General features: G+C 41.4%; 3 pseudogenes; 2 read left to right on the top strand and 1 right to left on the bottom strand.

Moving 5' to 3' along the window:
• The first annotated feature begins 9,240 nt into the window (after window positions 1-9,240).
• LOC100599670 lies at window positions 9,241-14,187 on the top strand (annotated as a pseudogene).
• Window positions 14,188-20,909: 6,722 nt separating this feature from the next.
• On the bottom strand, window positions 20,910-21,619 carry LOC100606196 (annotated as a pseudogene).
• A 35,842-nt stretch (window positions 21,620-57,461) lies between these two features.
• On the top strand, window positions 57,462-58,455 carry LOC100605851 (annotated as a pseudogene).
• The last annotated feature ends 13,634 nt before the right edge of the window (window positions 58,456-72,089 follow it).

The raw sequence follows: 72,089 nt of genomic DNA on the forward strand, positions 1-72,089 counted from the left end.
TATAATTATTTACAGTTATTTAGTGAGATTTTGGTGGCAGAGGAAATAAATATGGTAATCATTTTGTACACCCCTCCTGAATAATAATTTGGCTGGGAATAGAATTTTTTTTTTTTTTTTTTTTTTTTTTTTTTTCAGAGAGACATGGTCTCACTCTGTTGCCTGGGCTGGAGTGCAGTGGCACAATCCTCTCACCTCAGCCGCCTGAGTAGCTGGGATGACAGGCTCACACCACCACGCCTAATTCTTTTTTTTTTTTGTAGAGATGAGGTCTCACTATGTTGCCCAGCCTGGCTTGAGCTCCTGGACTCAAGCAATCCTCTCACTTCAGGCTCCAAAAGTGCTAGGATTACAGGTGTGAGCCACCATGCCCAGCCAGAATTCTTGAGTCAGTTATTCTATCTCAGTATTGTGAACTTATTACTCCTATGTGCTCTGACCTCTATTGTGTCTGGTGAGAAATCTGTTTATCATTCATAGTTAATTCCTTTATTTATACACCACTTTTTTTTTTTCCTGTGATAGCTTTCCAGATTTTCCTTTAAAGTTCTGCAGTTTTACTATGATGGGGCTAGTTAGGAATTTACTACAATAATTATTATTTATTTAACATTAGGTAAAATTTTTTAATGAAAAAACTCATGTCTTTCAATTCAGGAAAATCTCAGCTTTCATCTCTTTAATTATTATTATTATTATTATTATTATTTATTTTATTTTTTTTTTTTTTTGAGACGGAGTCTTGCTCTGTCACCCAGGCTAGAGTGTAGTGGCACAATCTCAGCTCACTGCAACCTCTCCTCCCGGGTTCAAGCAATTCTCCTGCCTCAGCCTCCTGAGTAGCTGGGACTACAGGCATGTGCCACCAGGATGGTCTCGATCTCCTGATCTCGTGATCCACCTGCCTCGGCCTCCCAAAGTGCTGGGATTACAGGCGTGAGCCACTGCACCCGGCCTAATTATTACATTTTTAACATTCATTTTTTCACTCTTTCAAACATTTCTTTTTTTTTTCTTTTGAGACTCCCACTCTGTCGCCAGGCTGGAGCACAGTGGCAGAATCTCGGCTCACTACAACCTCCACCTCCCGGGTTCAAGCAATTCTGCCTCAGCCTCTCAAGTAGCTAGGACTACAGGCACGTGCTACCATGCCCAGCTAAATTTTAGCCCAGCTAAAATACTAAAATTTTGTACTTTTAGTAGAGATGGGGTTTCACCATGTTGACATTTCTTTAACTTTATATCATGTCTCTTCACTTTTTTTTTTTCTAATTTCCATCTCTTCATCTCTGCTCTGTACTAGGAAATTTTCTTAGTTTTCTTTTCTAATTTGCTAATTATTTTGCTCCTGGATATGTCCTCTATTTAGTCTATATTCAGAGATTTTAAATTATCAAGAGATCTGATTTTTTTTCTCTCTCTGAGATGGAATTTTGCTCTTGTTGCCCAGGTTGGAGTGCAATGGCGTGATCTTGGCTCACTCCAACCTCCGCCTCCCAGGTTCAAGTGATTCTCCTGCCTCAATCTCCCAAGTAGCTGGGATTACAGGCACGTGCCACCATGCCCAGCTAATGTTTGTATTTTTAGTAGAGATGGGGTTTCACCATGTTGGCCAGGCTGGTCTGTCTGGAACTCCTGACCTCAAGTTATCCACCTGCCTCAGCCTCCCAAAGTGCCGAGATTACAGACGTGAGCCACCACTCCCGGCCAGAGATCTGATTTTGTAAAAATACTGATCTGTTCCCTTGCCATAATGGCATTTTAAAATTTTGAATGTTCTTGTTCCACAAATGTCATTCTCTGCTTAATCAATTTGAGGATTCAATATTTTTATCAGGTCACTTTAGAATTCCTACCATAAGATTTTGCATGGGGTGTGTGTATGAGTGTGCAATTGTGATCAGTGTGAATTACACACCTACAATCGTACAGTCTGTATGCAGCAGACCTGGGTTTACTATTATCACAATACTAGACATTCTTGTATGCTTTTTGCAATTCTTACATGTGAGTTTATCTTCTGTGGGAATTTTACCTTGTGGCCTCCCTCAGCTGTGGTTGTCTCCCTGGGAAGTAATTTCACATTGACCCACAAGGTACATAGATCCCAACCAGATCACAGGTTAATGACGGGTTCAGGGCTCCTGTGGATGAAGCTGATGCAGCCATGTTCATGTGAATGCACCTATTTCCACCCGTGACTGGTGCAAAGGCATTTCAACTCCTAACGAGCCAGCCCTGCACCCAGTTTGGGTCCCGAATACAAGACTCTCCCAGGCTCAACTCCTGTCCCTGTGTGATATTGGGCCCTACCCTTTCTCCAGTTTCACTCTCCAAAGGGGAATTTTTTTTTAAAGGTGTAGAAAAATAGGGGAAAAATGAACTCATAGATTCCAATCTTGGGTTTGCTAAGAATATTTTCCTAAAAATATGTATATCCTATTTTAAAAATATTTGTACGTTACTAAAGCAAAAAGAAAGTGTTACTTTCCCAGACATGCTAACTTCCCAGCAAATAAAGCTTTGGCAGATTGGCAAGTTTTGCAAATAAACAGGGACCATTCATCATGAAAGATGACAAGCATAGACACTCAAGATTCCAGTTTCTAAAACAATGTCTAAACGTTTCAGTAAATTACTAACTTTAAAAATATATTTAATTTAAAAATTTCACAATTCGCATGAAGACGGCTTCTTCTTATTAAGAAATGTTAAAATCTTTGTTTTAATTTCTATTGTGAAATTAAATAATTCCAACTTCAAGTTGTTGGAACTTTAAGTTATTCTGAGCCTTGAGACAAATGTGGCTATGCAGCCTGAGTCACATGGCATGCAGCTGCAACTTCCGCCTTTTTTTCCCTCTGTGAATAATTAAGAAGACCTCCTCAGATCACCACCCCTCCTCATTGAGTAATAAAGTAATCTTCCTTGGCACGTAGCAATCTGTGACCAAATTGCTTTAATGTATGCACTGGTCTCCTATGGAAAATGTTGTAATCCTCTGAAAATGTCTTTGTCTCTGTCTGTAAAAGTGAAACCTTAACTTCTCCACTTGGGAATGCTGACCATATTCATTTGGAGCTGACACTTCATGAGTGGCTATCCTCAAGCTTTGCACTCGAATAAACTCTATCCTTAGTCATATTTTCTGAATCTCATTATTTAAGGTTGACACTATTTATGAGAAAAAGATGAAACAGAAACAACCGCAGCCAAGGTGAACTGGTCAAAACTGGCTAAGGTCATAAAATAAAATAGAACTTTTACAACATACAGATGTGAATTAATAAAGTTTAGGAATCTCAGCTGAGAATAGTAGATTTGTATCTGAAGTCCCACAAATCTGGGTTTCATCAACTGCTTCAACTCAGTAAACATTGCTAGGGCTTGCTCTAGGCACAATGCTGTGCTTGGCAATGGGCATACAAAGGCGACTAACATGTGCCCTTTGCCTCCCAAACAGCTACTTTTTAACTGATCAACCTCAAAAGTGCTAAACCTGGGTTCACCAGACATTCGGCAGTGCAACTGGAACTTTCATGCTAAAAAAATTCAAACCTGAGTCTAAACAAGCCTCTAAATGTAAACATCAGCTTACAGGAAATACAAGAAGCAAAAGAATGTGTTAGTTATACCATAAGAATGCAATTCATCAAGATCCAGACTGTGGAAAATTGAGCAGATCAAACATATGGCCTGAAAGCCAGAAAGAAGAAGGGGAAGTATCACATATTGAAAGAGCTCAAGATATTTATCAAATGCACGATGTAGACTTTGCATAGAGCCTATTTGAACACACCAACTGCATAAAGTTATTTTTGAGAAAATTTTAAAACAAACTGGGTATTAGATGAAATCAAGAAATATTAATTTGGGAAAGTATGATAATGTGCTGTGATTAGGTTTTTTTTTAAGTGCTTATTTTTAGACAGACGTGATACATTTAAGACTGAAAACCTGGAATTTGCCTTAAAATGATCCAGAGAAACATTGAGTGGTGAGGAGAGGAAGGGGTGGAGAGTAGATAAAACAAGATTGGCGGCCGGGCACGGTGGCTCACACTTGTAATCCCAGCACTTTGGGAGGCCGAGGTGGGCGGATCACGAGGTCAGGAGATCGAGACCACGGTGAAACCCCGTCTCTACTAAAAATACAAAAAAATTAGCCGGGCGTAGTGGCGGGCGCCTGTAGTCCCAGCTACTCGGAGAGGCTGAGGTAGGAGAATGGCGTGAGCCCGGGAGGCGGAGCTTGCAGTGAGCCGAGATCGCGCCACTGCACTCCAGCCTGGGCGACAGAGCGAGACTCCGTCTCAAAAAAAAAAAAACAAGATTGGCAAAATGTTTATACTTGAAACTGGGTAATAAATACATGAAGATTCATTATCTACTTCCTTTATTTTTGTGTATGTTTGAAAATATAACAAAATGTAGAAATAACACACGATTGAGTTTGACTCAGCAAAGGAAGGAAAGAAGAAGGGAAGGAAGGGAGGAAGAGAGAGAGGGAGGGAGGAAGGAAGGAAGGAAGGAAGGAAGGAAGGAAGGAAGGAAGGAAGGAAGGAAGGAAGAAAAAAAAGGAAGAGGGGGAGAGAATGTGCCTGTGTGCAGCAGCAGGAAAGCTGCAGTGAGCTTATGAAGATTTGTGGTGAGGGTTGGCTGCCTTCCATGAGTGTCTCAGTCTTGGGAAATATCTTAATTCTGCCCAATATGAGAAGTAATGAAAGGGTAGCAGTATTATAGACATATAATCTTTTTCTCTTCTGCCCACTTTACTTAATATTCTCATCAATAATTTGGGGCTATCTCTCTGCCTTTGGTTGTTTAAAAGTATTTCACTCCAAAATACAGGTCCCTGGTATAATGAGTATTTTAAATTAAAAACCCTTAGAGATCAATAAGCACTGGTTTTCTCCTATCTCTACATACAGGTAGGACAGACTCACCAAGGAGAACAATTATTCTTGCTGTCTTCCCTGTTATCTCCTTATCCATTACAGAAAAGAAGACCAAAAAATGTGAGTACATCTGAATAGACCCTTTTCAAGATAACTGGCTCCAAGGATCATTTAAATTCCAAAGAGAACTATTTACAAGTTAATTTCTGTTTCCCATCCAGTCATTCATTCTAGTAATCATTTATTGCCCCTCAATGGAATTCTTCTCTCCACTCCCATAACCTGTTTTACCAGGATTCAAGCTCCCATTCTTTCTGTAACTGACATCAGTGGGCTGCGGGAAGTCCCCAGTTAGAATAGTGGGACCTCCACCCCAGTGAGAATAAATTCAAGGCTGAGTCAGAAAATAGTCCAAGTATGGAAATATATTGCAAAGTGAAAAGTACACACTCAAGAAAGGGGAGTGCGAGTGTACTCAAGAGAGAGTCACATGCAAAGGGGTTTGGAGCGGCTGCCTTTATGGGTTTAACTAAGGGGTGGAATATTCATGAAGATTCCTGGAAAAAGGTGGAGATGTTCTGGAATTGTAGTGCTACTCATTTTCACACCAAATATGGATGTTCCTGGAACTGTCATGGTGCTGGTGGGTGTGTGATTTGTATGCTAATGAGCGTATAATGAGGTTCTAGGTGAAACCTAGGTCAAATCCAGTGCTACATTGAGTCCAGTTAGTCTCACCCAGCTTAGTCCACACCCTGGTTTTTCAGGGTCTTATCAGCCCATAGTTTCTGCAGCTATTTCTACAGTTTCCTTTTGCTAACCATGTGAATCCACTGCCTGAAATTTTCTATTCTCCTGCGACCACCCTTGTTATTCCTGTCTCCTAACCTCAGAATGGTATATAAGCTTCTGTACCTCACTGGGAAGTTGGGTCTTCATTCAGAAGGCTCCCAATCTATACATGTTAAATGAATTTGTATGGCTTTTCTCCTATTAATCTGCCTTTTGCAAGTTGATTTTTTCAGTGAAACTTCAGAGAGGGTCAAAGGGAAAGCCCTCCCTTGGCCCCCACATGTTACTGAGGTATGTTTCTCATGGATAAACGCAATCTTCAAGTGATTCTTGGAATTTATTAGTCCTTTACTGGTAACTCCCTTTGCTTCTATAAGAAACAAAGGCAGAAACTTATAGTAAATTCCAGGGCTCTCCATAGAATTATTAACCCGTTATAAAAGTAATAAAGTTGCTGAGAAATTGCCTGCTTGTTTTTTGGGTGTCCTTTGGCTTATTCTGTTTATATACATTGCCTACCACCCTAAAACTTCAGGGCCAGGATGTGGACTATCATGGGTTCCAGTGAGGATCGTGAAAGAAACCAAAATATTTCACACCAAAATATCGTTCTTTGATGTATTTTGAGATGGCTGTTCAGAGGGCTTGCAAACAGAAGTAGCCCTGAAAAACTCTTTCCTGGGGAACTTTGCATCTGCACAGAATCTGCACGGTGCAGCCAGGCCTCCTCTGAGGCCTTCTCTTATCCAGATCCAACAAAGATTAACTGAGAGTCCAACATCTTTAAAGGTCTGAAGGAAACTCTTACCATGTATTCTCTCTGAGAGCTGCAGCCTGTGAGGTTTCATCATCTACATAACAGGACCCCTCTTTGTGAGACAGGCCTCTTCTCTCCCTCCATAACCTGTCTTACTGCCATAACTTACGTTGGCCATGCTCTGAGCCTCCATTCTTTCTGTAAGCACAAGATGGTAGAACAGTGTCAACCATCTGGCGATTTCCTTCAGTTTTTATTTTTATTTTTTTTTATTTTATTTGAGATGGAGTTTTGCTCTTGTAGCCCAGGCTGGAGTGCAATGGCGCGATCTTGGCTCACTGTAACCTCCGCCTCCCGGGTTCAAGCAATTCTCCTGCCTCAGTCTCCTGAGTAGCTGGGATTACGGGTGCCCACCACCACACCCAGCTAATTTTTGTGTTTTCAGTAGAGGCGGCATTTCACCATGTTGGCTAGGCTGGTCCGGAACTCCTGACCTCAGATGATCCACCTGCCTTGGCCTCCCAAAGTGCTGGGATTACAGGAGTGAGCCACCGCGCCTGGCTTGAGTTTTTGTATTTTGTATGACTCCCAAGCTCATATGCATGTTTCTAAAATTTGTAATTTTTTTTTTTTTTGAGACAGAGCCTCACTGTGTCACCCAGGCTGGAGTGCAGTGGCAAGATCTCAGCTCGCTGCAACCTCCGCCTCCTGGGTTCAAGCGATTCTCCTACCTCAGCCTCCCGAGTAGCTGGGGTTACAGGTGTGCACTGCCAGGCCCAGCTAATTTTTGTATTTTTAGTAGAGACAGGGTTTCACCATGTTGGCCAGGCTGGTCTTGAACTCTTGTCCTCAAGTGATCAGCCCGCCTTGGCCTCCTAAAGTATTGGGATTACAGGTGTGAGCCACCACTCCCGGCCAGTAAGCTTTTTTTCTTTTCTGTTAATCTATTTGTTTTATAAACTAAAATGATCAAACCTTCTGGGAAAACATCTAAACTTCCCTACAATCGTTACCATGAAATCCTTTCCATTCTATATCAATCTACCCCCATAAAGACTGGAAAAACTGATAAAGATGTGAATTATTCCTGCCTACTCTCAATTTGGGAGGAGAATACTCTGGTTTCCTTTCCCTGGAGATATACGATATATGGAGGAAATGGAAGATGGGAGCTAAGAATATAGAAATATGGATACTAGACAACCTGGAGTGTCTAAGCATTTTTTTTCTATATAATATACTGCCTTTGGATTCTATAAACTCTAAAAATATCTGAGGAATCACAGGATTATTTTGAGAACCTTTTATTCCCATAAGTGGCCCAAGTATCACTCTTGTTCTAAATTTTAGTTGGAAAAATATGGTCACTGAAAGCATAGACTAACCTAAGCAGACTCTCTGCTAGTTTATTTTTAACTAACGCTGTATGCCAGGCACTGTTTTGAGGACTTTACCCTTGGAAGCATGCATGATTATTTTTAGAGCTCCTCTACAGAGGAGAGCACCCAAGTGCACACAGGCATCAAGATGCAGCCAGGACTCACACCCAGACAACTTCGTCGTCAGAGTTCTGCACCTCCCCACTGCCCTACGCATGGCCGTCTTTGGTTTAGCTTTAACTTTCGTATCTGATATTTTTTAACATCAGATTTTCTATTGATTTTTCCCAAGTAATAATTAACAAAACACTTATATTGAACCTACTAATCACTAGAACTATGCAATGGTAAGAACAAAAAAACCTTTTCTCTGTGCAAAAACTGGAATAATTAACCAGAAACTTTGGTACCTATGATATTGGAAATCACCCAACTTCATACTTCCCCCCTTTGTTTTTTTTTTTTTTTTTTTTTGAGACAGAGTCTCACGCTGTTGCCTAGGCAGTGGCGCGACATCGAGTCACTGCAACCTGCACCTCCCGCGTTCAAGCGATTCTCGTACCTCAGCCTCCCGAGTAGCTGGGATTACAGGCATTTGCCATCACGCCCAGCTAATTTTTGTATTGTTAGTAGAGACAGGGTTTTACCATGTTGGCCAGGCTGGTCTCGAACTCCTGACCTCAGGTGATCCACCTGCCTTGGCCTCCCAAAGTGCTGGGATTACAGGTGTGAGCCACTGCGCCTGCCGTCCCCCAACCCTCATTGCTTTATTCACTGATGAAGCAGGCAAACTTATAAACAGATGCTATGCTCTTTTTTTTTTAACTTCTTTTGGGTTCTTTATTGTAACTGTGATTGTTTTTTATTACATTGATATATATGACATTTTCTAAAATACACCTTTGAAATCCAGAAATTTAATACTAATAAAGCTATCCTATTGAACAGCCCTTTGCAAGTCACTTTGTTGGATACTTTGTGGAATTAAGATGCATGAGACATGGATACTACTTTCAAGGGGTCTAGACCATGGGGTTCTGAAAAGTATTCTCCTTGGACCAGCAGGATCTGCATCAGCTGAGAGCATGCTAGAAATTCTTGGGCCCCAGAGACTCTGGGAGTAGGGCTCAGCAAAGTCTTAACAAGCTCCTTGGGTGATTTTGATGCACAGTAAACTTTGAGAATCGCCTATCTAGCAGCGTAAGAAATATACACAAAAGACTCTAAAACAAAGTTAAAATCAAGTTTAAACAAAATTCAGTGGAATTTCCAAGAGGGAAAGTTGAGTTGAGGTGGAGGGAAATCTTGAAAAGGCTTCCTGGATTTGGTACTGGGGCTGGCTCCTTATGGAAGGATGAGATTGGATGGCACACATTGGAAAGCGGCAGGAGGTTCATCTCAGGAGGATAACAGAGAACATGGAGGTGGACACAGTTAAGTGTGGCCCGTGAGGGGGCCTTAGAATCCTCCATCTGGGTGGAACAGAAAGTGTGAAACAGTCAGTAGAGGCTCAGTCATGGAAATCTTTGAATATCATTACTAGTATTTTAATAATGAAAGAAAAAAGAGAACACTTAAAGACAGTATGCCTTTTCTATAATGGAGGAAAATAGTGGGAATATAAGTATACACAGGTAAAATAATGGGAAATGTTCTTATATTTGTTAGGACTTCAAGGAAACCTAGAAAACAATGATGATACTTTAAAAAAAATTATTCTGTATATTTAAAAAATACTAAAGTACTCATTACTTTTTGAAGACACTGCTATGGAAATTTCATTCACAATATGGATAACATTTTTGCCTTATAAAGAAGTATGGTAGTGACACTCTATTATTGTAATAAAGCCATAATCTTAATTCCTGGCCTTTGGTAGATAATTTCCTGATTCAACTTTAGAAATAGCTTCACAGAGCATTTTGAGAGAAGTTGTAAATGAGTAAGTATAAGGTAGAAAATAATATTGCTATTAAAATGAAAGCCTGATATTGAAATATAAAAATGAACTTGCACTATAATAACTAGAGAAATCTTTTAAATATCCAAAAATAAGTATATTTTTAGGTTTACTATTCAAAGAAAGACTGCAGAAAGTCAAAGGAATTTTATCTGATGCCTCTACAAATGGAGAAGACAGTGTAAAATGAAAGAGATTTTAAAGGGCTTTAAATTTGGTTGAAATGGAGTAACAATCTCCTACTTGAAACAACCAAAATAAATACATGAAATAACATTGCATGGACATCAGGCAGCAAAGGACAGTGATATCTAAGAAGCATGAGAAAAGTGCAGTTGAGGAAGGAGGCTGGCAGTTTCAGTCACAACCCTGCTGACCAAGCCAGGATCTGGTCAAAACAGGACTCTGTGAAGAAACTGGCAAAAACCAGCAGGTGGCTCAAAGGCAGCTTCTAGTTGCTCCCAATGCTCATTAGCATAAGATACTCTCATCAGCACCAAGACAGTTTACAAATGTCATGGCAATGACCAGAAGTTACCACCTCTTTCTGTGGCAATGACCAGGAAGTTGCCCCCTCTTTTCTATAACATTCTGAATGACCTGCCCCTTAATTTGCATTAATTCACCCCTTAATTTTGCATGTAATTAAAAGTGGGTAAAAGCAGGTAGAAACACAGGTAGCCAACAGCCCACAAGAAATGCTTTGGGGCACTGCCTATGAGTTAGCCCTGCTCCATGAGGACAGTTCTGGTTCAATAAAAGATTGCTGTCTAATACCCCTGGCTTACCCTTGAATTCCTTCCTGGGTAAAGCCAAGAATTTTCCTGGGCTAAGACTCCAATTTGGGGGCTCAGCTGCCCTGCGTCAAAGTGAGCCCTAAGATTGTCCACCTTATGGCTCTGAGAAAGCTTTCAGGCCATGTCGCAGGGAGGGGCAACCAGGTGGAACATGGTGGTCTTTCTGAGTTGAGACAGAGCTGGGAATTGGGGAAGCCAAGAGAGCAAGAGTTCTGAAGAGAAGAGAGCGGCACAGAGGAAGAACACTGGAGACCTGCAGAGAGTTCCCATGGGATCTTGAGCAGAGCACTGATCAGTACATATGTGTGAAGAAATGCTTTGAAGATGGGGGAAGAATGATCCAAAAGATTGAAGAGAACAGTGCTTCAAAGAACACACAAGGCCAAAAATAGCACCTGTTCCCAAAAACCAGAATGGAAAACTTTGTAATTCAGAGAGCATCAGTTAATGCACTAAGAACCGCTTTGCCACTGTAGTGGAGAAAAATTAATCCTAGAATAAATTCAGATCTGCTTCTAATAAACATATCTTAAAAGCAAGCCGAGAAATGATCAAACTCTTTCAAAGTACCTTAACTACATCTCAGAACAGAGCTCAGATATTTATAGGAGTACAAAAATAGTCAACAACCAATGAAATAAATCATCAATATCTACCATTCAAAGAAAAATTGCCAGACATTCATAGAAGCAAGAAAATACAGCCCATAATGAGAAGAAAAATCAGTGAATCAAAACCAGCTCCAAATGACACAGATGATAGAATAGGCAAGGACTTTAAAACAGTTATTCTGATCAAATTTCATATGTTTAAGAAGCTAGAGAAAAGATTAAAAATGCCAAGTAGTGACATGGAAGATCCAGATCAAACTTCCAGAGTTGAAAGCTTTAAAAACTGAGTTGAAAAATATATTAGATGAGAATTACAGCAGATCAGAAATTTTAGAAGAAAATATCAGTGACCTAAAAGACAGCATTAGATGCTATCTAAAATGAAACACCAAGATAAAAAAAGATTTAAAAAAAATTAACAGAGTGATCTCTTGGAAAGATGGGGCAGCTTGGGGGCTTCTCCACTGAAGCACTTTGTGCTGGATAAGAAAGCAATTACTGAAATCTTTGACCAGTTACTGGAGTTTGTTACTGAGGATCACATTTTGTTGAAGTATGTGAATCTCCCTTCTCAGCTCAAGATCTGAAGATCCAATCAGGGTGGAATAATAATAGCAACATATAAGAATCTAGAACTTCACTGAGCTACTGAGGATAATCAAGTAGAAATATAAGAATATAAAAACAAGCTTTCTATCATTGGTAAGGTGCTATCTCGGAGACAAATGAAGGTGGCATTTTTTGGCAGGACAAGCTCTGTTATCAATGCAATGTTGTGGGATAAAGCTCTCCCTAGTGGGATTGACCATACAACCAATTGCTTCCTAAGTGTTTAAGGGACCAATGGAGATAAAACCTATCTTATGACAAAAGGATAAGATGAAAAAAGAGTGTAAAGACAGTTCATCCGCTGTCCTATGCCCTTCATATGGACACAGACTTGGAAGCTGGCTGTCATACATGTGTTTTGGCCAAAGACAAAGTGTGTCCTCTTGAAAGGTGAGCTGGTTTTAGTAGACAGTCAGGCACAGATGTCACTACAGAGCTGGATACCTGGATTGATGAGTGTTGCTTAGATGCTTATGTAATCATTTGTTTGTAAACTCTGAATCAACACTAATGAACACAGACAAACATTTTTTTCACAAGGTAAATGAGCAGCTTTCCAAGCCTAATAATAATTTAATTCTGAATAATCACTGGGATGTCGCTTCATCAGAGCCAGAATATATGGAAGATGTATGTAGACAGCACATGGAAAGATGCTTGCATTTCTTTGTGGAGGAGGTTAAAGTTGTGGATCCTTTAGAAGCACAGAATCATATATTCTTCATTTCAGCAAAGGAAGTTCTTAGCGCTAGACAGCACAAACCACAGGGGATGCCAGAAGGCAGTGAAGTACTCGGTAAACGATTTCAGGCAAGATTATAGGAGTTTCAGAATTTTAACAAATCTTTAAGGAGTGTATCTCACAATCAGCAGTGAAAACAGGGTTTAAACAGCACACTCTCGGAGCTAAGCCAATACTAGATATTGTGAAAAACACAATGGATTCAATAAACGCGGCAGCAACAGAGAAGAGCTTATTCAAAGAGCAGGAAGAACAAATTGATAGACTGAACTTTATCCCAAACCAGATGAACCTTTTAACACTAGATGTTAAGAAAAAAATCAGGAAGGCCAGGTGCGGTGCTTCACGCCTGTAATCCCAGCACTTTGGGAGGCTGAGGCAGGTGGATCACGAGGTCAGGAGTTCAAGACCAGCCTGGCCAACATGGTGAAACCCCATCTCTACTAAAAATACAAAAATTAGTTTGGCGTGGTGGCGGGTGCCTGTAATCCCAGCTACTTGGGAGGCTGAGGCAGATAATTACTTGAACCTGGGAAGGGGAGGTTGCAGTGAGCTGAGATCATGCCACTGCACTCCAGCCTGGGCGACAGAGTGAGACTCCATCTCAAAAAAATAAATAAAAATAAATAAATAAAATAAATAAATCAGGGAGGTTACCATGGAAGTAGCAAACAAGGTTTCACGTGCAAAGCAGATGAAATTTGTTGACTGTCTGTTTTGGTTGATGAATTTTGTTCAGAGTTTCATCCTACTCCACGTGTATTGAAAGTATATAAAGGTGACTTAGATTAGCACTTAGAAGACGGTATCAGAAGAAATATGGCTGATTGATGCACCGTTAAGACAATGCCTCAGTGTTTAATCCAAGCAAGAAATTATTAAAAATTTGAAACCATTACTTTCAGCTGATATATAGAATAAACTGCATACACTGATCCCTTGCAAGAAATTTGATCTCAGTTATGATCTGTATTGCCACAAGTTATGACCAGATTTTCAAGAGGGTATTGTATTCCATTTTTCCCTGGGCTGGTCTTCACTTGTGCATTGATTCCTGGGCCCTACAAATGCTCAGAGGGTGCTCCTAGGATTGTCAGAGGCTAACTTTCCCTAGCTCTTTAGTCTGTACTCCCACTGCTTCTATCAACCCAGCAACACCAGATAATGCATCACACAAAGAACTCATGGTTACCTTAATAACTGGATTAGCTTCTCTTACATTTAGGACTTCTATGGACATCACTGTTGGAGGAGTAATTTGGAAAACTATAAGCTGACAATTCGTATATGTTTCATTATGTATGTATGGAGTTTGGTATCTTTATGAAAGGCTATCCTGGACCGCTTGTGCCGAGGAAAGAGGCTTTAAACAGCAGTTTGCAAACTATGCATCTGAAAAACTTCAGATAATTGCTAGCTTCTAGAGTGTAAACTGCAGCCATGAAGTACAACAAGAAATGGCTATCACTTTTGCTTGCCAGCGCCAACAAGTTGTTACTCAAAGACATCTGGAAGAAATTACTAGATTATCCAAAGAAATAGATCAGTTAGAGAACATACAAAACAATTCAAATCTTTTTTTCATATTCGTAGCTTTAATAGTGTGTTCTACTCGACATATCTACTCTCATAACTATTACACTTAATAGCTTCCAACAGCCTTCCCTTCCCTCCCTCCCCCCCCTCCCCTCCCCTCCCTACCCACCCTATTCTCCCTCCTCCCCTCCCCTCACACCTCCCCTCCCCTCCTCCCCCCTCCCCTCCCCTCCTCCCCCCTCCCCTCCCCCCCCCTCCCCCCCTCCCCTCTCCTCCTCCCCCCCCTCCCCTCCCCTCCTCCCCCTCCCCTCCTTCCCTTCCCTTTCCTTCCCTCCCCTCCCCTCTTTCAGAGTCTCACTCTGTCACGCAGGCTGGAGTGCAGTGGTGAGATCTCGGCTCACTGCAACCTCCACCTCCCGGGTTCAAGTGATTCTCCTGGTATCCAGGTGGCAGAGGGGAAATAGAGTCTGGAGAGGGAGGCCAGGTGCAGTGACTCACACCTGTACTCTCAGCACTTTGGGAGGCCAAGGTGGGTGGATAACCTGAGGTCAGGAGTTTGAGACCAGCCTGGCCAACGTGGTGAAACCCTGTCTCTACTAAAAATACAAAAAATTAGCCGGGCATGGTGGTGGGTTCCTGTAATACCAGCTACTCAGGAGACTGAGGCAGGAGAATCGCTTGAACCTAGGAAGTGGAGGTTGCTGTGAACCGAGATCATGCCGTTGCACTTCAGCCTGGGTGACAAGAGCAAAACTCCATCTCAAAAAAAACAAAAACATATTAAATAAAAATAAAGAAAACACAACTTAGTTAGCTTACTATCCTGTGGGTCAGCAATTTAGGATAGGCTCTGCTGTGCACTTTAGCTGGTGTCAGCCAGCCTCAGCTCATTCATGTATGTGTAGCCAGCTGCTGGTCCAGGGTTCCTAGTTGTTTTTATGCAGACTTTTATCTTTCCCACCATGTTCTTTTTTTTTTTTTTTTTTTTTTTTTTGAGACGGAGTCTCGCTGTTGCCCAGGCTGGAGTACAGTGGCGCGATCTCAGCTCACTGCAAGCTCTGCCTCCCGGGTTCACACCATTCTCCTGCCTCAGCCTCCCGAGTAGCTGGGACTACAGGCGCCCACCACCTTGCCCGGCTAATTTTTTGTATTTTTAGTAGAGAAAGGGTTTCACTGTCTTAGCCAGGATGGTCTCGATCTCCTGACCTCGTGATCCACCTACCTCGGCCTCCCAAAGTGCTGGGATTTCAGGTGTGAACCACCGCGCCGGCCTCCCACCATGTTCTGGTCCGCACCTTATGTCTGCCTTCAAGGTACCCATGTCTTCAATCCCTGAGCATTTCCAAGTTCTGTAGGATGAATCAGTCCTTGGTAGGCATCTAGTTTTCATCCTACATATTCTGCTAAGGCAGTTCCCAGTCCTCAAATGTTCACGTGCAATGAACAGGTATCTCTTAGCTTCATTTAAAAAGTCTGTGTTTCTGTCTCCTTCTCCTTCTTTTCTCTCCCATTCTCCTAGCTCATCATTAATTATCAAGGGGATATGGGTGCAGAAACGCCTGTACTCTGCCATACACAAAAGTCTGAAATAAAACTTCTTAAATAAATGATGACCCTTTTTTAATGTCAAAGAAAGGAGTGATGAGTCTAAACCCAGCTCTCTGAGTGGCAGCCAGGCGGGGAGATGTTTCCCCAGTTACTAAATTAGAACGTAACCCACAGGAATAGACTGTGACGATGGCAGCAGGAGTTTGAAGGCTCTGTCAGAACATTCTGGATGTTCTTATGGCACATGGACTCATAAATTCAAAGATCTTTCTTACTTTTTACTAAAGGCTATGTCTTTGACTTTGGGGCCTCTGTCAGACTCCAGTTAGTAAGTGCACTAAAGGCTGGAAGGTTGGCTGTTTTGGGGTGTGAGATAATGATGGTTGAGCTCCTAATAATTATCCGCATTGGCTGCCTTTTGTTCTGGAAAGTATTTACTACTGCTTTATGATGGTTTTTGAAAATGATTTTCAAAACATCCCAATTATGTCATTTATTTACTTTTCTGAGAGATTATTTTGAGGTTTGAGAAAAAATTAAATTTCTGGCATTAGAACCGTAATAAACCCATTTTGGGGGTCTGACTGCTCATTGCTTTCAAGCCTGGCCCCTCTCTCTGCCCACCACTGGACAGGCTGGTGCTCCCTCCTTCAGCGCCAGTAGGAGATTCACACCACACCAGACCCTGCCCTCATGGAGGAACCTACACCTCGGGCCCAGCCACTGACCTCCATCAAAACCCAGCCAGTATCCTTTCCTTGTTCTCTCACATCATTTTCTTTGTGCATTTTTCAACTCGTTATTTCTCTTTTTTAGCAAATTTGCAGAAATTCTCTCTGTATTTTTGACGTTAAGTTTTCACATGTTATGAATGATGCAAATATTTTCTCCAAGACTGTCACTTATGTTTTAGTTTTGCTCATTTCTTTTTTGCTGTACCAACATTTTGACTTTTATAATGTCACATTTGACAATCTTTTATTTTGGATTTTGTAACATTCTTAGAAAGTACTCCCTCCTTGCCCAAATTATGAAGGTTGTTTTCCTTCTAGAATTCCTATTAGATGGCCACTGGAATTTCTGGATCTATCTCCCCTGTCTCTTATATTTGTTTGTATTGCATTCCGGGATAATTTCTTAATCTTTTAGTTTACAAATTTTATCTTCAGCTGTGTCCATTTTGCTATTGTACATCTACTGGCCTCATTTACTGGCCTCATCTACTGGCCTATTTTTATTTTGGCAATCATTGTAATTTTTGAGGTGGAAGAATAGGGAGTTGGGGTAACCAAGGGTTAAGGTGTAAGCAAAAGGACGCAGATGCAGCTAGTTCTAGGCAACGTTAAGCAGCCTACAGGCCAGACCCTCACTCCTGTGATAACCAGACAGAAGTCTCCACTTCAGCCTCTGATTGGCTACAGGCCAACTCTTCACTTCAGCCTCTGATTGGTCACAGGTGAAGTCTCCACTGCAGCCTTTGATTGGCTGTGGGCCAATCCTTCAAAGGGTGTAATCAATTAGAGGCCTCTAAAGGGCACCTAGGGGGTGTTACCAAATTCTTTTAGCTTAATAAAAACCCTAAAGAACATTGTAATCTGGGCTCTTGAGCCACTTGCTCCAGCCTGCTCCCACTCTCTGGAGCATACTTTCACTTCAGTAAATCTGCATTTTCATTGCTTCTTTCTTCTTTTGCTGTTTTGTGTGTTTTGTTCAGTTCTTTGTTCAACATGCCAAGAAGCTGGACAACTCACAGTCACCACTTTCCATCTGTGGCCAGATGCAATGGCTGACGCCTGTAATCCCAGCACTTTGGGAAGCCGAGGTGGATGGATCACCTGAGGTCAGGAGTTCAAGACCAGCCTGGCCAACATGGTGAAACCTTGTCTCTACTGAAAATACAAAAATTAGCTGGGCATGATGGTGTGCTCCTGTAATCCCAGCTACTCAGGAGGCTGAGGCAGGAGAATTGCTTGAACCTGGGAGGCGGAGGTTGCAGTGAGCCAAGATTGTGCCACTGCACTCCAGTCTGGGCTACAGAGTGAGACTTCATTTAAAACATTAAAAAAAAAAAAATGACTTTCCATCCATTAACATTTTCAATAAGTTAATTTTTTTCATAACACTTAAAAAATGCAGTATCTACTTAAACTATTCTCAGGATATTCATTATACTTATGATGAAAATCCTTTCCTCTTTGCTGTACTAGTTTTATTTTCTTTGGGGCTACTTCTGTTTCCTCAAATGATTGATTCCAGGCTTTCTGTTCCTGTGTGTAGTTGAGGGTCTGTATTAAACATTGGGTTTCCTCAGCCCAAGGGGAAACTCCTGGTGGTCTGATGCCAATTGTCATGGAAGAAACTCTACACTGGTGAACCTGGGAGTAGAAAAGACTGTGTGGTCCTCTGGCATGGGAGCAGGGGGTTGCCTTCTGAGTTTGATTTCCCACTCCTCTCCTTATCCAGGGGGCTTGGACCCTGGCTTGGGGTCTGCTCTAAAAGTGGGGAGTTCTTGGGCTTGTATTTTGATTCTCATTCCCCACCCAGGAAGGTTTTGTTTTCTCTTCAGAGCGTCCATCACTCGGGTCCAAAGCTGTCGCTCCAGCAGCTCCACGTACAGGGTGTCAGAGAGGCATGGTAGCCCACCGACCCTGAATGCTGCTCTGCAGCCTCCTGGGCAATCTGCCTGAGCCCCATTCTGGGCTTTGTGTTTATTGGCTGTAAGCCTGGAATTTTCCAAGGATATTGTTAACAGCCCTGACTACCACATCATCTGGATACTTCAATTTTTCTTCCGTCACTCGAAACCCATCTTCTTCCCCCAATTTTTATTTTTATGAAAGTTATTATATACATGTATCAGGAGATATTCTAAGAATGCTTATAGAAAAATACAGCATTCTCTTACACCCTGTGCCCTACACCCCACCCCAGCTTTTCCCCAACCCAGAATGCTTTTTCTTGGGGGGAATTTACCTGCTGTATCTGCAAACAACATGCTTATGTTGTCCCATCTTGAAATTTTGGACTTGCAGATCCTCTATTGCCTTCCCAGCCCCACCACAGAATTCCATCCTTCCCACTCCCCTTCCCGTGCTGTCAAGACGGTCGCATCCTGGTGTTGGTAGAACAGTGCTCACTACTCACATTATGACAGTGATGGACATATCTGCTGTCACTGAGATTTTTGCAAAAGCCTATGTTGGCTTTTCCTTTTCTACCCCAACTTTTTGTTTTCCCTAGAGATAGTGTTCGTTTTATTGTTTTTTTCTTTTCTTTTTTTTTCTTTTTTTTTTTTTTGTTGAGATGGAGTTTCACTCTTATTGCCCAGGCTGGAGTGCAGTGGCGCCATCTTGGCTCACCACAACCTCTGCCTCCCAGGTTCAATCAATTCTCCTGCCTCAGCCTCCTGAGTAGCTGGGATTACAAACATGTGCCACCACAGCCAGCTAATTTTTTAGTTTTAGTAGAGACGGGATTTTACCATGTTGGTCAGGCTGGTCTCGAACTCCAGACCTCAGGTGATCCACCCACCTTGGCCTCCCAAAGTGCTGGGATTACAGGCATGAGTCACCATGCCCAGCCTATTGTTTATTAACTTGGTTTTAAATATATATATAATCGTCGTTAATCCAAGCACAATTTTCCACCAGTTGTCTAAGTCTCTTCTCAGTATAATCAGGTTCATCAGGTATTTTATCACTTTCCTCTTTCTGAAGACACCTTTCCCACCCACTTCAATCCTTCCTGGGTTGAATCTTCTGTTTTCTGTATCGCAAAATTTCTTCTTTTTGGCTGAATTCTTTTTGGGCAAAAGGACATCCTCTAGTGGCTTCATGAGATACTCTCATTATTTGCAGGTTCCAAACTTCCAAATTTGCCTGCTTGCTGAAATTTATTTGTAACCCCCAAATCAATCATTGTCAGGCCTCCTCAGTCATTCACAAGCACGCCCCAAGCAGTGAAAAATGTGCTTCTCCAGGCACAGTTCTTAGCTGAGGTCACACAAGGCAATGCGCTGCCTCTTATTTCAGCTGTCATACTGTAACGGTGTCGTTATCACTGTCTATTTAGTGTCACATTTTTGGCATTTTTGTGCTTTTTGTCAGTGACTTTTTTTAAAAGAAAAATTTCATTTTAATCCAGCCTGACCCCCACACGTGTGTTTCACATAGACCTTATTTTTTAAACAGAGTTTATTGTATTTAATACATTATAAAATTTGAAAAATTGTAGGAAAGCAGCAGACTTGAACTGGAGCAATTCTAACAAGGAATAATGAAGTTCACATCTGTGAGGTGGACAAAAAGGTGTGACTTCTGTACAAACTACGTTTAGCATTTCATGTCTAACATCCTTCAAATGCAATGTGCTTATAGGGTTTTTCTGAAGTCCTGCCTGGTCCCTACCTAAAGAGAGTCGTGGAACCTCCATATACAAAGAAACTTGATTCAAGGTGTGTTTTTTTTTTTTTTTAGACAGAGTTTCGCTCTCCTTGCCCAGGCTGGAGTGCAATGGCACAATCTCGGCCCACCACAACCTCTGCCTCCCGGGTTCAAGCAATTCTCCTGCCTCAGCCTCCCGAGTAGCTGGGATTACAGGCATGTGCCACCACACCTGGCTAATTTTGTTTTTTTTTTTTTTTAGTAGAGACAGAGTTTCTCCATGTTGGTCAGGCTGGTCTCGAACTCCCAACCTCAGGTGATCCGCCCGCCTCGGCCTCTCAAAGTGCTGGGATTACAGGCGTGAGCCACCATGCCCGGCCGTGTTTTTTTTTTTTTGTTTTTTTTAAAGGAAAAAGAAAGACAAAGGAAAAAGAAAGAATGGATGGCTGTTGACAATGGAAACTGTAAGGAGACTGTCCTAACCGCTCATGGCTTGTTTATTGGTCAGAGGCCTCGGGGGGCCCAGGATACTTCATGGCCATCACAGCACCAACTACGGCTATCACCTTTTTTTTTTTTCTTTTTTGCATTTCCTACCTTTTGACATATATATATATATATATATATATATATATATATATACACACACATATATATATATACACACACACACATATATATATACATATGTACATATTTTTTTTCACCTTGAGGATATCACTGTTCCAATTGTTCCCATATGAATACAGGTGTGGTCTCTATTGCATATAAATATGTCTTTTATTCAACTTTAGGTCCAGGACTTGGTTTGCTGTCCCAACTGCACATAAATGTCCTTTTTTGTTGTTTGTTTGAGTTATTAGTTGTGTGTGTTTTCCTTTTTGCATAAGGAATATGTCCGTTTAGTCCAGAGGCTCTTGCTTTATCCGGATGATGGAGGAGGGTACGGGAGGGCATCCGCCTCAGTTCCCTACGAAGGATGTATTTGCTGAACTAGGATGAGCCCACTCCTCCCCCACAGGAGCCCACGATTTCAAATCCTCTTTGCTGCAACCTCTCAAGGACCTAGACAGAGGTGACAGTAGCCACTTAGTGGAAACCTGACGACGTGCATGGAGTCGTGATTCCAGCCTGCACTGACAAAGTTGCACATCACATCGCCGATCTCTGGAAATACTTCTTCTACCAAGGATGTATCACCACTTAGCGTGATCCTTTCTGTGAGGTCTGGGGCCACACAAACAACAGGGCACTCACAGGGCCTTGAAAAGCGACCAGTTTCTCTGTCCTGCTTCCATCTTTCCATCTCCAACAACATGGGCTGAAGCTGAAAATATTTTGCCTCTTCATATAACAAAGTGTAGTCCTTGAAATCTTCAGGAATGAGGAGTTTGGATGTTCGTAGAAAATTCAAGATGTATCTGAACATCTGTCCATCTCTGTCAGTGAAATAGTGCTGTTTGAGACTGTCCAAAACTATTGGACACTGGCCCACATCAATGTGGACAGCCGCACTGGATTTTGTGAGTTGTGCCGGAGTAGGGGTGCCTTGGTTGTTCAGTGGAGATGCAGGGGATCTAGTGATCAGAGGTCATAACATATTCGGCCGACTGTCCCTCTGGCAGAGAATTGTGCGGGCCCGAGCGGGGGAGAAGGAGGGCCGGCGGGAGGGCGAGACGGTCTCTCTTCTCTAAGTAATGCCCGAGGAGTAGTGCCCCTTCCACTGCCCCCTCATTGCCCCCTGGAGCCGGGGGGTCGGGGCAGTAGCTGCGCCGGGCGTGCCGTGGTGCCGCCGTGGGAAACCCGTGTCTGGGGCCTCCCTGAGCGGAGCGGAGCCTGTCAGTGATTTAATTGTTTAAAATGGCCCCCAAGTGTACTGCTGAAGTGCTGTCTAGTGTTCCTAAGTGCAGAAAGGCTGTCATGTGCTTTACAGAGAAAATATACGTGTTAGACAAGCTTGGCTCAGGCATGAGTTACAGTGCTGTTGACAGTAAGTTCAACAGCAGTGCATCAACAATGTGTTACATCCAGAAGGAGGAAGAGGAAAGTCATTGACGCAGATGTGAGGCCACTCTGAAAAGTGCCCAAGTAACATCTATAGTACCTGGTAAAGTTATGGAAAAAGAAGAAGAATAAAAAAAAACAGTGAAATTTGTGGATTCATGAGATGACATTAAAAGTTTGGTGGACTGGCCAGGCGCGGTGGCTCGCCTGTAATCCCAGCACTTCGGGAGGCTGAGGCAGGCGGATCACAACGTCAGGAGTTCGTGACCAGCCTGACTAACATGGTGAAACCTCATCTCTACTAAAAATACAAAAATTAGCCGGGTGTGGTGGTGCGCACCTGTAATCCCAGCAACTCAAGAGGCTGAGGCAGGATAATCTCTTGAACCCGGAAGGTAGAGGTTGCAGTGAGCCAAGATTGCACCACTGCACCCCAGTCTGAGCGACAGAGCGAGACTCCATCTTAAAAAAAAAAGTTTAGTGGACAGCATTGTTGTGAGGTTGACAGCCAAATACATTTTTAGTCACATTACCCAAGGTCAAGAAAATGCAAAACTCTTCCCAGCTTGTGTTTTATTATAAAGAATAATACATATAGTTAGCTATTGGTAAGAAACATATATTAAACAAGGTGTCTGTAGATAAAAACACATAAAACAAAAGTATGTATTGGTTGGATGATAAAAATGTAGTGACCAGAGGCGTGGAAGCTAACCCTGTATTTCTCCAGGAGCAGTTGTTCAGTATCAGCTAATAGTGTTCACAGTGTCTTTAGAGAACATACTCCAGCACTCACCAAGGCCATGCTTCTTGCATCACAGCTATGCTTCCTGCACCCACCAAGGCCACGCCTCCTGTGTTATAGCCTCCCCTCCTGTACCCACCAAGGCCATGCCTCCTGTATTCACCACTGCTATGCTCCCATTCAATAGCCACACTACACTTCTACACCACAGCCTTGCCCCCTGCACCCACCACAGCTATGACTATCCAATAGCCACACCTCCCCTACCACAGCCACACCCCCAGCATCCACCACAGCCACACCCAGTACCCTCCACAGCCACGCCTCCTGCACCCACCACAGCCACACCCCAGCACTCTCCATAGCCATACTTCCTGCACCTTCCACAGCCACGCCTCTTGCTCTGGCCTTCAGAGGCTGCAGTAACGTCTCCTCTCCTCCTTCCTTTCCCTTAACCTTTGTGGCTAATCTTTAGGTTCTCCCAACATCACTTTTATTCCTTTTACTTCTGCCGATACTTCTGGTTAAATTCTTTTCATTTAAATGCTCTTCAGCATCCATCTCTCTTCTTTCAGACCTTGGCTGACTTCCTTCTTTCCCAGCTGCTCGGAAGCTGTCTGGCCTCTCCACAGGATCCATCCATTTCCCCACCTTCCAGAATCCCCTTTTTCCCCCAGACTTCAGCAGGAACCTGTGCCAATGAGATCCACAGGGCAGAGTAATTTCTCTTCGATACCGTCAATTTCTCCTCCTCTAAGGAGATAGAAATAGCACAGGTAGTTGGAGGAGTATGGACAAACCCAAAGAACCCCTGAAGCAGGGGCTAGGCAAAGAAATCACAGGGTAGAGAAAGCCCAAAATAAGGCAGAGAAAATGACCAAAACCCTGGTCAGGGTGACGTCCATGACTCTTCCAGGCAAACCTAAATAAGGGAGAAAGGGGGCAATAACAGGACGGGGGAGGAGTCCCTGAAATCCTCTCCTTTTCCAGAATGCCTAATGAGCATTCCACCCCCTTGTTAAAGAAACATCCCAGCTGGGCGCGGTGGCTCACACCTGTAATCCCAGCACTTTGGGAGGCCGAGGCAGGCAGATCACGAGGTCAAGAGATCCAGACCATCCTGGCTAACACGGTGAAACCCTGTCTCTACTAAAAAACACAAAATATCAGCTGGGCGTGGTGGCGGGTGCCTGTAGTGCCAGCTACTCGGGAGGCTGAGGCAGGAGAATGGTGTGAACCTGGGAGGCGGAGCTTACAGTGAGCCGAGATTGCGCCACTGAACTCCAGCCTGGGCGACAGAGCGAGACTCTGTCTCAAAAAAAAAAAAAAAGAAAAAGAAACATCCCTAAAATAAGAAACCCAGCCTCCGTTGTGCCTGACTTGTTCTCACGGGCATGCCTGTGCTCCTCTCAAGGGCACACTTTCGCTTTGCAATGGAAGCTTCTCGCCTTGTGCTTCATTCTGACTCGACTCGCCCCCGAATTTGTTCTTGTGATGCGTCAAGAACCTGGAAAACCGGCTGGGGCTGGGGTCTCATTGGCATCCGGAGACCTTCCTGAACCCTCCAGTAACACTCACAGCTTCTTTCTCTCAAGATATAAACACAATTACATGATTTTCACCTTAAAAGATAAAGAGAGAGCTATCCACCTCAAGTCTTCTTCATAGCCAAATTTCTAAAAATAGCTTCATTTCCCTCCTAACTTCCCTTCTGGCTCAACCCCATTTAAAATCTAGCTTCCACCTTCTTCCCTCTATTGAGACTACTAGAACACAGGACTCCAGTTTTACCCAGAATCATGAGAGTTGTAGACACTTCCCATCCTTCTCCCGCATGCCCTCCCACTGACTTTTGACACAAATGCCATCCCCTCCTTCCTTCCTCATTGCTCCATTTCTGTGATTGCTGCTCTTCTCTCCAGTGCCACTTCATTCTCAGTGACTTGAATGTTCAGATTTCTCTCCTTCTCCCAGTCTCTCACATCGTTCTCCTCAAAGGATCTGTGGATTCACCCAGCCCAAATGCCAATGACTGTCAAGTTTCTCTCTAGATAAATCTCTCTTTAGCACTCCAGACCAATCTTCCAAACTGCTGCCTGGGTTTCTACAATAAAAACCCAAATCATGATTTGCACCTCAACTTTATGTGTCCAAAGCAGAAGCTCTGTCTTCTGTTCATCAAACTTATCCTGTGTTTCCTGAGATACCTGGTTTGGGTATTTCCTACCGTGTCACTCAATTTCAAAACCTGGGAGCTGACCCACTGATCTCAAGATAATCATCCAATCATTTTAACCCTGACTCCTGTAGTGGTGAATTGTATGTGTCAACTTGATTGGGCCACAGGATGCCCAGATATTTAGCAACACATTGTATTTAATATATAATAGATGTGTCTGTGAAGGTGTTTCTGGAAGACAGCAGCATTTAAATTGGTGGACTGAGGAAAGCAGGTGGCCCTTCCTGATGTGGGTGGGCAGCGTCCAATCCGTTGAAGGCCTAAATAGAACAAAAAAGGTGGAAGAGGGTTGAATTCACTCTGCCTGGCTGTTTGAGCTGGGCCATTGATTTGTTCCTGCCTTCAGTGCTCCAGGTTCTCAGGCCCTCAAATTTAGACGGGAATCTGTGAATCTACATCACTGGCTTTCACGCCCTCAGGCCTTTGAACTACACCATCAACTTTCCTGAGTCTCCAGCTTGCAGGTAGTAGACCATGAGTCTTCTCAGCCTCCATAATCCTGTGAGCCAATTCCTCTTAATAAATCTCTTCACACACACACACACACACACACACACACACACACACACTCTATTCTGTTTCTTTGGAGAATTGTAATAATACTCCTAAATATTTCTCAGATTTTTCCTGCCTCTTTCACCATTGCCTTATTTCAGATTCATCTTCTCTCACCTGGATTAATGCAATAATCTTCTAGCTCAGTGGTTCTCTAAATGTGCTTCCTGGACCAGTAGCCTCAGCATCCCCCATGCTAGAGCTTCTCACTAGACATCCAATTTAAAAGAATGTCCAAGTTATAAGACTCCAAGAATGTGACAGTTTTCTAAATTGTTTGCTTTATTAGCTAAAAACATGAAAGTGGATAAATCACACAGCTTGTCAAGATCCTGATTCTTTTTTGCATCCCCTTCCTCTGTTCAATTCTGTTCCAAAATTAAAGTGATTCAAAGCACCTGTGTTCATTAGCCACATGTTTTCTCTCTCATTTCCATCTGCATTTCCAAAGCCTTAACTGCTTACTATTTTTAGGAAGATGAAGGCAATAGATCTTTTGTTCTTTTTCTATTAACAAGGATCTGTACGTATCTAACACACAGTTCCTTTTTTTTATGACTTTGGAACATCATGAAAGCATTTCATGATATTTCATTAAAAAACAAACCCTGAACAATGGTTTTAAACCCTGGGAAGAACTGAGAATCAAGATTTTTAAAATACAACTGAAAAACATGGTAGGAACAAAGTTAAACTGATGCTTGTGTTGAGAGGTGCCAGGCAGATGGGGCCACTGGCAGTGGGTGGGACCCTCTGCTCCCACAGTGACTGTTCCCACGCAGACAGATGCAGTTTCCCCTTCAGTCATCAATACCTTTGCTACCATGATTACAGTTGTGTCAACAGGTTCTCAGGCTATTGTTCCCATTTATTTAACTGGGGGAGCTTTGAAAACCCCCGATGTCCAAACCAATGACCTCAGACCTCCAGGATTGGAAGGAAAGCAGGGGATCAGGATGTTATAAAGAGCCCTGGTGATTGCAATGTGTCACTGAGGTTGAGAACCATAAGTTAAACTGTTTCTTTCCAGAAAGTACTTACAGATTATGTGATTGATCTCTTGCTGTTCTTCTCCTGCTAGTGAATGATTTCTTCTGACAGAGAAAATAGAAATTCAGTTTTTCAAGGAACTACTTCTTTAGTGACCTACTGCAAAGGCAAAGAGGCAAAATGTCAACAACAATAATAATAATATCATCTAATGTCAGATGGCCATGTATAGGAATCCAATTATTTTCAGAAAAATAAACTATCAAGAAATTGATTTTATAACCCATAAATGCAGAATTGAAAAGAAGAATCTTAATTGGAAAAACTGGGATTAGATTAGTTTGATTTTTTTCTGTTATCAAATGTCTCAGCAAAGATTATGTTGACTTTGTGTGTGTGTGTGTGTTTGTGTGTGTGAACAAAATGCCTACTTTGTTTTTATCAACTGAACCAGCAAGTAACACTTAAAAGTCTCAGCAGGGGAAGACTTATGAACAATCAATCTTCTGGCTGCTGTGCAGCCAAAGGAGATTATTTGATCATCAATTATTAAGTAAGGAAAGTCAGTATAGATGTCTCCAGATTCTAACATGTGCCCTAAACAGTTTCTTAAATAGGCTAGTATGCACCCAGTATGTTTGTGTATATTTATCATGGGTTTATATATATATATATCCTTAAAATATTTTAAGTATACCATTACATTATAACACTGTGTTCATTATAACATATGCAAAAATAGAAATTAAAAGGGATAAATTGGAGATGAAATAAGCATTATTTAAAAATACTTGCATTATATCTAATGATATACAAACTTATTTTACTTTCACTAGAAAACATTATTCTAATACAGTAATGTGATTGGACAGGTATTGTTATTTTTGAAAAATTGAGCTTGAATCTTTTGATACAACTTCTTTTGTGAAGTTCTGGCTCTAGATTCCGTTTATTTTGATGCCTGGTTTCTATCTCCATCATTGTTGCAAAGGGTTCTTTGAAACACAAGAATCCAGACAGAAGCCTGTGGCTGTGCTGCCCTTGCCAGCTGTACATCCCAGAGTCCAGGTTCACCTGCTGGCTTTGCAGAGATCTGAAGGGAGTCAGGCTCATCTTTCCTGATGCAGTTCAGGAGGCCTCGCAAATCGATTAGAAGGGGTTTTACTTTTTATGTTTTATGAAGTGGGTTCTTCATTTGGAAGATTTCAAAACATTAAAAAAAACTCTATTCCTCAATTTTTAAGTGTGCTATAAGAAATTTCACAATGACACAGAATTTTCTCATCTCTTTCAAAAAAGGTTATTTTTTCTCCTTGTTAGAATCTAAAATTTGCCTTGAAAGAGTAGATTTTTGTCTGTTCTTTTTTGTTGTTGTTGAGACGGAGTCTCGCTCTGTTGCCCAGGCTGGAGTGCAGTGGCGCCATCTCGACTCACTGCAAGCTCCACCTCCCAGGTTCACACCATTCTCCTGCCTCAGCCTCCTGAGTAGCTAGGACTACAGGCGCCTGCCATCACGCCCGGCTAATTTTCTGTATTTTTAGTAGAGACAGGGTGTCACCGTGTTAGCCAGGATGGTCTCGGTCTCCAGACCTCGTGATCCTCCTGCCTCGGCCTCCCAAAATGCTGGGATTACAGGCGTGAGCCACCGTGCCTGGCCGTCTGTTCATTTTTTGAAAATATATTCTAGGCAACAAATTACTAAGACATTTCTATTTATAGAAAAGTTTAGCAGTATTACCACATTTTGGTTGTAATGTTTAAGTTAAAAACTCTGGTTTAAATATTTTATTATGAGATGATCTGTAAATTACCATGAATGCCAAAGACTTTCTTGGTTGTTCCCTGTATAATTACGATACTTCTCAATTAAAAGATTTTCAACTTAATAATAACACCTATAAATTCACTTAATTGGATGTGGGCAGAAGTTCACGAGTAATAATTGAGTGTAGGGGGCGCTCTCATTATGGAACTTCTGCTTTTTTCTCAGATGCCCCCGCCTCCCCCTTGTGACAAGGGGGCATAAACCCTGAATCCAAATGGCAGGTCTGATGGCTCCCCCCATGGGTTTGGAAACCGCTGGTCTAGACAACCGAGAAGGTGAGAGTTTACCAGGAATTCAGCAACTCTGCTGTTCATCTTTTTTATTTTTTCATTTTATATTTTTGTCTTTTAAAGTTTTAATCATTCAGGTCTTCTTCATTTCTTGCTATGCGTATTTCTATGTATTTTTTATTAGGTTGTTATTATCAATGGGAAATTTTAAAAAGTGGTTATTACATGAAATTCTGAATAGATATTGGCCCTACCACTTACCAGCTTTTGACCTGGACAAATTACTAGCTTCTTTGTGCCTCGGTTCCCTCATCTTTACAATGGGGATAACAGTAATGTGTGCCTCTCAGGATTGTTATGAGAATGAAACTAGCTCGTGTGTGAGAATCACTCAGCACAATGCCTGGAGAGAGTAAGCTGTCATTATGATGATGATGATTCTCCAGCCATCTCACTGAATTCTTTTTTCCTTATGATAAAATTTTTATTCTTTTAGATTTCCCAGGCATATATCATCTGAAAGTGATACTTTTGCCTCCTTCTGTCCTATATTTATACCATCTTTCTTTCTTTTGTCTAATAACAGGCAAAACAATTTAATAATGAGAATACAACTAAGTAATGGAGATAACACACAACCACATATGCCTGATTTCAATGGCATATTTTATCACTAAGTGATACATACACACACACACACACACACACACACACACACGTCTTACTGAATAATTGAAATATTTTTGTTTCTATTATACTTATGGCTTTAATCAAGCATGAGGTTTTTGTTTTGTTTTGTTTTGTTTTTTTGAGACAGTCTCATTCTGTTGCCCAGGCTGGAGTGCAGTGGCGTGATCTCAGCTCACTGCAACCACCACCTCCTGGGTTCAAGGGATTCTCCTGCTTCAGCCTCCCGAGTAGCTTGGATTACAGGCATGTGCCACCACATCTGGCTAATTTTTGTATTTCTAGTAGAGATGGGGTGTTGTCGTGTTGGCCAGGCTGGTCCTGAACCCCTGACCTTAGGCGATCCACTCTCCTCGGCCTCCCAAGGTGCTGGGAGTACAGGGGTGAACCACCACGCCCAGCCTAAGCATGAATTTTTAAGTGATCATCCAGTTTTTTTCTCATTGATTTTTAATATGATTAATTATACTGGTTGATTTCCTGATATTACACCATCTTCATGGTGACTGAGATGACCTTAAACTTGTCTGAGGTTTATGATTTTATAATGCACTTAATAAGCTCTATTTATTAATAGTAAGGATTTACATTAATATTTACATTAATATTAACAAGTGAGATTTGTCTCTTGATCATGTTTAATGTTTCCCTTTGCTCCTCCTCATATTTCTGCTGGATTAATATTGTTACTAGGAACTTGATTGGATTCAATGTGGTTATTTGGGAGGCCCACCTCACAGATGCTGTGCTCTTCTGTCAGAAGACTTTTATTGTCTGGCAATATTGTCTCTCTCTTTTTTTTTTTGAGACAGGGCCTTGCTCTTTTGCCCAGGCTGGAGTGCACTGGTGCAGTCACAGCTCACTGCGGCCTCCCAGAGTGCTGGGATTATAGGCATGAGCCACCAGGCCCAGCCAGGCTATCTCTTTTAGTGATGTCAGCAGCCAGTGATGCACGGAGCTTATATCTGTTAATTCAGTAGAAACTGCAAAATAGCAGTATTATAATTGTATCAGCCTTTATCTTCATTTATTATCTGAAACACTAACTTTTCCTTATCTACTTCAATTTGTAAAGGAAAGATGAGAAGAGAGCTTGAAAATCTTATTTTTTTCCCCCATTAGCATACTCTAGATGTGACCAAGGAGCCAATGTACTTTCTTTATTTTTTTTTCCTTGAGAGGGAAAGGAGTTAGGTGTACTTAATATTATTATGTATTTAGTATTATTATAAACCAATATGTTTAAGCATATTTGATGTGCTTCAGTCAATTGTGGTTATTGAGCATCAAATTGTTCCACCGTTGATCAGTGGGAGGTTTTTAGGTTGGCTCCTAAAGCCTTCGGATGCAACTTTACTTCTTTGTCATGTGGTTGACCGGATGTTTCAGGTCATTTCTGCCCCTGACCAGGAATCAGCCATTTTTCCAAGGAGCCCTTGTTCATTCAAGTGAGCAATGGCCACAGAGACCACAGTCTGGGGCAAGGGCTGCTTCTAGCTTCAGGGTTGTTCAGTGGTTCTCGATTTATCAGCAGACAGAAACAGGACCTAAGTTGAGTTATTTTTGTTTCTTAAGGAAAAAAATACATCATAAATTAATACTCATGTTGCCAATTCAAGTTCAGCAGTTCTCCTGTAGCTGGGCACAGTGGCTCATGCCTGTAATCCCAACACTTTGGGAGGCCAAGGCAGGCAGATCACCTGAGGTCAGGAGTTCAGCATGGCAGAAATCTCCTCTCTATTAAAAATACAAAAATCAGTGGGGTATGGTGGTGGTCACCTACAATCCAAGCTGCTAAGGCTGAGGCAGGAGAATCGCTTGAACCCAGGAGATGGAGGTTGCAGTGAGCCAAGATCGTGCCACTACACTCCAGCCTGGGCAACTGAGTGAGACTCCATCTCAAAAAAAAAAAAACTTCTCTTGTAGAGCAGCATATTCACAGGGATGATGCTGATGATGATCACAGTTTGCTTTCTTAGGTTATGCTTTTTTTCATAATAGATTCTTTGTTTATCTGTTTCATGCTCTGTTCATTTTCTTTGCTTTTTACTTTCTATAAAATGTTTGCTTGGTTACATACGTCAACCTTACCAAATTTAGCTATTTAAATAGGTAATGTACATACATGCTATAAAATCAAAAATAAAAAAGGGTCCATGTGAAAGGAAAATATTACTACCCCCAGGTCCAGGCCCCTCCGTCCCCTCAAGTAGCAACCTAGGATATGAGTTTCTGCTGCATCCTTCCAGAGATATTGACAGTGCATTCCAGTATACGAGCATCTTTCTTTCATAAATTGTAGCACTCAATAGAAATGACCTTTTGTTTTCCCTTAAAAGTTGTATCATTCAAGGTTCAGGGCAGCAAAGAAAAACTGCCCCAGGCATTTTAAACAGAAAAGGATTTAGTGCAGGGATTTAAAAATTGTTAGGCTTCTAAGAACAACTCCTAGAACACAGCCTAAATGACTTCCCAAGAAAGCTTGTACCTCTGCAGAAAAGGAAATGGTATGTAAGTGATGCCTGTTACATTTTTATTATTATTGGATAGACAGATAGATGACTGAAAAGATTAATAATAGAGTAACAATAATAGCAATAATAGATAGATGAAGATCAATAGATAGATTGTTTTTCATTGGTAGATCAACAATAAGTTACTCAAAGTTCCTCTACTGATGAGTATTATGCTATGACCCATTTTTGCTCTGATGAATAATGCTGCATTAAGAGCCCCTGTATATTCATCTCTGTGCTCCTGAAAGCATAGATGTTACAAAATTTCTGGGTCTCAAATCACATCCATGTTAATATTTGACAGATATTGCCAAATTGCTCTCCATAGAAACTATAAAAAATATTTGAAATTACTTGTTTCTCCATACTTCCACCAACAGTGTGGACAGTTTTTTAAACATCTCAAAATAAAATGGATGAGATGATGGATCTCACTGTGGTTTTCCTTTTCATTTCTCCTGTGGAGGTTATTCTTACATTAGGAAGTAATACTTTGTCACATGCATCCAGTATTTTCCCATATTATATTTATCCTTTAAACTTTGTGTTCAGCATTTTTTTGAATTTTATGAAAAAGTGTGTCTTATTTTTAGACTTCTAGGCCTTGTATTATAATCAGAAAGTCTTTCTCACTGATATTATAAAATGAAAACACAATCATTTTCCCTGAATGTTCTGTATTTTAATTTCCTACACCTAAATTTTTAAGTTATCTGGGGTATATTTATATTTTTACAGGAAGGCTTTTGATATTTGTATATGAATTGTATTTCCACCACCCTACGGAAATGTCTTAATTTCTTTAGCAGTGTTTTTCTAGTTCATTCCTTTCAGATTCCTTGATATACACTGTGTCTCCAGCACTAAAAGAATATTTGCACCACCTTCTCTATTTCCTTTCATTCGTCCATTTTCTTCTTTTACCTTCCTCTCTCCCTTCCTTCCTCTGATTTTATCAGCTACTGTCTCCAGAACAATACTAAATAATGGTGTATATCCTTGTCATATTTCTACCTTATTGGTAACCTTTCAGTATTTCTCCATTAAATATAATATTGGATTTTACATCAATTATAAGGAAAATATTTTTCCATTTTATTAAGAAGTTTTAAGGAATAGATTTCAAAATTTGATCAAATCTTATTTCTTTTCTTTTTCTTTTTTTTTTTTTTTTGAGATGGAGTCTTGCTCTGTCGCCCAGGCTGGAGTGCTGCAGTGGCGTGATCTCTGCTCACTGCAAGCTCCGCCTCCCAGGTTCATGCCATTCTCCTGCCTCAGCCTCCTGAGTAGCTGGGACTACAGGCGCCCCCCACCACGCCCGGCTAATTTTTTTGTATTTTTAGTAGAGATGGGGTTTCACTGCGTTAGCCAGGATGGTCTCGATCTCCTGACCTCGTGATCCACCCGCCTCGGCCTCCCAAAGTGCTGGGATTACAGGCGTGAGCCACCGCGCCTGGCCTTATTTCAATATCTATGGAGATGATCATATGTTTTTCCAATTTTATCTATAAATATGATTAATTTTATTGGTAGATTTTCAGTATTGAGCCTTCCTTGTATACCACTTATGAAAACAATTGATCATGATATAAAATGCTGCTGGATTTGATTTCCTACTATTTTACTTTGAATTTCTGCATTAGTAATTATACTTCAGATTGCTTATGAGATTATTTCTTAGTGCTATCCACTTCAGAATTTGGTGTCAGCATTAAGCTGATTACATAAAAATTTTATGTTTCCCTTTTCTCCCTGTGCTTTGGAAACCATTTAAATATCTTTGGTTTACCTCAACCTTAAAGGTCTGTAGACTTCATTTGTAAAACCTTCTGTGCTGTTTTCTCCCCATGGGGGTAGTCTTTTGAAACCATTCTCTCATTATTTTTTGATACTCGAATTGTTAATATTTTCTAAATAGTTTCCATTTATTTTTCCTAGAAAATTATCTATTTTATTTACTAGGTATTCTAATATTCTTTTATATATTTTAGCTGATTTTAGGTTTATTGGCTTTTTTGCTTTTTGTTTTGAGATGGAGTCTCATTCTGTTGCCCAGGCTGGAGTGCAGTAGTGTGATCTCTGCTCACTGCAACCTCTGCCTCCCAGGTTCAAGTGATTCTCCTGCCTCAGTCTCTGGAGTAGCTGGAATTACAGGCATGCCACCATGCCCGGCTAATTTTTGTATTTTCAGTAGAGATGAGCCATGTTACCCAGGCTCACCTCAAACTCCTGACCTCCAGTGAAGGGCTTGCCTCAGCCTCCCAAAGTGCTGGGATTACACGCATAGCCACCGTGCCTGGCCCCACCTTTTATTTTAGTGTTTCAGTTAGTTTATTTTAGATCTGTCTTTTACATATCACATATACATTAAGTTTTGCTTTGTGATTCTATCTGAGATTTAAAATTTTTTTTTTTTTTTTTTTTTTTTTTTTTTTTGAGACGGAGTCTCACTCTTTCACCCAGGCTGGAGTGCAGTGGTGCGATCTCGGCTCACTGCAGGCTCCACCCCCTGGGGTTCACGCCATTCTCCTGCCTCAGCCTCCCGCGTAGCTGGGACTACAGGTGCCCGCCACCTCGCCCGGCTAATTTTTTGTATTTTTAGTGGAGACGGGGTTTCACCGTGTCAGCCAGGATGGTCTCGATCTCCTGACCTTGTGATCCACCCGCCTCGGCCTCCCAAAGTGCTGGGATTACAGGCGTGAGCCACCGTGCCTGGCCTAAAAAATTTTTAAATTGTGGTAAAATATACACATAACATAAATTTTACCACTTTAACTTTTTTTTTTTTTGAGACAGAGTCTTACTCTGTTGCCCAGGCTGGAATGCAATGGCACAATCTCGACTCACTGCAACCTCCACCTCCTGGGTTAAAGCGATTCTGCTGCCTCAGCCTCCCAAGTAGCTGGCATTACAGGCTCCCACCACTATGCCTGGCTAATTTTTTTATTTTTTGATATGTTGGCCAGGCTGGTCTCAAACTCCTGACCACAGGTGATCTGCCCAATTCGGTCTCCCAAAGTGCTGGGATTACAGGCATGAGCTACCTCGCCCAGCCCCACCTTAACCATTTTTAAGCATACAGTTCAGTAGTGTAAAGTACATTCATCAATCATTGGAACTCTTTTCATCTTGCAAATCTGAAACTCTGTACCCATTAAACAATAACTCCCCATTCCCTCTTCTCCCAGCCCTTGGCAATCACCATTCTACTTTTTATCTCTATGAATTTGGCTAATCTTGGTACCGCACATAAGTGGAATCATACAGTATTTATCTTTTTGTAACTGGCTTATTTCATTGAACACAATGTCCTCAGGTTTCATCCATGTTGTTGTAGCATGTGTCAGAATTTCCTTCTTTTTTTTTTTCTTTTTGAGACAGCGTTTTGCTCTTGTTGCCCAGGCTGGAGTGCAGTGGCGTGATCTTGGCTCACTGCAACCTCCACCTCCTGGGTTGAAGCAATTCTCCTGCCTCAGTCTCCCTAGCAGCTGGGAATTACAGGCGTGCACCACCACGCCTGGCTACTTTTGTATTTTTAGTAGAGGTGGGGTTTCAGCATGTTGGCCAGGCTGGTAACTGGCCTCCTGGCCTCAGGTGATCCGCCCACCTTGGCCTCCCAAAGTGCTGGGATTACAGGCGTGAGCCACCGCGCCTGGCCTCCCTCTCCAGACTGTTTCCCCTCTGCCACCTGGATACCAGAGCAAACTAAACCCTAGTGATGGGTGGATCTACATTCCAAAAGAAGCCTAAGTTATTGAATGACCACACAGAAGAGTAGTACAAACATTGCTGTAACCTTACTAGGGCGTCAGAAAACTATGGAAAGTATAATTTTCCTGCTTGGACTATGGGAACCAAGATAAACCAATGTGAAACTTACCATTGTGTATGTGTCCTTGGGGGACTAATGAGTCACAGCAGATGGTCTCAGTCCCCTAATTAATTGCTGCAAATGAATATGAGTGTTTTGTCCTTTAAGATTTTAAATTCTGTCTTGTAACCACCATATGGTGTCCTGTCATCTGCATAGTTATCTATCACTTGAACGGTGACTTATTTATTATATGGCAAAAATATTTGCAGAATGAATATGACTTGATACTAGTAAAAATACTGATTAGAATCTGGTTTCTGAAAGCGATCACCGAGTGTCTCAGAGCATCACCCCATGTCCCCAAAACCTACTAACTCAAAAAGGGAGGGTTTGCCGTGGTGTGAAGTATGTAGCACACCTACTTTTATGTTTCAATGTCAGCTTCATGAGAACACTTTGTGCTTATTAATTTTTACTCATTTTGCACAAATCGAAATGAAAGCTTAGCTTAATTATTGGAACTCATGCAATCTCCTTGCCTACAGCAACCTCACACACTTGTCACCCGGGAAAACACTGGATTCCTGTTCAGCTTGTTCACCTCATCCCTCAGAGCCCCGCAGTGGCTAAGTTCCAGAAAAGCTGTTTCCTTATCATTCCACAAATGTAGCTCTCTTACAGCTGTGGTTTTGTTTGTGTTTTATCTTTTTCTTTCTGGAAATGGTGGGTTTGTGAGCATTAAGGCCCTTTCTTGCTAAGACCCACCAGCAAAGCTGCAGCTGTTCCTGATGGCCACTACATTGAGATGTTTAAAATTAACAGCGTAGCTCACCTTAAGAAGCAAATCAAATCTGACTTTATTTGGACAGCAAGATGTGGAGACAGGTGCTCACAAGATTAAAATTATTGTGCCACAAACAATTTATTTGCTTGTTTGTTAACTAGCTCATTCTCTTCCTGGAAGTTTTGTTTGTTTGTTTGTTACCTAAAACTGATCTTGTTCCCCTGAAGTAATGCTAACTGAATTTGACTATAGCATCAGTCTGTGCTGCATTTATTTGCAGAATTGAGCTTTTCCACTTTCCTTTTAGGAAAATGGTAAGGGCTGAAGCACGGATGATGGGAGAGACAGCGAAAGGAGAAGAAATCAAGAAAGACCGCATCACACCTAGTGTTGCACTGTTTCCAACTTAGGCTTGAAAAAGGGTCTTCCGGGGCATAGCTAATTTTAGGTCATGCATGTGGTGGTGCGCTGAGACACTTCCACAGGCAAGGATGGGACTGTGGCACTTTTAGAAAAGAAAATAACTCCTTAAAAATATTATACTATTGGCTGGATGTGGTGGCTTATGCCTGTAATCCCAGTACTTTGGGAGGCCGAAGCAGGTGGATCACCTGAGGTCAGGAGTTCGAGACCAGCCTGGCCAACATGGTGAAACCTCATCTCTACTATAAATACAAAAATTAGCTGGGCATGGTGGTGCATGCCTGTAATCCCAGCTACTCAGGAGGTTGAGGCAGGAGAATCGCTTGAACCCAGGAGTCGGAAGTTGCAGTGAGCCCAGATCGTGCCATTGCACTCCAGCCTGGGTGACAAGAGTGAAACCCTGTCTCAAAAAAAAAAAAAAAAAAAAAAAAAAATATATATATATATATATATATAAAAATATACAAATAAAAATATATATAAATATAAATATATATATATATAATCTAGAAAATCACATCTACAACTTCCAGAAAAAGAAGGCTGAGAGATGGTTGTGGGGTTATCTCTACAACATCTGACAAAATGAACAACAGAGAAAAGAAACAAGAAGCACACACACGCATGTGCACACACATGAGCTCTCATTCCTCAGCCAATGATGAAAAAGGAGACTTTATGGCCATGATCTCTGCAGAGTGGTGCTCACAGAAAGAAAGAAGCAGAACAGCCTGACTTGGTTTGCAGAAGTATCTAGCCTCAGAACACTCCCCCAAATAAGGGGAAAGAAGTGGGTGAACAAAATCTTGAGAATTTTCACTGATATTTAAAACTTTAGAGGAAGTAATGACATTGATTCTTGCCAACACACGTTATTGAGAAAGGGAGGGAGATGAGGGAAGACACAAAGAAAACCTTAGAAAGGAGACACCCTTCACTCTGACTGCAGGGACAGGTATAGGGAGAGGTAATTGGGATCTTCTGAGCTAACCACTTTCGTTTCTTCAAGGTGGGGGGAAAATAAAGGCAAAATTATTAAAATCACAAAGATCTAATAATTCTCATGAATAGATAGAAACCTAACAGAAGGGAAGAAAAATGAGAACAAAAATCACATCTGTAATCTCAACACTTTGGAAGGCTGAGGCTAGAAGATCACTTGAGCCTAGGAGTTTGAGATCAGCCTGGGCAATAGTGAGACCCCCATCTCTACAAAAAATTAAAAAATTAGCCAGGTGTGGTGACACATGCCTGTAGTCCCAGCTACTTGGGAGGCTGAAGCAGGAAGATTGCTTAAGGCCTGGAGGTCGAGGCTGCAGTGAGCTATGATCACACCACTGCACTGTCACCTGGGTGACAGAGCAAGACCCTGTCTCAAAAACAAAACAAACAAAAATCCCCAAAAGTAGGAGAGATGGTGGAGGGGGAGGAGGAGGATAGATCTCAGGAAGGAGGTGAAATGTCAGCCCCAGCCCTGGAGGGATTGAGCCATAAAGGCCAACTCAGGTGGAAACGAGGCCCCATGGCAGGCCACAGGAAACTGAGTCCAAAACCCATGGGCTCAATCCCACAGCAATAAACATCTCTGACACAAAATGTAGCCAAATTGCAGAAGAAATAGGAGTCTTGGTAGGGCAGTCAAGGTTGTGCCCATTCCCAGCTGAGCTCCCCATCCTGAAGTGGCCACCACCCAAGAAGGCAGGGAAGACATTGAGGACGTGCCATATACAGGCCTCACTGCCTGTGGGACTGGCCGCAGGGAGGCTTCAGAGGTAGTGGGAGGATAGTGGGGCCTATTTCAAAGCCTCAGAGCTGCCTCAGGTGAGCAGGACTTAAATATGGCAAAGTAAGGACTTCTTAGACCCCTCTTTTCTCTTAAACCATAAGAAAATGACAAGGAGACTAAGAACAGAAATGGCAATCTTGGTGTTAATAAGAGAACATCTCTAATGCCAAACGTCAATATGCTTGAAGCAGGGCTGCCAACAGCGGGGGAAACTCGTAAACTTGAGCACACAACAGGACCAGACCTTGTACACAGCTGGGGAGCAGGGAAAAGGCACAAGTGAGAAGGCACTCCCTATGGTGTGCAGATCCAGCATGGCATGGGAGATCACGGGAGGAGCCGGTGAGAAAACTTCAGAGGAAGTGATGACATTGACTTAAGTCTTTTGAGAATTCAAGAACTGTGATGGCTACTACAACTACCGGCAGAAATACAGTAGAGCAGGCTGGAGAATGTTCGCGTCTTGGTTGCCATGAAAGCACACTCAACGGAGACAGCAAGCCAGGCAGCACCAGGGCAGTGTACAATTCAAAAGCAGTCTTGTCTTCAGTGTTTGCAAGAAACCCTCCCAGGTCAGGGGCTCTCAGACTGTTTTGCTCTAGACCATTGGTAAGAAATACATTTTCATCACACACACATACACACAATTTACATTACTAAATACAATTTTCATTTAGAAGTACATACTCTTATTACATGTGATACATGCTGGTATCTTCTATATAATCCTATTCGATTTTCTAAATATAGATGTGGTGATAAGACCCTAAGATGATCCCCAGTGAACTGCACCTGCTGGTGTTGACACCTTTGGATACTCCCCTCCCCTCAACTCTGGGCACCTGTGACTTATGCTCCTATGGGTTAATAGGACATGGCAAAGGTGATCATATGCCACTCCCCAGACTATGTTATGTCATCAGACTGGAGTGAGAGAGCCTCCTTGTTGGCTCAGTGTATGGAGTGCCACGTTGAGGAAGCCCATGTGGTAAGGAACTGTGGAGGGCCTCCAGCAACTGTGGGCAGCCTCAAGGACCAAGGGTGGGCTCCCACCAACAACCAACGAAAGGCAGGAGCCCTCAGCTATACAGCCACAAGGAAATAAATTCTGTAAAAGGCCTGAATGAGCTTAGAAGTGGATTCTTCCCCAGTTAAGCCTCCAGATAAGAATGAAGCCCAGATGGCATCTTGATTGCAGCCCTATGAAACCCTGAACAAAGGACGCAGCAAAGCTGTTTGCATATTCCTGACCTACAGAAACTGTGAGATGATAAATATGTGTTGTTATAAGCTGCTCATTTTTTCATAATTTGTTATGCAACAATAGGAAACCAATCCAGCAGATTACAATCCACTAAATAGATTTCATGACCCCATCATGAGTTGTGGGCTGCAGTTTGAAAAACAAAGACTTGGCTGGGTGTATTGTGTCATACCTGTAATCCCAGCACCTTGGGAGGTCAAGGCAGAAGAACTGCTTGAAGCCAGGAGCTTGAGACCAGCCTGGGCAACAAAATGAGACCTCATCTCTACAAATTTTTTTTTAATTAAAAAAAATTAGCTGAGCATGGTGTTTTGCCCCTATAGTTCCAGCTACTCGGGAGGCTGAGATGGGAGGATTGCTTGAGCCCAGGAGTTAGAGACTGTAGCGAGCTATGATCACACTACTGCTCTCCAGGCTGGGTGACAGAGCAAGACCTCTTCTCTTTAAAAACAAAAAATGCAGACAGTAAACTGAAAGCAACACATATTTCTATATTCTACAGGAATGTGACCTTGTGATAACAGTAAATCTTGTAAGTGTATTTGTTTAAAAAAATGGATTTATGTGCCTGTAGAAGAGGACTAAACAAATGTAACGTGTAAGTATTTAGGATGATGATTCAAAAAAATTTTTTTGAAATGAAAGAAGAATCAAATCTGCAGATTTAAAAAGTGCACCATGTTATGGAGGAAAATGATATAGAAAAGTCATCACTCAGCCATACCCTGGTAAAGCAATTAGACTTCAAAAATAAAGAGAAGATAATTTGGGCATCTTCTAAAAAAGATCAAGTGACTCAGAAAGAGAAAAATAATAAGACTTGATTCAGATATCTCCTCCTCCACCATGGCAGAGCCTGCCAGCTGTCCAACAAAACCCCATTTTCTCTGCTTCCTGGGCACATAGCTCAACATTCCTACCCCCCCACTCTCCCCCACCCCCTGCCAATGCAGATAGGTGGCCAGTAGTGACTTAGTAGCAGAAGTAATTGTGCCATTTGGGGCCTAGCGTTAAGAAAGCTGCAGTCCAGTCCCCTCTCCAGACTCTTTTTTTTTTTTTTTTTTGTAGTGGGTGCTGAGGTCCTTAGGCTTGTTTTCAGGGTTTCTTCCTCTCCATGTTTTTTTTTCTGTTCTGACTCAGATCCAAGGTTCTTCCCCGCTTGCATTTTTCTAGCATCTCTTCATGTCCCTTGGGAGGAGCCAGGGATAGAAGAGGAAGCACCTTGTTATGTTAGGTATAGCTTTCTTCATATTATCAGACATAAGAGCAGGCATTGAAAGAGATGTTAAAATGTGTATCATTGCACAAGACTTCCTGGTCAATTTGAATGGCGATAATGTACCTTCTGAGAACACGTCTCAAGTCCCAAGTATTTATCCCGTCAAAGTTTTAATCTCCCTAGTGCCATATTGTTCTGCTCAGCGGGAGACTTCTAGGCTAAAAATACAAAGTCAAAGCAAAAAGGATTAGGGGAGAGGGCAAGCAATTACCTAAGCATCTGGTACTGTATAGGAAAATGTTAAAATGAATCGTTCAGGGGAAGGAAAGTATTCCTCTAACCTCACCCAAATGACTATGAATTTCTGCTTCATTTTAGCATTTGCATGTTTGCGTTCGTTTTTCTTGTCCCCCAGGTTCCTATGGGGCTCGTCCGAAGCATCCAGATGACACCGGCACATAAAGTAAGTTGTACGAGAAGAATATGAACATGAGAAATCCATCGCTTTAATAGCAAGCAGCAAACAAGCCTCCTCTTTGTCCAGAGAGAGGCATTACCCCATCCCTCAAGGTTGCCTGCTGCGAACAGCCCTGAGAAAAGGCGCCGATGAAGTGTGATCAGGGTTTGGCATTTGTGGAAATCAGAGTAACGGGCAGTGGTGTGAGAGACCCAGGAGGGCTATCTTTCCTCAATAGGGAGGAAGTGGAGGTGGCAAGAAAAGCACTTTTAAATGGAAAAGTGAAGAGGCTGTGGGAGCAGGATGGTCACTCAGTACTGGTGGAGGCCTCAGGTGCAGCTTTTGAGGCAATGTGGCAGTGACTCCAGCTGGTCTCCCAGGCCTGACCTTTACCTGACAATGTCTAGTCATTGAGGGAGGGAGGGAGGGAGAGAGATGGGAGGGAGAAGATATAAGAACAATTTGGAAGAGTAGAAAGGAAATAAAGTGAATCTGAGGTATTTGCGAAGGAGGCAGAATGATGTTTAGGGAGACACAAGATTATGGGAAGAGTGGCTAGGGTTTGCTTCTTGGATGTGAATTATTCGGCAAAAAGTTCTGCCAGGGCACGGGAGAAAGTCAGGAGAGAGATGAGCAACAGCAGAGCTGAGGATACCAGTTGGCGAGGAAAGTATCTGTGCAGGTCCCCATGGCAGGGCAAAGACTTCTGTAATCATATGCACTAGAGGCTGAGGTAGAAAATGCCTGGGAACATGGCCCATGTGCCAGCCCACAATAGGTCACACACACAAGCAAAGACGAGCAGGGGCTGGAGGGAGCTGGGGCTGGGGAAATTCTGTGCAGGATGGAACCTGCAGGAGAAACGAGGGAGTCCCAGGGCCACCCACTGACCCACACAGAGGAGCCAGCATTGGATGCTGCTGAGTCTGGAGATCTCAGGATAAGGAAGAGGACCACAGACGCATGCATGATTGCAGGAGCCCACAGGCCCTCCCTGCCCTCTGCTAATGAGCAATGGGCCGTTTCATACACCAGGAGGAAGGAGGAGAAGAACCAAGAGTGAGAGAAGACTCCCTCAGGAGCATCAAGAATGGGGGGAAAGTGATTAGATTTGGCAGAAAAGCTCTCTGAAGGAGACAGCATTTTAAAACTGAAGGTGACTGAAGAACCAAAATGAAGCTAAAATATAAAATTGATTCCTCTTAGCAGACAGAGAAAGAAAATTTCATTTTCTGAACACATCTTGACTTTATATTTTTAATTTTCCTGTTCATACCTCTTTCACCCAGTGGTAGAAGGTGACACAGTCCCATCACCCCAGAGCAGAGGCAGCCCAGACAGGGGCTTTCCTCCCGCAGTGGGACAGGCAGAGGTCCCTTTGGCAGCCCAGAGAACAATGGGCAAGGGGCACACTGCCCTGCAGAACCTGATGGCTCCAGGTCTCCTTTCACCTGCACAGATGATGAAAGCTGGCACCAGATGGCTCAGAGCAAGTGAGGAAAGCGCTCTCATCCCGTGTGCCAGTATTTCCCGCCGACACCCAGCATCCCGGGGAAGTGCACTCCAGCAGCTCGGATCAAGGGAAGGACAAGGACAAGAATAGCACTGCAGGGGCTTCGAAAACTCTATTGTCATTAGAACCACAGCCCACAGGCCGGGGAGGTGCCTCAAGCCTGTAATCCCAGCACTTTGAGAGGGTGAGGTGGGCGGATCACCTGAGGTCAGGAGTTTGACACCAGCCTGACCAACGTGGAGAAACCCTGTCTCTACTAAAAATACAAAATTAGCCGGGTGTGGTGGTGCATGCCTGTAATCTCAGCTACTCGGGAGGCTGAGGCAGGAGAATCACTTGAACCTGGGAGGTGGAGGTTGCGGTGAGCCAAGATCACACCATTGCACTCCAGCCTAGGCAACGAGAGCAAAACTCTGTCACAAAAAAACAAAAACAAACAAACAAACAAAAAACACAAAAGAACCACAGCCCACAAAAGCAGGAACAGGACCTATGCACTAAACCTAAACAGGGTGACTGACTGCTAGAAGAGGAGATTTAAGTCAAATCTAAAGTCTCCTCACATAATATCCAAATGCTTAGGATACAATCAAAACTCACTTGTCATACCAAGAACCAGGAAATTGCAAATGGAATGAGAAAAGACAATCAGCAGATACCACAGCAGGGTGAATCAAGGTTGGAACTATCTCCCCAAAATTTTAAAGTAGCCATCATACAAAAATCATTCAAAAGAGTAGTTACAAATATACTTTGCAAATGAAAAAAAATGAAGTCTCACTAAAGAAATAAAAGATATAAAAAGGAACCAAATGAAAACTATAGAATTGAAAAGTACCATAGTTGAAAAACAGAGACTTATTGGATGGGTGCAGTGGCAGAATGAATATGACAGAAGAAAAAAATCAATGAACCTGAAGATAAAACAATAAAAATTACTCAGTCTGAACAACAGAGAGAAAAAGACTTAAAAAGAAAAAAAAAAAAGAACAGAGTTTTCAGGACCTGTAAGACTATAACAAAAGATCTAACATTCATAAGCAGACAAAGAAAATAGGGCTGAATAAGTATGCAAAGAAATAATGGGCCAGGCACAATGGCTCATGCCTGTAATCCCAGCACTTTGGGAGGCCAAGGCAGGCAGATTACCTGAGGTCAGGAGTTCAAGACCAACCTGGCCAACATGGTGATAACCCTGTCTCTACTAAAAATACAGAAATTAGCTGGGCGTGGTGGCATGTGCCTGTAGTCCTAGCTACTTGGGAGGCTGAGGCAGGAGGATCACTTGAACTTGGGAGGCAGAGGTTGCAGTGAACTGAGATTGCACCACTGCACTCCAGCCTGGTAATAGAGAGAGACTCCATCTCAAAAAAAAAAAAAAAAAAAAAAAAGAGAGAAAGAATTGGTGAAGACTTTCTAAACATGGCAAAAGAACTAAGCTTATAGATTAAATTACCTAAGTGAACCCTAAATAAGATAAACCCAAGAAAACTCATGCCAAAACACATCATAATTAAATGAAAGGCAAAGAAAAAATATCTTGAAAACAGTCATCTGGAGCCGTGATACCAGAAGGAAGTGGAAACAATTTTTCAAGTGCTGGAAGAAAAAAACTATTCATTGTGAGCTGTATGTTTGGTGAAAGTATCCTTCAGGAATGACGAGGAAATAAAGACACATTCAGATGAAGGTAAAATAAGAGAATTTGTGGCTGGCAGACTGACTCTTAAAGAATGGCTAAAGGAAATTCTCTAAACAGAAAGGAAACGACAACAGAAGAAGACTTGGAAATCAGTAAGGAAAGAATAACAGAATGGACAAAAACAGGAGTAAATAGACAATCTTCCTTGTGAGTTTCTAAATCATATTTCATGGGTGAAACAAAAAATATAGCACCATCTGATGTGGTGTTTAATGTATGTGGAGGAAATACTTAAGACAGTTAAAAACTAGGCAAGATAAAAGAAATTAAGGAGAAGTAAGGTGTCTACAGTTCACCTGAAGTGATAACACTTTGTGTGACAGTAGAGTGTCACAATTTATGTATAAATACTGTAATGCCCAGAGAAACCACTAAGAAAACTATCCAGAGCAATATACTAAAAAATCACATATATATTTATATATCTCATTAAAATAAAGAAAATGTTGGCTGGGCGTGGCTGGGTGCGGTGGCTCACACTTGTAATCCCAGCACCTTGGGAGGTGAGCAGGGCAGATCACCTGAGCTCAGGAGTTCCAGACCAGCCTGGCCAACATGGTGAAATCCTGTCTCTAATTTTAAAAAAATACAAAAATTAGCCGGGCATGGTGGTGGGCACCTATAATCCCAGCTACTCGGGAGTCCAAGACATGACAATCACTTGAACCTGGCAGGGCAGAGGGGCAGAGGTTGCAGTGAGCTGAGACAGTGTCACTGCACTCTAGCCTAGGTAACAGAGTGAGACTGAAAAAAAAAAGTTAAAGAGAAACAGAGGAATAAGAAACAAAGAGAACAAACAGAAAAAAAAAAAAAGATAGTAAAATGAAAGACTTTAGCCCTAACATTTTAATAATTACTTCAAGTGAAATGATCTAAATACACTAAACAGAGATTGGAACAGTGGGTTAAAAAAAACCACAACCTAACTGTATGTTGCCTACAGGAAACTCAGCTGAAAAGCAATGACATAGGTAGGTTAAAAAAATATGTAAAATGATTATGCAAGCCTTCATTTTTAAAAAGTAGCCATGGCTATATTAATATCAGATAAAGTAGACTTCTAAGCACAGAAAAACACTAGGGACAAAGGAACATCACTTAATGATAAGAGGATTAATACACCAAGAAGACCTAACTCTGCATGCACCAAACAACAGAGCATCAAAACACTGAAGCAAAATTGATAGAGCTGAAAAGAGAAAAAGGTACATTCACAGTTAGAGTATGTTCTCTGATCACAGAGTATCAACTAAGAAATCGGTAATAGAAAGTCAATAAAAATATTCCCAAACTTGTATATTAAACATCACAATTCTAAACAATCCATGAAGCAATAAAAACTTTCAAATAAAAATTTAAAATACAGAGAAGAAGAAGAAAGAAAAATGAAAATATCATGCGTTAAATTTTGTGGAATACAGCTAAGGCAGTAGTGAGAAGGAAATGTAAGCACTAACTGCTTATGTTTAAAAGAGAAAAGATCTCAAATTAGTGATCTTAAGTTCTTACCTCAACAAGGTAGAAAAAGAAAACCTAAATTAAATCCAAACAAGCAGAAAGAGAGGAAATAATAAGAGCAAAAATCAAAGAAATTAATACAGGAAAACAATAGAGAAAATCAATGAAACAAAAGCCGGATCATTAACAAAAAATAATAAGTAATTGAAAAACCCCTAAGAAGGTTGATAACAGTAGAGAGAATATACAAATCTCCAATGTCAGAACAAAATGGAATATCACTATATCTGTTGTAGTCATTAAAGAGAAAGTAAGGGACTGCTATGAACAAGTTTATGCCCATAAATTCAAGAATATAGAAAATCAGACTAATTCCTTGAAAAGCACAAACTATCAAAATGCAACCAAGATAAAATAGATCACCTGAATAGTCACATAAGCATTAAAGAAATTTAATTTATAGCTAAAACACCTGTGAGAAAGTTTCCAGGCCCAGAGAGTTTCACTAGTGAATTCTACCAAACATTTAAAGAAGAGTTAATAGCAATTTTACACAATGTCTTCCAGAAAAATAGAAGAGAAAGCCCTTCCCCACTCTTTGTGTAAGGCAAGTATCATCCTGATACCAAAATTAGACAAAGACAGAAGAAAGAAGAGAGGAAAGACAGAAAGAGAGCAAGGGAAGAGAGGAAGGGAAGGAAGGGAGGGAGAAAAGGAGGGAGGGAGAGATGAAGGGAGGAAGGGAGGGAGGGAGGAAGGAAGGAAGGAAGGAAGGAAGGAAGGAAGGAAGGAAGGATGGATGGATCCATATCTCTTATGAACTTAGACATAAAAGTCATAAAAATACTGGCAAATTTAATCCAACAATGAAAAGAATTACACGTTATGATCAATTAGGATTTATTTCAGGCATGCAAAGTTGACTCAATATTCAAAAATCAATCAACATATCACTAGGCTAAAAAACAATAAGGTTTTATGAGCATATCAACTGACACCAAGAAAGTCTTTGACAAAATCCACCATCCACTCATGATGAAAATTTGCAAGATATTAATACTAGAAAGGAACTTTCTGAACTTGACAAAAAGCATTTACCCAAAGAATTACAGCTAACATCGTAGTTAATAATGAAGAACCAAATGCCCTTCCCTAAGATCAGGAGCAAGGCAAAGATGTCCAAACTTACTACTCATATTCAACATAATACTGGAAGTTCTAGCAAGTACAACATGGCAAGAAAAAGAATTAAAAGGCATACAGATTGGAAAGAAAGAAATAAAACTGTCCCTATTGACAGATGACATGATCATCCACACATAGAATCTAGAAGAATTTTCCTCAACAAACCTCTTAAACTAACAAGAGAGTCCAGCACATTTGCACAATACAAGATCAACACACAAAAATCAACTACATTTTTATATACTAGCAACAAACATGTGGAAACTAAAATTAAAAACACAGTGCCCTTTACAATTGTACCCTCCCCAATGAAATAGGTGTAATTCTAAAAGAACATGTACAGAATCTACATACTGAATGTTGCAAAAATGCTGACAAAAAAAAAACAAAAGAAGAGCTAGTTAAATGCAGAGACATACTGTGTTCATGGATTGGAAGACTCAACATAGTAAAGATGTCAATTCTCCACAAACTGATTTGAGGATATAACAAAATGCCTATCAAAATCTCAGCAGTTTTTCTTTTTTTTCTCCCTCCCTTCCTTCCTTCCTTCCTTTCTTTCCTTCTTCTTTCTTTCTCTTTCTTTCCGTTTCTTTCTTTTCTTTTCTTTTCTTTTGCTTTCTTTTCTTTTCTTGATGGAGTCTTGCTCTGTTGCCCAGGCTGGACTGCAATGGCACAATCTCAGATCACTGCAATCTCTGCCTGCCGGGTTCAAGCAATTCTCATGCCTCAGCCTCCCGAGTAGCTGGGATTACAGGCGCCTGCTACCACACCTGGCTAATTTTTGTAATTTTATTAGAGACAGGGGTTTCACCATGTTGGCCAGGCTGGTCTCAAACTCCTGACCTCAAGTGATCCACCTGCCTCGGCCTCCCAAAGTGCTGAGATTACTGGCGTGAGCCACCGTGCCCGGCCTCAGCAGTTTTTCATACTGAGGCAGGAGGCCAAGCTGGTCTTGAACTCCTAACCTCAAGTGATCTGCCTGCCTCAGCCTCCCAAAGTGCTGGGATTACAAGCGTGAACCACCATGCCTGGCCTCAGCAGTTTTTCATACTGAGGCAAGAGGACATAGAGAAGCAGATTCTAAATGTATATGGAAAGGCAAAGGTCCTAGAACAGCTAAAACACTTTGAAAAAGAACTAGAAAATGGAGCTGGGTGCAGTGGTGCATATCTGGAGTCCCAGCTACTCAGGAGGCTAAGGTGGGAGAATCAGTTGAGCCCAGTTCAAACATAGCCAGGCAACATAGCAAGACCCTGTCTCTAAATAAGTAAATAAATAAATCGAGTGGGAGAAATCACTCAACCTGATGTTTAGACTTACTATAGCTACAGCTGTTAAGACTGTGATACTGGTGAAGGTATAGACACATAGATTAACAGAACAGGATACAAAACCCACACAGGCATGCCCATCTGATTTTTCTTTATTTTTATTTTTATTATACTTTAAGTTTTAGAGTACATGTGCACAACGTGCAGGTTAGTTACATATGTATACATGTGTCATGTTGGTGTGCTGCACCCATCAACTCATCATTTAACATTAGTTATAGCTCCTAATGCTATCCCTCCCCTCTCCCCACCCCACAACAGGCCCCGGTGTGTGATGTTCCCCTTCCTATGTCCATGTGTTCTCATTGTTCAATTCCCACCTATGAGTGAGAACATGCCATGTTTGGTTTTTTGTCCTTGCGATAGTTTGCTGAGAATGATGGTTTCCAGCTTCATCCATGTCCCTACAAAGGACATGAACTCCTCATTTTTTATGGCTGCATAGTATTCCATGGTGTATACATGCCACATTTTCTTAATCCAGTCTATCATTGTTGGACATTTGGCTTGGTTCCAAGTCTTTGCTATTGTGATTTTTCATAAAGTGCAAAAAATAATTAAATGGAGGAAGGATCACCTTTCAACAAATGATGCTGAAACAATGGGACACCCACAGGAAAACGAATGGACCCAAACCTCACATCTTATATAAACATTCACTGAAAATGGGTCACAGACATAAATGTGAAAGGTAAAATTATAAAGCCTTTAGGAAAAATAAATAGGAGAAATCATCTGGATTTAGGGTTAGCTAAAGAATTCCTGGACTTAGCTAAAGAATTCTTGGACTTGGCTCCCAAAGCACAATACATAAAAGGGAAAATTATAAATGGGACATCATCAAAATTTTAAAATTTTGCTCTGTAAAAGCATAAAAAAAAATGCAATTAGAAAATTGGCAAGGCTGGGTGCCGTGGCTCACATCTATAATCCCAGAGCTTTGGGAGGCTGAGGCGGGAGGATCACTTGAGCCCAGGAGTTTGAGACCAGCCTGGGCAACATAGTGAGATGCCGTCTCCACAGGAAAAAAAAAATTTAATCAGTGGGGCATGGAGGCACACACCTGTGGTCCCATCTACTCAGGAGGTTGAGGTGAGAGGATCAGTTGAGCCTGGGAGGTCAAAGCTGCAGTGAGCCCTGCCACTGCACTTCAGCCTGAGTGACACAGTGAGATGAAAGAAAAGAAAGAAAAGGAAGGAAAGAAGGAAAGGAGGGAGGGAAGGAGGAAGGAAGGAAAGGAAGGAAGGAAGGGAGGAAGGAAGGAGCGAATGAAAGAAAGAGGAAGAAAGGGAGAGAGAAAGAGAAAAGAGAAAAGAGAAAGAAAGTGAAAATAAAGAAATTGGGCAAAAGGCAATGAATAGACATTTTTCCAATGGCCTATGTGTCTGGCAAATAAGCACATGAAAAAATGTTAATCACTCTCCTTTAGGCAAATTAAGACCATGCTGACATATCACCAGACACCTATTAGGACAGCTTTAAAAAGCAGTGATCCATCAAATGCTGGGGAGATTGCAGAAAAACTGGATCTCTCATATTAGTATGAATGTAAAACGGTACAGCCACTCTGGAACATAGCTTGATAGTTTCTTTTCAAACTAAGAAATGCACATAAGATACGATCAGTAATTTCACCACTGGTCCTGTATCCCAGAGAAGTGAAAGCCTATGTCCACAACAAAATACATACACACAGGTTTATAGCAGCTTTATTTGCAGTAGCCCAAAACTGGAAATAATCCTGATGTCCTTCAGTAGACGAATGGTTAAAAAAGGTGTGGGAATTTCCACACCACAGACTATTACTCACCAATAAAAAGGAATTCAGGGCCTGGGGTGATGGTTCACGCCTGTAATCCCAGCACTTTGGGAGGCTGAAGCAGGTGGATCATGAGGTTAGGAGTTTGAGACCAGCCTGGCCGATACGGTAAAACCCCATCTCTACTAAAAAATACAAAAATTAGCCAGGCATGGTGATGCACACCTGTAGTCCCAGCTACTCAGGAGGCTGAGGCAGGAGAAATCGCTTGAACCCAGGAGGCATAGGTTGCAGTGAGCCAAGATCACACCACTGCACTCCAGCCTGGGCAACAGAGTGAGACCCTGTCTCAACAACAACAAAAAAAAAAAAGACAAAGGAATCAGCTACAGATATGGCAACAACTTGGATGCATCTCAAGGGAACTATGCAGAATGAAAAAAGCCAGTCTCGAAGGTCACATACAGTATGATTCCATTTATAAATAATCTTGTAATAGTGACATTATAGAGATGGAGAGTGGATTACTGGTTGCCAGGGGTTAGAGATGGGAGGCAAGGAGGGCAGACCTCTTATGTCTTTTCCCCCTAGCTGCTCTGAGCCCACATGAGCACTTTCTCTTAATTCCCCAAGACAGGTCTAACTTCACAGCACACGAATGGTGTGCTGATGTTTTCCGGGGGAAGGACAGGAGAATCCGTATTGCACACTACAGTTAAGGAAGCCTCATCGCAATTCCTCTCATTGGCTCCGTGTTTCTTCCCATAGTTCCATCAGTTTTCTCACCTCTTTTCTCCTCCTTACCTCCACCCAGCATAAACTCTAAAATCCACATCATTGCCCATGGACACATGGGAAGTCAATTCTTGCCTGTACTTTTCACACCCTACTCAGCAAAACAAAAGCGTGTAGCTTCTAAATGACTGCCATTTATGATTTCAGGCATACCTGGGTAGCAGGTAAGGATCATGCTTATTCGGGGTTGTTGGGGAGGTCTCAGTGCATCTACTTATTATGATTATTATTACATGAATATATCCCCTTCTAGCCCATTTGCATCTTGAGTGCAGGGACTCTCTTATTCAACTTTTTATCACTCTCTCTTTTAAAAATCTCAAGTGCGGCCGGGCGCGGTGGCTCACGCTTGTAATCCCAGCACTTTGGGAGGCCGAGGTGGGTGGATCACGAGGTCAGGAGATCGAGACCATGGTGAAACCCCGTCTCCACTAAAAATACAAAAAAATTAGCCGGGCGTGGTGGCGGGCGCCTGTAGTCCCAGCTACTCGGAGAGGCTGAGGCAGGAGAATGGCGTGAACCCGGGAGGCGGAGCTTGCAGTGAGCCGAGATTGCGCCACTGCACTCCAGCCTGGGCGACAGAGCGAGACTCCGTCTCAAAAAAAAAAAAAAAAAAAAAAAAAAAGTAAAAATCTCAAGTGCTTAGCACAGTGCCTGAAAATAGAAGTTTAAAATATTTGCCATGGGAACAAATAATTAAGTGAATGAACACTATAAGGCACCTGTGACTTATCTTCTTTCTTTCCTTCCTTCCTTCTCTCCTTCCTTTTTTCTTTCTTTTCCCCCTTTCTTCATTTCTCCTTTTCTTTTGACTTTGGTCTAACATATTGTTTCAGTGCCTAAAAGATGTTGACCAACTACAGCCCACTTTGCCTGTTTTTATAAATAAAATTTTATTGAAACATAGTGACATTCATTCATTTATGTATTGTCTATGGTGTGTTCATACAATAGAAGAGTTGAATAGCTGTGATGGACAGTAGAGTCCACGAGACCCAAAATATTTACTATCAAGTCTTCTACAGAAAAACTTTGCCAACCCCTGCTTTTCAGGGATTGGTTGATGAGAAATTTTATATTCCATTCCTGAGTGATAACTCAAGTACAAAACTCATTATCTCATAAAGATATTTTACATTATTTTCCCTACTGTGCCCAGAATATCAGTCATTCATATAATTTAAGAGGAATCTTCCACATCGTCTATTCTGTCTCCTTTGTCTGCAGCTGAGGAAAATAAAGTCTGTATGGAAAGACTTTCATGAAACCTTCCCCAAAATCATCTTACCTGCTTTACATGTGGTCCAACTTCAAGAAGCCGGCATGAATTAGTCTTATTAGTAATTCCAAAAACTAAATTCGGGGCAAAATTTCTACCCATGCATTTGGATGGAACATTTGTACTCAATGGGAAAGCTAAGGCACAATCCAAACAAGTCGTAATTTGCCTCTGAACATTCTTGCCTCCAGAACACACGATGGCTTCCTACTCCAAAGGGAAGCAAAGGACCAGTAATGCTTCCTTGCCCCACCATTACTTTTATATTTTATTATTTCTAATCAATAAGATTCTATTAGTAATTTTTTAAAAGTTTTAGATACGAGAAGTAGTTTTATCAAATGCAGCCTGTGATGCTTCTGCAGCATACATTTTATTAATGGACGTTACTTTTAGGTCAGTTTTAGGTTTATAGGAAGATGAGCAGGAAGTAAATATAGCCCCCTCTTTCCACCCCACCCTAACTAGCAGTTTCCCCTATTGTTAACATCTTGCTTTGGGATGGTACATTTGTTTCCATTGATGAACCAATATTGATGCATTACTATTAACTGAAGTCCATCATTAACATTAGGGTTCACTCTTGTGTTGTTCATTCGACAACCAAACACATAATACCGTGTGTCATCATTATAATACCATATAGAATAGTTTCACTGCCTTCAAAATCCCATGTGCTCTACTGTATTCATCCCTCTCCTCTTCCTCCTGTGCTTCCCAAATCCCTTTATATCATTGATGTATAGTTTTGCCTCTTCCAAAATGTCATATAGTCGAAACCATACATTACATAGCCTTTTCACATTGGCTTCTTTCACTTAACAATATGCATTCGTGTGCAGGTTGTGTAGACATAAGTTTTCAACTCATAGCGTAAATACCAAGGAGTGTGGTTGCCTGATGTATGGGAAGAATATGTTTAACTTTGTAAAAACACTGCCAAATTTTCTCCTAAAGTAGCTAGGCCATTTTGCTTTCCCACTAGCAGTGAATGAGGGTACCTGTTACTCTGCATCTTTACTGGCATTTGGTATCATCAGTATTTTAGATTTTAGTTATTCTAATAGGGGTCTCCTTATTGCTTGAATTTCTGTTTCTCTGATGTGTTGCACTGCATTTGCATCACTATAAAGAAATATCTGAAGCTGGCAATTTATAAAGAAAAGAGGTTTAATTGGCTCATGGTTCTACATGCTACACAGTAAGCATGGCACTAGTACCTGCCCCTGTTAGGGCCTCAGGAAGTTTACAGTCATGGTGAAAGGAGAAGGAGGAACAGGGGCACCACATGGTGAGAGCGGGAGCAGAAGAGAGAGTGGGGAGGTGCCACACTCTTTAAACAACCAGATCTCACATGAACAGAGTGAGAACTCACTCATTATTGTGAGGACAGCACCAAGCCATTCATGAAGGATCCTCCCCCATGACCCAAACACCCCCAACTAGGCCCCACCATCAGCATTAGGGATTACAGGGATTACATTTCAACATGAGATTTGGAGAGGACAAGCATCCAAGCTATATCATCTAATAGCATATAATGTTGAGCATATTTTCCTATGCTTGCTTTTAAGCTGTATATCTTCTTTGGCGAGGTGTCTGTTCAGATGGTTTGTCAACTTAATTGGGCTGTTTTTTTCTATTGCGAATTTTTAAAGAGTTCTTTGCATATTTTGGATACACGTCCTTTACCAATAGTGTTTTACAAATATTTTCTCCTAGTCTGTGACTTGTCTTTTAATTGTCTTAACAGTATCTTTCACAGATAAGAAGATTCTAATTTTTTTTTTTTTTTGAGACAGAGTCTTCCTCTGTTGCCAGGCTGGAGTACAGTGGCACAATCTTGGCTCACTGCAACCTCTGCCTCCTGGATTCAAGTGATTCTCCTGCCTCAGCCGCCTGTGTAGTTGGGACTACAGGCGCGTGTCACCACGCCCAGGTAATTTTTGTATTTTTAGTAGAGACGGGCTTTCGCCATGTTGGCCAGGATGGTCTCAATCTCCTGACCTTATGATCTGCCCAGCTTGGCTTCCCAAAATGCTGAGATTACAGGCGTGAGCCACCGCACCCAGCCCAGAAGATTCTAATTTTAATGAAGTCCCACTTACCACTTTTTTTTTTTTTTTTTTTTTTTTTTTTTTTTTTTGTGGATCATGTTGTTAGCATCATATCTTAAAACTCATTATCAAAACCAAGGTCATCTAGATTTTTCCTCATGTTATCTTTTACATGTTTTATAGTTTTGTGTTTTACATTTAGATCTATGATTTATTTTTTTCGAACTAACTTCTGTGAGAGGTGTAACATCTGTGTCTAGATTCTTTCCTTTTCTTTTTCATAAGGAACTCCAGTTCCAGCACCATTTGTTAAAAAGACTATCTTTTCCCTTTCTCCATTGAATTGGTTTTGATCTGTCTATTCTTTCACCAATGCCACACTATTTTGATTATTGTAGCTTCATAGAAAGACTTGAAGTCAAGAAGAGTACGACTTCTTTGTTCTTCTTCAATATTGTTTCAACTATTGCATCTTTTTGCCTTTTCATGTAAACCTTAGAATCAGTTTGCAGATGTCCACAAGGTAGCTTTCTAGGATTGCACTGAATCTATGGATCAAATTGGAATGAACTGACACATAACAAGATTGAGTCTTCTTATCCATTAACATAGTTTGTCTTTCCATTCATTTAGATCTCCTTTGATTTATTTCATCAGAGATTTGTAGTTTTTCTCACATACCTTTTTTACTTCTTTTGTTAGCATAATACATATTTCTCCCTCTCTCTCTTTTGGTAATAATATTAATGGTGTTGTATTTTGATTTCAAATTCCAATTGTTCATGGCTGGTATATAGGAAAGGAATTTACTTTTGGGTATTAAGCTTGTATCCTGCAACCTTGCTATAATCTAGAACTAATTAGTTCTAGATTTGTTTGTTTCTTTGTTTGTTTTCTCAGTTCTTTGGGATTTTCTACATAGACAATCATGTCATCTGTGAACAAAGACAATTTTATTTTCTCCTTCACAATTAATGTACTTTTTATTTCCTTTTTTGTCTTATTGTCTACAGTGTATTTTCAAAGCAATATATAACTACAAATATGATTACAGATAACAAGGTGCATCTTTTAAGCCAAGGTCTATAGTATTTTAATTATAAGTTTTAAATGCATTTTCTAAACACTAGATAAAGTTCTTAAAAAACACGGGATTTCTTTCAATGTATTTCCATAGTCTATCACAGAGTCTGTACATGGTAAGCACTCAATGAGTATGTAGTGGGAATGAATGTACGACGTAATTTTAAAACTTAACATCTATGTCTGGGGTTTAAGCAGAAAATAGAATTCACATCAGATGCTTCAAATGAAGAGACTTTAACACAGTGGACTCTCAACCATGACTGCCATTAGAATCAAAATTCCCCCTGTCTGAGAGTGAGACATGGGCTTCTCAGTCATTCCAATGGCCAGCAGTAGTTAAAAATCAGTAATAAAAGGGCTACTTGTAGACGTGTAGACAAAATTAAGAAAGTCAAAAAGGGATGTTGAGGCACTTGCTTTATAAATGAAGAAACTGAGGCCGGGCGCGGTGGCTCACGCTTGTAATCCCAGCACTTTGGAAGGCCGAGGTGGGCGGATCAGGAGGTCAGGAGATCAAGACCACGGTGAAACCCTGTCTCTACTAAAAATACAAAAAATTAGCCGGGCGTGGTGGCGGGCGCCTGTAGTCCCAGCTACTTGGAGAGGCTGAGGCAGGAGAATGGCGTGAACCTGGGAGGCGGAGCTTGCAGTGAGCCGAGATTGCGCCACTGCACTCCAGCCTGGGAGACAGAGTGAGACTCCGTCTCAAAAAAAAATAAAATAAAATAAAATAAAAAATAAATAAATAAATAAATGAAGAAACTGAAGCTGAGTGAGGAAAAGTAACTAGCTGAAGGTCATAAAGGTAGTTCATGGCTGAGATGGGCTTCAATCCCAGGGATGTCTAATTCTATACTCCATGCTGCCTTCCAAATGAGTTTTTCTCTGGAACAAAATGTAATATTTGACCAAGCCCGAAGTAAAAAAACACTTTCAAAGTAAGCACAAGATGCTCCTTTACTTAAAACCACATCAAATAGATTAAGATCAAAGTTTCCCTTGTGTTCTCAAAAGAATTAGCGCCTGAAATAAAACCCATCTAGTTTTTGTGACTAATATAAGACATGTGATGCTGTCTCCTTTTCTCTCCATCTTGCAATAAAATCATGTCTGGATTTTTCTGGAAAGAGAATGATGAAATGTCAGAATGACAGATATATCTGCTAATGTGTGGTCTAGGAGACGGGACCCCTGGCAGGGAGTGGGTTAGGAGGGCAGAGAAGATGTTGACCTCTGATTAGAGCAAATGCCCAGACCTGGATTTCAAAAGCTCTTTCCTTTCCAGTGTTGCCATGCATAGCATCCTAGCTTTACCTCTGAACTAAGAACTTCATGCAAATATATTTTCAATTCATCTGCCACTTATTGTTGACTAGATTATAAACCACTTAAAGCTTCTGAGACCAGCAGGTACCTCTTAAAATGAAGTGATCTCCTGGTTTTGTGTAACACGCATTTGTCTTTAAAATGCTTTATATTTTTTATGAATTTCTCCCTCATATAACCTAATTCACAACTCCATTCTATTTGGTACACCTTGCATGTCCGTAGACTATTCATGCTGAAGCCTCTTCTCACTACAAAATGAAAGATAAAATGAAATGATTCTCAGGAAGGTGCTCAGCTTAAACTGAAGCAAGTTCAGTGGATGCCAGTGGCACCCTGATCTGAAGAAACATCTCAGGGTCTGTGGCACTTGCACGTCAAAGGAAGGTGTGAGCCCAAAGGTCTGGACCCAGCTTATAGAAATGGGATGCCAGTCATCAAATACTGTAGAAGGAAGCAGAACTGAGAGAGAGAGAGAGAAAAAAAGCACTGTAGACGATCCTCATGGAGGAGTTCTTCAGATAGTAGAATATACAGGTGAAAGAAAGAAGGAAGGAAATCAAGATCCAAGTCAAAATCTTGGTCCAGAGGTCTTCAGCCTCGTTCGCATTCTTATGATAGAAGATGCAGGCATCAACCAAGGAGTAGCTCTCATGGCTCTAGAAGGAAACTAACTCGAAGTTGTTCAAGGGATCGAAAGAAATCCTATGGAGTTAAGAGGTCTAGGTCAAAAAGCAGAATAAGAAGATCTAGGTCAAGGCCTTGTCCACGTTCTCACAGTCGGAGCAGTGAAAGGTCCAGCCACAGAAGAATGCATAGTTGGTCTCGGGATAAAGAACAACATAAAGGCAGAGATAAAGAGAAAAGGGGAAGGATTAAGGGAAGGATTACATAACATCAAACATGGGGAATCTGGAAACATCAAAGCTGGATTAAACCATCTGCCACCGGCTGAAGAGGCCAAAGCCAGAATACAGCTGGTTCTTGAAGCTGCTGCAAAAGCTGATGAAGCATTGAAAGCCAAAGAAAGAAATGAGGAAGAAGCAAAGAGAAGAAAGGAGGAAGATCAAGCCACCCTGGTAGAACAAGTGAAAAAAGTAAAAGAAATGGAAGCTGTTGAAAGTGATTCCTTTGTTCAGCAGACATTCAGATCAATTAAGAAGTCAAAAAGTTAGTGGAATCTAGTGAAGCGAAACATGCAACTTCGACATCAGGACCAACATTAGCAGGTGTTGATCCACCCAGTACTGAAAACGAAATACAACTGAGCAGCATCCCTACTTCTATCAAATACCAAGATGACAATTCCCTGGCCCATCCAAATTTATTTATAAAGAAAGCTGGTGCTTAGCAAAAATGATTCAGAGGCTAATTGCTCTCTGACAAGAAAGACTAATGGGCAGTCCTGTGGCCTAAGTAATATACATATGGTTGGATTGGATGGCCAGCAGAAACATTGGAAATGTAGGTTTTTAAATACCAATATTAACTTTTTGCCCTTAAAAAGAATTCAGCTGATTATATAAAAAGGTAATCTCATTTCATTCTTCTTTCATGTAGGCTTGACTATTTGTTGATTTGAATCAACATGCTTGTTTTTAAGCTGTATATTTTAAACTGTAATATTGTGAAAATTAAAACATAAAATTTAAGAATTCATGAAAATGTTACACTGTTAATAAAGCTAATCATAGATTTTTTAAAAAGATTATCTGGGTGTGGCACGTGCTCTGCAGTAGACTGCAGTTTCCAGAGCCCTTGCTTTTCAGGGGAACCCAACCCATTATGCTCAGCATCAGCACATATTCTTTTTCTCAGCTCTTGAAGGCTAGTTATTTAATGTTGTTTGATTTGTGATAAATTAACTCACCTTTTCACCCCGGAGAGAAAGCTTGTCCTAATAAAATGCTTACTTAGTGTCTCATAGTCTCTGCCATTTTAAGGGATCTCACAGTATTTCATATTCTCTCTCTCTCTCTCTATATATATATATGTGTGTGTGTGTATTTAATTTTGACAAATTAAAAATTATAGGGAGATACAGAGAATAAAGATACAGAGAATAATGTCATAAATACTTTTGTACTTATTACACAGAAAAACAAATCTAGACATTTTATTTCAGACACATTTATCAAAGAACATAAAAACATTGGAGAGAACATTGAAATCTCTATTTTTAATTTTCTAAGCCTCATTCCCCTACATCAATCCCCAGAAGCTGCCACTACTCTGAATTTGATTTTTTTAGCCTTATTTTGTTTGCAAAATATTATTTTGCACGGTTTAGTATTTATACCATTAATTCAATTAAAATTTACATAAATGGTATCACACCTTATGTTTCATTCTGAAACATTTTTATCCGTTTTATTTCTGTAAAATGTATGCATGTTGATACATATGGTTCTGGATCATTTCTCTTATTTACTGTAATATTCTACTATATGACTGTAATTTATTCATCTGTTTCTTCTTTTAGACATTTTTGGATGTCCCTGGGGCCTTTCCCTCTTATGAATAGCACTGCTGCTATGAACACATTTTTGTACACATCTTTTGGTACACATGTGCAAGTCTTTTTCCAGGTGTTCTCTCGGTCATAAGGAAAGGATGTTTCTAACTCCTCTATAAGTTGCCAAACTACTCTTCTGAGTAGTTCTTCCACTAGCAAAATGAGAATTTCTGCTTTTTCATATTCCAGTCATCATTTGATACACTAAATTCCTTTAAAATACTTTGCTAGTCTTATGAGTTTGAATGGATCTCCTCTTGTTTCATTTTGTATTTCCCCAACTATTAGTGAGGTTTAGTGTCTATTCAATTATTGAGCCATGAGTTTTCTTCTTTTAAGATTAAAATGTCTGTTTTGTCCGTTGGACTGCTTTTGTCCAAGTGATGTGTAAGAATTCTTCAGATCTTTTTATACCAAGCTTTTGCTTATTGTTGATGTTCCAGATCTATTTCCCGATATTGTGTCCAGAGTTGGTTCCTTTCGGTGGGTTCGTGATCTCACTGACTTCAAGAATGAAGCCGCGGACCTTCGTGGTGAGTGTTACAACTCTTAAAGGTGGCACTGACCCAAAGAGAGAGCAGCGGCAAAATTTATTGTGAAGAGCAAAAGAACAAACAGTCCAGAGTGTGGGGACCTGATTGCAGCTGCTGGCTGGGGTGGCCAGCTTTTATTCCCTTATTTTCCACACCCATGTCCTGATGATTGATTGGTCCATTTTACAGGGTGATGATTGGTCCATTTTACAGGGTGATGATTGGTCCATTTTACAAACCTTTAGCTAGCTACAGAGCACTGATCAGTGCGTTTTTACAGAGCACTGATTGGTGCATTTTACAAACTTCTAGCTAGCTACAGAAAAGTTCTCCAAGTCCCCACTCAACCCAGGAAGTCCTGCTCACTTCACCTCTCAATATGTCTCCTATATTTAGTTTGTCTAGCGTGTCCTCTGTAGTACTCAATTTTTTAACTGTGATTAAGTCAAATGTATCAATTTTTAATTTATCAGCTAATTAATTTTCATGTAGTCAGATTTTCTCATGAGTTAATCAGTCATTTTAAAGAATCATCTTTCATTTTGGTTTGCCTGCTTGGTTTGTTGGTTTCTCTTTCTTTGATTTCTGTTCTTATATTTACTAATCCTTTCCTCTCCTTATTTCAGCAGACTCTATTTTTATTTTCTAGCTTTGACTACTACCTTCATCTTAGTCTTTCAACAAATTCATTTTAATTCACTTTGTCTGCATTTTTCATATTTTGAAGTATACAGTACTTTTAGTGACAACAGTTCTAGAGATTTTCCTTCTTAAACCATGGTACACTTAAAATTTTTAAGTTTAAATAAAATAATTTATATACATACTAGAAAAGGAAAACGGAAGTTATCTTCCATTTCTCCTGTCCCTCTGTTCCCTCCCCAGATGAGGGCAACCAGATTATTAGAGCGCCAACTTGGGTTACTTAAACTTTATGTTATGTAAGATGAGAAAAATTGGTGTTTATTTGAAATGATACATATTATTTACTTTTCTGTTACATAAATGCTATCATTTAAACAAAATGAAATGATGAATTTATTATTTAAACAAAAACAATAGAACTAGTTAACAGTGGCAATTAGTAGGCCTGATTAAACAAAAAATATGTGTGAGGAAAATGTAACAATATTTTCATAATTTTTTAATTCTCTGACATCAACTTATTTTACTCTTTATTACATTTAATAAATTTTGTAGGTCATATAATTGTGTATTCTCAAGATACATGTGAATGTTTTAACAAGGAGAATGTACAATAGGACTAACTAAAGAGAGATTACCTATATTTAGTTGAAAACAACAATGACATCTTTTTTCTGTACCATGAGACAGTGGGATATTTTTACTCTTTCTGTTTCATTTTTCTTAATACTTCCCTGGACTGCTGTACTCTTAAGTCACATCAGTCACCTCACTCGCTCATCACTCAATGCCCCATCGCAGGGAACCCCAAGTTGTGGGTGCCAACATCAGTGGGCAGTGGCCATGGTAGCAGGGGATCTATGCTGTACTCAGCCCCTATTTTTTAGGATGCCCTATGGGTTTTGTACTTTTCCCTCAACTTTCCTCACCCATCATGAAAAACTGAGACGTCTTGTATCCTAGGACTGAGGATTTTTCCGGAGTGTGGGACTGACAGTCCTGAGCGAGCCTGGGCACCTGGCCACCCCAGCAAAGTAGTAATTTTAGCTCTCTTAGCTGGTTCTCTTGGTCTTAGTCTCCATATGGCTAAATAACATACTTATATTGCTATTTCTTGATTATTCTATCTCAGATATCATTTACTGTGTTTTAGTATGAAAATGAGGATTTGACTTTCTTTCCAAATCCTTTTTTCTTAGCTCCAGTGTATTTCTTTTTGTTGTTTTACACATTCACTTTTTTTGGAGAAAACCATGCAGTGGCTTCCCAAGAAGTGTTGCATGTGAGGGGAGTTTTTTTAAAAAATAAGTGTCTGTGCATCGACTCCCACCCCCCACCCCATCGTTTCCCATCTGGAAAAAGCACACAGAATTGTTTCCAGATAACTCTAAAACAATGGCTTTACAAAGAAAAAGAGTCTTATCCCAAAAACACACTCTTTTCACTTATCCCCAAAGGAGACTAACCATAAAAAGTTTTCAAAACTGAATCAAGATGTCAACACCTTCATTTTTAAGAAGGACTCTAAGGTACCTATGCTGCCAAAATGCCTGCACCATCCTCTCGCTCCATTTCCACATTTGCAGGGGCTTTGCTGCATTCTTAGGACAAGATCTTTTCAAGGCAACTCTTATTAAAATGTGTTAGCTATTTCCTTATAGAGCATCAAGATAAGAAAGGCTGATAATATTATTAACTATGCCCCTGCTTTGATGTGGTTATGGGAAATTGAGCAGCTCAGCTTTCCTCGTCACTGGCACTAACCTTTCACACCAGGATTTCCTGCAGTTTAAGGGTGAGAGACTGGCTTGGGGAATGGCGATGTCTTATAGCAAGCCTCACTTGCTTTTTACACGTGGTTCCTACAGACTACTCAATTTTGTCCAAAATTTAATGCTCACCTTTCTTTACAGTGCCATCTGCTGCTGCCTCTGACTACTGCATTTTCCCCCGTTTGCTTAGTCCACACCGTGTAGTAAAAGATGGGAAAGAGAAAGCCATCCACTCATTAAAGTAATTGGTTTGGCATATACTAAGCATCAGGCACTTTTTTTTCAGACACTACAGAAATATGTCGACACAGGCAAAATGTTGTATTTTCTGTACCCTATAGTGTCACTTAATAATAGGTACATTAGGCTGGGCACGGTGGTTCACGCCTATAATCCCAACACTTTGGGAGGCCGAGGTGGGTAGATCACCTGAGGTCAGGGGTTCAAGACCAGCCTGGCCAACATGGCTAAACCCCGTCTCTACTAAAAATACAAAAATTAGCTGGGCATGGTGGCTCATACCTGTAATCCTAGCTACTCAGGAGGCTGAGGCAGAAGAATCACTTGAACCCGGGAGGCAGAGGTTGCAGTGAGCCGAGATTGCGCCACTGCACTCCAGCCGGAGATAAAACGAAACTCTGTCTGAAAAATAAATAAATAAAATGATAGGTACAATAAGTAACATCGCGGAGTGATATCAAAGAAAAATTTAACAGATAAAATGCAAAGAGACTGATGGGGTGCTGTTTTATACAGGGTGGTCATGAAAGACCTTTCTGCTAGCTATTTCTGAATGTAGTGTTGGCATTGAGCCATGTAGATGTCTGGGAGAAAATTTTCAGGCCTAGGATCAGCAAATGTGGAGATCTAGGAGGATCATTCAGCAGAGGGAACAGCAAATACAAAGGTCCTGAAGTAGAAGCACCTGGGGCATTTTCCAGGCTGTAGGAGGAGGTGGTGCCCGAAAGCAGAGTGAAGGAGTGAGGCGTTGCTGATGGGGGCTGAAGTGGAAGCCATGACCAGGTCATGGAACATTATGTTGGCCATAGTGAGGACCCCGAATTTTTCTAGGTATGATGGGAAGCTACTGGGCAGTTTTGAGCAGAAGAGTATCACAATCACATTCAGATTTTGAAAGAATTGCTCTGTTATGCAAATAGCCAAGAGCAGAAGAATAGACAATGATGCCATCCTGAGGGCTAGCAATGGAGGTGAAGGGAAGAGATTCTGGGTTTTGGATATATGTGAAGAGAACGCTGAAAGGATTTGGGAGCAGGTTAAATATTGAGTGTGAAACAAACACAGATGTCAATGATGATGCAGAGTTTTGGCCTGAGCAGTAGCATGAATGGCGGTGCCACTTTCTGAGACTGAGAATCCTGCTGGAAAGCAGGGGACAAGAACAAGAGTCTGGTTTTGGATGTCGATTTACTTTTGCATTTCAAACCCACATTGTATTCTAGGGAAAAATCCCACTTGGTCATGATGTGTAATCCTTTTAATGTGCTGTTGAATTCAGTTTGCTGGTATTTTGTTGATGATTTTTGCATCAATACTCATTAAAGATATTGGTCTGCAGTTTTCTTGTAGTATCTTTGGCTTTGGTATAAGGGTAGTGCTGTACTCATAAAATGAGTTTGGGAGTGTTCTCTCCCTCCTCTTTAATTTTTTGAAAGAGTTTTAGGAAGATTGGTATTAATTCTTCCTTAAATATTTGGTAGAATTCTCCAGTGAAGTCACCTGGTCCTGGGCTTTTCTTTGTTGAGAGGTTTTTGATTATTGATTCAATCTCCTTACTAGTTTAAGGTCTCTTTAGATTTTCTATTTCTTTATGATTCAGACTTGGTAGATTGCGTGTTTGTAAGCTACTAAGATTATCCATTTTGTTGGTTTATAATTATTCATAGTAGTCTCTCATAATTGTTTTTATTTCTGTGGCATTAATTGTAGTGTCTCCTCTTTCATGTCTGATTTTAATTATTTAAGCCTTTTCTCTTTTTTTCTTAGTCTAAGGATTTGCCAGTTTTGATGATTTTTCAAAAAACCAATTTGTAATTTTATTGAGTTTTTTTTTATTTTCTCTTCTATGTATTATTTATTTATCTTATTAATTTTTTATTGAGGTGGAATTTGGCTCTTGTTGCCCAGGCTGGAGTGCAATGGCACAATCTCAGCTCACTGCAACTTCTGCCTCCCGAGTTCAAGCGATTCTCCCACCTCAGCCTCTGGAGTAGCTGGGATTACAGGCGCCTGCTGCCACACCCAGCTAATTTTTGTATTTATAGTAGAGACGGGGTTTCACCATGTTGGCCAGGCTGTTCTCAAACTCCTGGCCCCAGTTATAAGGCGTGGTGGTGCGTGCATGTAATCCCAGCTACTTGGGAGGCTGAGGCAGGAGAATCGCTTGAACCCTAGAGGCAGAGGTTGCAGTGAGCCAAGACCATGCCACTGCACTCCAGCCTGGGCGACAGACTCCATCTTAAAAAAAAACAAAAAAAAAAAAAAAAAAACAAAACAAAACAAAACAAAACAAAACCACTCTTCCACATAAAATATCTCCCTGGGTTACAGACCACTACAAAGATGACTACAGATCTCTCTTGTTGTGTATCTGTATGGAGAATACAGAAAAAAGCATCCTTCTCATCAGCTTCCATTGGGAGCCATGTTACAAACTACTGCGGTTTCTGTGTGTGCATGTGTACATTTCTGTAAAATTCCTCTATATCAGTCTTTTCCACACTATGCACTGAAAAACACCAATGTCAGAAACAACCCAAAAATCTACCAACCCAAATATCTACTAAAATGGATAAACTGACTAGAGTATGTTGATACAATAAAATACCACTGAGCAATAAAAATTATCAACTACCGATACATACAACAACACTGATAAATCTCAAAAACATTGTGTATTATGAGGCCAGGTGTGGTGGCTTACACCTGTAATCTCAACACTTTGGGAAGCTGAGGTAAGAGGATCGCTTGAGCCTAGGAGTTTGAGACCTGCCCGGGCAACAAAGTGAGACCCTGTTTCTATAAAAAAAAAATTTTTTTTAATTGGGCGGGGTGCGGTGGCTCACGCCTGTAATCCCAGCAATTTGGGAGGCCGAGGCGGGCAGATCACCTAAGGTCAGGAGTTCAAGACAACCCTGGCCAACATGGTAAAACCCCATCTCTGCTAAAAATACAAAAATTAGCAGGGTGTGGTAGTGCGCACCTGTTAATTCCAGCTACTTGGGAGGCTGAGGCAGGAGAATCACTTGAACCCGGGAGACAGAGGTTGCAGTGAGCCGAGATTGTGCCATTGCACTCTAGCCTGGGCGACAGAGCAAGATTCTGTCTCAAAACAAAACAAAACAAAACACCACAAGCATATTAGAAAGTAAGATCACCCTGCTGGTGCAGACTGAAAGCAACAAGTGTGTTTCTTATAAAAGTCACTGAGAGACAACGTCCACATGGGATGATGCGAAGATTAACTACATGCAATGATACTAAATTTGTGACCTCAAAAGCATGACTAGACAGAAGAATAATGACAATACCTCTATTTCTACCTAGATGATAGGAGATCAAGAACTGGTATTAAAATTATTCCTCAGAATAACACAATAAAGGTAGATTTGATTGGCAGGTGGGAGATATCAAGAGGGACACTCTGGTGGGGATCCCAGATGTGTGAAAACTCCAGAGAGCAGACCCAGCACCATTCTTGCTGCACCTGCCCCCAGAACATAAGCTCCACTTGGAATAGGCACTGACTCTGCTGAGGGTTGGGATGAAAATGTCTTTAATTGTGCCTTACCTGCTTCATATAAATAAACTTGTTAATGGGCCAGTAGAAGGCCAGGATTTCTATGCTGGGTTTTTCTGTTTCTTTCCCTGCCCCCCTCTCTCTGTTGTCTCCATCCTACTTTAGCCCTGCCTGAATACACACATTCCTTTCTAGGATTTATTTGTAAACTGCTAATATTATGCCACCCGCAATAAACCAATGCTGAAACAAAAGCAGCGTATATAAAAAACAAATTAATAAATTGTCTGACATGCCCTAACTTCCAAACCATGAAAAGTAAAGATGCAGCTAAATAACATCAATGCTGCCGGGCACTGAGCAAGGAAAGGTGTCCACGCAAGCTAAATACAAGGCTATCCTCATAAAGTGAAGCTTGAACTACCCTGAAATATCATCTCTAACTATATAGACACTGGATTTAGGAATATCCAGGTAGGATCAAGGGGTATAAATCATGTGTAGGAGAAACAATGGTTAGGCCTAAAATAAGATTGTCACTCAGAAGCTGAAGTCACAACACACATTTGCATCTTGTCAGAATGATCAACACCAGTGAAAGGGAAATGGTCTGGGAGTACTTTAGGCAAAGGGGCCCACAAGTTGCAGTATGGATTTTTCAGTGTTTCAGCCACGTGCACAGTGGCCAACTTGAGGTCCACATATGGGAGTGACGGCCACATCAGCCATAATAGGACACAGCTCTCGGCTTCCAATTCATAGATGCTTCTTGAGGCTGCCATCTGGGAAGATGCCTTTAATGTGTCTCATGCACCCCTCTCCTCCACCGCAGCACAGCCTCCTCGGAATAACGGACTTCCCATATTGAGGGCAGAGAATGTGCAACCAGCAGAACTGTGCTTCTGGTCAGCTATTCACTCCAAATTTAAAAAATTAGGACCAGGCGTGGTGGCTCATACCTGTAATCCCAGCACTTTGGAAGGCCAACATAGGTGGATCACCTGAGGTCAGGAGTTCAAGACCAGCCTGACCAATATGGTGAAACCCTATGTCAACTAAAAATACAAAAATTATCCAGACATGGTGGCAGGTGCCTGTAGTCCCAGCTACTCAGGAGGCTGAGACAGGAAAATCACTTGAACTCAGGAGGTGGAGGTTGCAGTGAGCCAAGATCATGCCACTGCATTCCAGCCTGGGTGACAGAGCGAGACTCCATCGAAAAAAAAAAAAAAAAAAAAAAATTTCGTGTTTGGGGTCTCTTGAGAGTTTGGTTAACTTGAATTTATAGCTATGGATCTATGGAAAATAACTGTGGACACTAGGTGGTAGAGACCTCGCTAAGGTGGCAATGTTGGGAGAAAGCTCCCTGGCCAGCAGACACCTTCCCTGACATCACAGTGAGGTCAAAGCTTCAACACTGATGCTTGTTCAAAATGGACTGGCGAGTCTGGGATCAACCCACCAGCAACACACCAAAGGCCTACTCTGCATGTCGTTTTCCACTGGAAAACATTTTCTCCAAAGAGAAAATTCCTTGGATGTTTTTGTCTCATCTTTATATAAAACTTTTTCTCAATCAAACAACAGACATTTCATGAAAGTCTCAGCACTTCCTTTTTTTTTTTTTTTTTTTTTTCTGAGACAGAGTCTCGCTCTGTTATCCAGGCTGGAGTGCAGTGGCATGATCTCGGCTCACTGCAACTTCCGCCTCCTGGGTTCAAGAAATTCTCCTTCCTCAGCCTCCCGAGTAGCTGGGATACAGACGTGCGCCACCATGCCTGGCTAATTTTTTGTATTTTTAGTAGACACAGGGTTTCACCATGCTGACTAGGCTAGTCTCGAACTCCTAACTTCATGATCTGCTTGCCTTGGCCTCCCAAAGTGCTGGGATTACAGGCGTGAGCCAACGTGCCTGGCAGAAAGTCTCAGTACTTTCAACAAGAAAAAAAATGTAATTTAATTTTGGCCACAAAATTTCTTTTTTGACCCAAAGTTACACAACATGAAAGTTCTGCCAGACATTTTGGGTTGGGCCAGCCTATCTAAAAGTTGGCATCTCACTGGGGATTTTGATCCCTGTTCTTGAGCATCTTGACAACTGTACAACTCTCGTGATGTGGAAGCCACTTCTTGTGAGAAGAGGACTCTTAGCTTAGATCTCACAGTGGTGATTTTCTAGCTGATGGGAAGATATGCAGCAGGCCAGTCTTGATATAGGTGTGGTGAGAACAACAGGCTGGGCAAGGGGTTAATGTCCACAGATGAGCAAGCTGGGACAGTCACATATCTGCAAGGAAGGGGCAGGTTTGTGGGCCCAGGATGAACATCTTTCTGAGGGAAGCGTTAGCCTCGGTGCAGTGGTTAACAGCTCCAAAGCTATCACAGCTGACAGCTTACTTCATGACCCTGCATCTAGACTTCTGCCTCTCCTCAGCAGGAATGGGAGAATGGGAGAGATTGTGCTGCACTAGCTACCTGTCTCCTGGGGTTCAAATTTGAAGACAAACATCTCCTTCAGAATTACAAACCAAAAAGGAAACATTTATTAGAACATGAAGACCCCCATTCCCTTTGATAAAGTTGCCATATATTTTATTGAAAATTATCAAAATTATAGTTTAATTCATTTCAAGTTGCTAGTAGCAATATCACAAGATACTTGGCATGAATGAACACATGTAATGAGCGCAGTCATCTCATAGCTCTATCAAGATAAGCTGTGGTGTCAGTCACAACACAGGAGCAAAGAGCTTGCTCAAATAATGATCAGAGCTCTTGCCACTTCCCAGCGCTCTGTGTGTCTACAAATCTTCTTTTTTTCATTAAATTTTTAACATTTTGTACAAAACAGTTATTCCAGGCACTTTTCTTTCAAAATGATTTCATTGCCCATTTCCTTCTTTTAAAATATGTCAAACTGGGGGCCGGACATTGTGGTTCATGTCTGTAATCTCTGCACTTTGGGAGGCAGAGACAGGCCGATCGCTTGAGCTCAGGGGTTCGAGACCAGCCTGGGCAACATGGCAAAGCTCCGTCTTCACTAAAAATACAAAAAATTAGCCTGGCATGGTGGTTTGTGCCTGTTGTCCCAACTACTCGGGAGGCTGAGGTGAGAGAATCAATCACCTACGCTCAGGAGGTGGAGGCTGCAGTGAACTGACATCACGCCACTGCACTCCAGCCTGGGCAACCAGAGTGAGAAAAAAAAATTATATATATATATAATATATATATATATATATATACCAAACTGAGAAACTACAGCTCTCTCATTCCTTAAGTTGTAATGCTGAGTGTTTTATTAGAAAATTTGGTTACGTTAAGGGAAAAATAATCCCACTAGACAAGACTCTGACCAAACTGTATTCAAGGTGCTACCTTCAGCTCTTCAGTGGGGGCTGCATCAGGCACACCCTTGGTGGAAAGCTGCCCTCAAGCACAGGAACCTGGAGCCAGGATGTCTCAATGTGGCCAAAAAGACCAAGGCTAGAGAATAAAAGACTTCAATATTTGCTTTTCATTATTCAAGAATGTGTCACAGAGAATTAAGTGTATTCTTCAACTTCACTCTTGGCCTCAGGGATGAGAATAAAAATTAGAAATAGGAGAAGGGAACTAATATTTCTCATGCATCTCCAGTGCACCTGGAAATGCTCTCAGGCAGTCTTCCCATAATTGGCCCTATTTTACAGAAGAAGTTGAGGCACAAGAGGATTAAGAATTCACATTCTTGGCTGGGCACTGTGGCTCATGCCTGTAATCCCAGCACTTTGGGAGGCTGAGGTGGGTGGATCACAAGGTCAGGAGTTCAAGACCAGCCTGGCCAAGAAGGTGAAAACCCCATGTCTACTAAAAATACAAAAAAAAAAAAAATTAGCTAGGCGTGGTGGTGGGCTCCTGTAATCTCAGCTACTCGGGAGGCTGAGGCAGAGAATTGCTTGAATCTGGGAGGCGGAAGTTAAAAAATTTGGACAAACAGAGGAATTGATATGGAATGGTAAAAATGTAAAATACATAGAGCCTGTCAAAGTCAAAATATAAATATAGACCCAAATATCTAAATTTAATGTTTCATTTGGGAAGACAGAATCGCAATTCGGGGCATACACACAGAACAGGTGGCCTCTGGTACACTCTGCAATGTTACGTATTGCTCTTTGAGAAAGTTCATTGACACTGGGAAGCTCCCGGAGAGCTGGCAAGCTCTGATTGTTGAGCAATGGCAATGGGAAAAATTAGTCCTAGAGTTGCAGCAAGTTATCTCAGAAGCTAGAGATAAAACTGGTTTCAGATTTCAACAAGCAGTTCCAGCGGCGAGACTTGAAAGGATAACACACTTGGAGCAATGTTTTGGTCCCTGAGCGCTTTTCCCACCACCCTTCCCCACACCCCCCCAAAACCATAGGCTTCTCGCTTCTCATCTCTGCTTTAGTTGGGTAGGACAAGAATGACCCAATTGGGATGATCAACCCTCACAGGCCTAAGATAATGTTGACATGACAGCCTAGGCATTCCTCCTGGTCTATGGGAGGCCCCGAACACCATTTTGATTGGGATAGATTGGTTTTAAATGCAGGCAAAGAGGGAATGAAAACACTCTGGATTTTCACGATGGGCTTCTGAAGTCTGAATGCTGCTCCCTGACCCGGCGCCCCACAGCAGGTGAGAGCTGCTGGCCGGCAGGCAAAGCAGTTTAGGATTGCTGGTTTCTCCAGTGACTTACCTTTAATGCTTTTTACTAAAGTAGAAGCTTGATGCTTCTCAAGGAGGCTGTGACCCCAGTCCTCTCCCTGCACAGTCATCTTTTCTTATCTGTATTTTCAGTCACTATGCAGTGCGTCCCCTCCTTCATGCAGACTCCCACAATGGGAGGGGACCATTGCTGGCAGAGAAAACTTGAAGCAGGTTGCATATAGTTTGAATGACATGGGATATAGAGGGGAAATTCCCAGTCCCCATCCAGAAACAAGACTGTTGAATGCTTCGTCCCTTCCCCCTGAGCCATGAGAACGGGCACCTGGACAGGAGGACACATATTCTGGAGGACTGAAGAATGTGTCCGGAAAAGTTCTTTCAACCCAGGGTTCTTGTCCAAGCAATTTGGACAAGCCCTTGTGGCTTGTTTGGGTTCTGTATTCTAGGGAGCTCTTACCTGAATTGTTGTATACCAACTGAGAGAGGGAGGAAGCAATTCAAAATCTCTCAGTTTAGAAATAAGAAAGCTGGGTCTTTGGCTGTGCCTGCCACAAACAGGGCCCTTCTCCAGGCCCTGATGTGAAAACATGAGGTGGGGGTGAAATGGCTGTTGTCTCAGGCTCTTCGAGGCAGACATTAAAACTGCCTATGATGGCTGGGTGTGGTGGCTCACGCCTGTAATCCCAGCATTTTGGGAGGCCAAGGTGGGCGGACCACTTGATGCCAGGAGTTTGGGATCAGCCTGGTCTACATGGTAAAACCTGGCTTCTACTAAAAGTACAAGAAATTAGCCCAGAGGCGGTGGTGCACGCCTATAATCCCAGCTACTCAGGAGGCTGAGGCATGAGAATCACTTGAACCTGGGAGGTGGAGGTTACAGTGAGCTGAGATCGTGCCATTGCACTCCAGCCTGGGCAACAGAGCATGACTCTGTCTCAAAAACAAACAAACAAACAAGCAAAACCTGCCTATGATGAGAACTGACCCCAGCAGAGCATGAACAGGTTTTGCTAGTGCATTCGGCTGGTTAGGACTTCAAGTGACCATTCACCTTTCTTTTGAGAATGTATTTCTAAGGCACAGGGCAGAATTATTTTAGAAATGTTATTTAACATTTCTAAATTAACAAA

The sequence above is a fragment of the Nomascus leucogenys genome, chromosome 1a, assembly GCF_006542625.1.
Source record: "Nomascus leucogenys isolate Asia chromosome 1a, Asia_NLE_v1, whole genome shotgun sequence".
NCBI lineage: Eukaryota > Metazoa > Chordata > Mammalia > Primates > Hylobatidae > Nomascus > Nomascus leucogenys.